Source organism: Schistocerca americana, chromosome 1 (assembly GCF_021461395.2).
Source record: "Schistocerca americana isolate TAMUIC-IGC-003095 chromosome 1, iqSchAmer2.1, whole genome shotgun sequence".
NCBI lineage: Eukaryota > Metazoa > Arthropoda > Insecta > Orthoptera > Acrididae > Schistocerca > Schistocerca americana.
In genome coordinates this window covers 663,080,329-663,152,417 of record NC_060119.1, presented here as the reverse complement: position 1 = coordinate 663,152,417, position 72,089 = coordinate 663,080,329, and positions in this window count along the sequence as shown.

The following is a 72,089-nucleotide window of genomic DNA, read 5'->3' as shown; positions in this document are numbered from 1 at the left end:
TTCTGTTTGGGAGTGGAACAGGGAGAGAAGATGCTAGTTGCGGTACGAGGTACCCTCCGCCACGCACCGTATGGTGGATTGCGGAGTATGTATGTAGATGTAGATTAGATGTAATCATATAAAAAAGATACGAATTCGAACAGAAACACACAATAGATCAATGAATAAACCAAGAATCGGAAAGAAACGCCACTAGGCGGTTGAGCCCTAATGAGTTAACTCAATTACAAAACAAAACAAGAGTGCATACGGAAAGAATCCCCTTTGAAGCAAGAATCAGATTGTAGGGAAACGTGCGTACCAGTGTGTCAAGCGTGTGGATCAAGTTAGGGAGACTAGAAGGTACAGAAATGAACTCCTCTCCCTCAATATATCGCTATTTCCGAAGTCGGGAGTGTGCATTGCAAATGTGATCATACCGTGACTGCCACTGAGGCGATTACTGGAAAGTAGGGGTACGTTGAACTGCGTTCGCTGATAACTGTTGCTGGGCTGCGCCGATATGATGTGATTGCGAATCGCAGATATCATCATCCTCCTGATAACTCGCCACTAGTGTGCGTTAAGTTCAAAGCGGAACTTCGAAGACTTGGCAGAGGCCGAAGTCAAGAAAACATGTACGGGAGCAGATTGCAGAGTAGCATCACCAGGTAGAAGCTCGAATCAGAAAATACATACCAATCCGAATACGAGTATGAATATCTCTCTTTCAAATTTTGGTAGCCTTCCTCCAGCCTGGAAAGGTACACCGCACAATGTTTTCTAGCCAATCCCAGAAAGGGCCTAAGCGCTTCTGTAATCGGGAACCAGGAAGTCCGTTACCTAGCTCTCACCATTAAGTTAAAGATGTATCTGCCAGTGAGATACATGCACAAGAAAATGGGTAACGAACGTCGCCCCGTTCCCACGTACAGACTTGTTTATCAGAAATTCTGGAAACTTCGTCGGACTTCACACAGCATTCCCAAGGGAAGGGCAAAGTCAGGAAATTTGCAGACACATGAGTAGCTGTTTATTTTGCTTGAAGAAACATGTCTGGAGACCAGACATTGCAGGACAACGGCAAATGGACAGCTAAGGACTCCACCCAAAGGTTACTAACAAACAGAGTTCTCATCCCTTCCAACAGCGGTTTTCTGTTCTGCTATAGTGCCAGCAGTCCTCCATTCCGCCGCTCTTTGTCTGCGGGGACTTAGCTAGGAGGGTAATCCCTGAAAGTGCAGTCTGATAGCGTAGGAGCAGCCGTCTGAGTGAATGGCTGTTTTTCCTGAGCGTGTGAAATCTCCGCCTGTTTTCACCCGAACGAAAATGAGTTTCCCTCGTCAAGACCAGATGCATTTAAAGGGAAGAAACTAATATATGAATGAAATGTTAGGAACAGAGAGGTTGGTACCCCACGTTGCTACAAGCTACATCTAACCACTCACGCCGGCCGGAGTGGCCGAGCGGTTCTAGGCGCTACGGTCGCAGGTCCGAATCCTGCCTCGGGCATGGATATGTTTGATGTCCTTAGATTAGTTAGGTTTAAGTAGCTCTAAGTTCTAGGGGACTGATGACCTCAGATGTTAAGTCCCACTGTGCTCAGAGCCATTTTTTAACCACTCACATAATCAGCGGGCAATACCAGTGACAAGTTGAGAAGTAAAAACTAAACTGGAAGTCGGTGAAGCAAGAGAGTCTCGTATGAAAATGCAATATGAAAATAGGATAAAATGTGAGATGATAAGCCTGAAACAGGCCACCGCCTCACAGCTTTACTGTCAAAATAGCGAATTTCACCAGCTACTTTCACTGTCTCATTTCCTAATCTCTTTCGCCAATGTCCCGTGATTTAATTCGACCATACTCCTTTGCCCTTGTTTTGCCTTTGTTGATGTTCATCTTATATCCTCCCTTCAAGACTCTATCCAACTCTATCCATTCCGTTCAACTACTCTTCCAAGTTCTTTGGTGTCTCCGATGGAATTGCAATGTGATTGACAAAACTCAAATTTTTGGTTTCTTCTCCCTGAGGTTTAGGTACTTCCGCAAATTTTTCTTTGGATACCTTTACTGCTTAATCATTGCGCAGATTGTATAACAGAGGAGTTGGCTACAACACTGTCTCACTCCCTTCTCAACCACTGCTTTCCTTTCATTCCTGTCGACTCTTATAACTGCCATCTGATTTCTGTACAAGATGTATTGCTGTAACCTTCTAGTCCATGTATTTTACCGCTGCTACAGTCAGAATTTCAAAGAGTGTGTTCCATTCAACGTTGTCAAAAAGTTTGTTTTTTTTTAACTTCACATGTGCTGGAACGTATGTATGCCTTTCTTTAACCCAAGTCGTGGAGTCAGTATTGCTTCGTATGTTCCTACATTTCTCTGAAATCCAAACTGATCTTCCCCGAGGTCGGCTTCTACCAGTTATTCCTTTCTCCTACAAATAATTGGTGTAGGTGTTTTGCAAACACAACATATTACATTGATTGTTTGGCTATATTAATTCACACCCGTCAGCACCTGTTTACTTTGGAATGGAAATTATTGCATTCTGCATAATTTCTGAGGATATTTCCCCTGTCTCGTACATCCTGCGCACCAGATGGAAGAGTTTATCACAGCTGGTCCTAATAAATGTATCAGTATTTTTCAGGAAATGTCGCCTACATCAGGGCCCCTGTTTCGTTTTAAGTGTTTCTGTCCTCTGTCAGGTTCTTCACACAGTATCATATCTATTATCTCATCTTCATCTACTTCCTATTCCCTTTCTGTAATATTGCCTTGATGTTCATTTCCTTTGAACAGCCCTTCTCTATATTCCTTCAATTCTTTCCTTGTTTGCTTGGCACTAGTTTTCCATCCGAGCACTGAATATTTTGCAGTTACTTCTCTTTTCTGCAAGGTCTCTTTAACTTTCATGTAGATGATATAACAGTCTCGTAGTTACACATGCTTCTTTAGAGTAAAAGTTACCTAGAAAATATATAATGTACAGGTAATATACATCCAGAATATTTTACCCAAGAGGGTGCCATCGCCATTTAATCACAAATAGAGGTGTAGGACCTGGGAAAAAGTAACAGCTGTAGTTTCCTCTTGTTCTCAGTCGTTTGCCGTACCAGCACAGAAGACAATGTTGGCTGATGTTAGAGGCCAGATCAGTCACTCACTCAGACTGTTCTCTGCTGCAACTATTGAAAAGGTTGCTGCCAGTTCTCAGGCACCACAAGTTTGTTTGGCCTCATCAGAGATACCCTCCATTGTGGTTACATCTGTCTCTATCACTGAGACACTCAGGCCAGCTCACCTCGGGAAGATCTGTGGTTCCTGGGGGATTGACACAATATAACCTACACATAGGGAAGTATTTTTTTATTTTCTGTTGACTATCACGAATAAGATGTTCTGCCTACCAGCAATTATCTTAGAAATTTTTTCTTAGCTAGCTGAATCAGTTTCTTCCCTCTACACGTAAATCTTCCTCTTACTCTTTTTGAAGATAAAGCAGATTAATCACTGCCTCGACAAACAACACAAATCACTGCTGTACTGGTCACCCACGAAATCACTTATGGATTAAAATCATTCTGCTTGTATAAATATCTGAAAAAGATGTATTTAAGTGTACAAGCAGAAGTATTAAGTGAACTTCCTTCTTTTTTCTGAACACAAAATGTGTCAAATGTATTGCGAAGGTTTGATGGCAACTTAACTACAAAAATGACGGTCTTAGTTAATTTTCCAGTGCACAGAACATTCTTACTTGTAGTTGTTGCTATCAGTAACTCATTTTTCGCATTTTTGGGTTTAATACGTTTTCCTCGTAAACCTGCAATGAAACATGTTTAGGAATGAAATAAGGAAGATTAGTTGTAGTAGTTCACGTTTTACAGGATAGGTACTTTCTGCAGCTAGTATTCCAATAACTAGATAGTGAAAGCTTAAGCAGCTGGCAGTGTAATATAGTGTAAAGCTAATTCTAGTACTTTGATACAGTAGACGCACCAATGAAAGAAACTTACCTTAAAAATAAATATCCTACTGAAATATTAAAATCACATAGATTACGATCTTATTGATTTAGTGAAGTTGATACTTCCGCGCAACTACTTCATGTTCCAGGCAATAGTTTACCAACAGAAAGACGGATGATCCATGGTAAGTTACTTCGGAGGAACAATGGTCTGTTTATCTTGTAGTTAATTTGAAAATAAAGTCTTCAACGAATGTGGACAACTAGCCGACACTTGTTGATGACATTTCATCAGAAAACCGCATGAAATTAATTCCAGGAATTAATGTCTCAGTATATATGTAGTATAAGTTACAACTAAGATTGAAGCAAAATAGAGTACAAACATTTTATCTAACTTTAACAAACAGGAATTCAGCGCCAAGGTTCGATGTATATTACAGAAATATAAATAAAGTTGTCATAATACATAATTCCTCTTCCTAGGGGCTCCAGTCACTCGATCTTCGTGGACCTCCACCGGTCCTGGAACATTCACTGAATTTTTCTTCTTAAGAAAAAAGTTTAACGTCCATGATCGTTGCTTCTATTACAGTAACAAATCTTTTTTTGGCCCTAGAACAAAGAAGCATGGACCATAGGCAGGAGAAGTTCCCAGAAGATCATCAAACTGTCAATGCGGTTCGTATCAAAGAATAACGATGTACTACAATCTGTCAATATGGATCCTATCAAAGAACAACTATGTACTACTGCAAGCTATAATGGTTATAGCAAAAGTTCAAGATAACAAGATAGCACTCTATGCCCATCAAACAAATCATAAACCAGCGACGCATTTTAGAGTACTTTGAGGTTCAGAGTACTGTTCCCTCTGAATCTCAAACTACTCCAAGACGTGGCAGTAACATATTATTTCCCTATCCACACTCATTTCCGGAAATAATCTTGCGTAACACTGTAACCTGAATAAAAATGTAACATATTTTACAACATATTATGTAATATGTTGTAAAATTTGTGGCTGGTATTTTACAGTTTATTGGTGCAACCTCCATTCAGATTAGATGTCTGGTTGGAGGGCTATGTGATATTTAATCGAGCAGAGCGTCAGAGTACACGGAGGTGAGCGGCAGCCAGGTTTAGCCATTGCTACTCAAGGTGATGCAGGACGGCTGCGGGAGAAACGAATTTGCTAAAGTGGATGGATGCCAGGTGCCAGAAAGGGGATTAGGAGACGTATTGAAGGTTCTAGAAGGCTGAAGTAGCATTTCTTCTTAAGATGGAAGTTAGAGGAAATTCACTCGTTCGCAACAGCAGAATGGACGTGTCCATGTCCCTGCTGGTTTAATGTAAATAAATAATCAACCAGTAAAAATACAATTTGAGAGAAAAAGGTACAGAGTGAACCAGAGTAAACATAAACATACTAATAAAAGTAGTTTAACTGTGGGTGTTACGAAAAGTGATATATCTGATCTCACACGGCGAGGAACGTTTGTAAGTAGGAGTAGCGCCCACTTGTTTTTGGCAGACCATGATGGAGATTGGCAGAGCGCATATCATGTAGCTACAGGCAGTCTAATCTCAGAGGCGTAATAAGCTTTACTGATAGCCATCGGATGTTCCAAACAAAACACATGAACAGGGAGCTAGAAAGTGACTGCTGCGCAAAAATTTTATTTTGAGTGGTGACAATAGCTACAGATTTAGGCTCGGTTAGATCAGACGAACAAATCTAACACCGTATTGCTGTATTATGTCTCACAATTGCACTCGTAAGTAGAGCTATGTTCACTGTCTTGCTGTGTATGTCCTCAGTGTTGCGGTAGATAATCACGGATGTCTCGATGGTCACGGTTGAGTGGGTAAACTTAAGAGTAGTGGAATAGTGCTTCACAGTATCAGAATTATTCTGGTATTTCGTGTATAAGGTGCCGGGTGATTATTCTGTACAGCCTCATGGAAGATGTGTATAAAGATCACCCGTTCAATTACCACCCAATGCGGTCGTTAGTTCATAAAGAGTTCATTGGGAAGGTGATTACTTGGAATTAGTGGCTATTGCGAAAATCCTTGAATTCCGGCGTGGTGCACGTCTATATTTGATCTGAATATGATACTAATGTAAGCCAATTTAACTGAAGAACACAGGGCCTCAGCGAAATGGTCTGTTTCTGCTAGTCACGTTGGTTACTCACTTTCTGGCTAACCTCTTCGGTGGCCCGTAATTTCATTCAAAGTTTTTACATGTGCCACCAGCAGTTGCACAACGTCAGAACTCGGCAGTTACGGTAAGATAGATGAGTTTACAGGCTGTAGCGTCGCTGATGTGGGCTGACTGTTAGCAACAAACAGGTGCGTCCACTTTAGCGTAACAAGTACGCGTTTCTGGAAGTCATCCAGTAGACAGAGCGGCGAGGTGTTGCATTTGTTGTGCTTGCCACCTAACTTGTAGAGATTTGTGCACTTTTATTAGATAGATGTATAGATTACACTCGTTTCCACAAAACGGAACATGGAACAGTGATTCTTTCTCACCCATGTGCACACTTTCCTTTGTCGAGCCGAACTGAACGAGGAAACGTGCTACGCCAGTTCGATAAAATTTGTTTAATACCGTCGTTTTTTGCCCGTAATTTACACAGAAACTATAAAAGTACAGACTTTCTCCCCTGACTTTCGTCTAATTGTAACTCCACTAGGATATACGAGACTTACACTGTTGTCTCCACAAATGAAGACAGAATCCAACTCTATCTAACTCTACACTAAGACTCCGTGTGTTATAAAGAAACCTCCAACGTGTTTATAGTGCTGACACTTCTTCCACATCGGCACAGTCACACCGTAGCTCTTGTCCTTCACCAGAGACACAGCCAGCGGCACACAACTTTTTCCCATTCATTCGGAGTGAAAAATGAACACTACATATTTTCTTAGTTCACAAGCAGGTGACAAGGGCTAGTTTCATCTAGATTCCGTTTCACAAAATGAGTCAAGTTTCATTCTTTTCTCCAACAGTATCCTGGCAGCCTTATAGTTTTGAATCCTAATGGACGTAACACCATGTCGCGGAAAGTCACGTAAAACAACCCACAATCTGTTTCAAAAGATGGCAGTCACACTAACTGGCAACGAATTGAACATCAAGGAGCATTACATCACATCACGTGAAGACGGGTATTCCCTACGAACATTGTGATGTAAAGAAGAAAACAAAGGAAGACTCTTCGTGTAGATTTCTATTAACAGTAAGGAAGACTCTTTGTGTACATTTCTATTGACAGTATATGTTGAATAAATGTGAGACAAGAAACACTGAATTGTATTACACAGAAACAGACATATACAAGGTGGTCCATTGATAGTGACCGGGCCAAATATCTCACGAAATAAGCGTCAAACGAAAAAACTACAAAGAACGTAACTCGTCTATCTTGAAGGGGGAAAGCAGATGACGCTATGGTTGGTCCGCTAGATAGCGCTGCCATAGGTTCAAAATGGTTCAAATGGCTCTGAGCACTGTGGTACTCAACTGCTGAGGTCATTAGTCCCCTAGAACTTAGAACTACTTAAACCTAACTAACCTAAGGACATCACAAACATCCATGCCCGAGGCAGGATTCGAACCTGCGACCGTAGCGGTCTTGCGGTTCCAGACTGCAGCGCCTTTAACCGCACGGCCACTTCGGCCGGCGCTGCCATAGGTCAAACGGATATCAACTGCGTTTTGTTAAATAGGAACCCCCATTTTTTATTACATATTCGTGTAGACGTAAAGAAATATGAATGTTTTAGTTAGACCACTCTTTTCGCTTTGTGATAGACGGTGCTGTAATAGTCACAAACGTATAACTACGTGGTATCTCGTAACATTCCGCCAGTGCGGACGGTATTTGCTTCGTGATACATTACCCGTGTTAAAATGGACTATTTACCAATTGCGGATGGACCATTTACCAATAGCGAAAAGGTCAATATCGTGTTGATGTATCGCTATTGTGATCAAATTGCCCAACGGGCGTTTGGTATGTATGTTGCTCGGTATCCTGGACAACATCATCCAAGTGTCCGGACCATTCGCCGGATAGTTACGTTATTTAAGGAAACAGGAAGTGATCAGTCACATGTGAAACGTCAACCACGACGTGCAACAAATGATGATGCCCAAGTAGGTGTTTTAGCTGCTGTCGCGGCTAATCCGCACATCAATAGCAGACACATCGCGTGAGAATCGGGAATCTCAAAAACGTCGGTGGTGAGTGTGCTATATCAGCATCGATTGCACCTGTACCATATTTCTATGCACCAGGAATTGCAAGGCGACGACTTTGAACGTCGTGTAGAGTTCTGCCACTGGGCACGAGAGAAATTACGGGAGAATGACGGATTTTTTGCACGCATTCTATTTAGCGACGAAGCGTCATTCACCAACAGCGGTAACGTAAACCGGCATAATATGCACTACTGGGCAACGGAAATTCCACGATGGCTGCTACAAGTGAAACATCAGCGACCTTGGCGGGTTAATGTATGGTGCGGCATTATGGGAGGAAGGATAATTGGCTCCCATTTTATCGATGGCAATCTACATTGTGCAATGTATGCTGATTTCCGACGTAATGTTCTACCGATGTTACTACAAGATGTTTCACTGCATGACAGAATCCCGAGGTACTTCCGAAATGATGGATGCCCGGCACATAGATCGCGTGCGGTTGAAGCGGTATTGAATAGCATATTTCATGAGAGGTGGATTGGTCGTCGAAGCACCATACCATGGCCCGTACGTGCACCGGATCCGACGTCCTCGGATTTATTTCTGTGGGGAAAGTTGAATGATATTTGCTATCGTGATCCACCGACAACGCCTGACAACGTGCGTCAGCACATTGTCAATGCATGTGCGAACATTACGGAAGGCGAACTACTCGCTGTTGAGAGGAATGTCGTTACACGTATTGTCAAATGCATTGAGGTTGACGGGCATCATTTTGAGCATTTATTGCATTAATGTGGTATTTACAGGTAATCACGCTGTAACAGCATGCGTTCTCAGAAATGATAACTTCACAAACGTGCATGTATCATACTGGAACAACCGAAATAAAATGTTCAAACGTTCCTACTTTCTGTATTTTAATTTAAAAAACCTACCTGTTACCTACTGTTCGTCTAAAATTGTGAGCCACACGTTTGTGACTATTACAGCGCCATCTATCACAAAGCGAAAAAAGTGGTCCAACTAAAACATTCATATTTCCTTACGTACTACACGAATATGTAATTAAAAAATGGGGGTTCCTATCTAAAAAAAAAAGCAGTTTATATCCATCTGACCTATGGCAGCGCCGTCTAGCGGGACAACCATAGCGCCATCTGGTTTCCCCCTTCAACCTAGACAAGTTTCATTCTTTGTAGTTTTTTCGTTTGATGCTTGTTTCGTGAGATATTTGGCCCAGTCACGATCAGTGGACCACCCTGTATAGCTCAATAAATATTTATGATGTTATTAAAAGTGATGTGAATAGGTGGTTTGAATCTTCTGGTTATCATGATAAACAAGCGCCAATAAAAAAGTGGGTTTAATGAAGGATAAATCATCAGCGGTCCTTATTACAGAACTTATAGGACTGAGAACAAAAATGCGATTCCTCAAAACTGACACGCAATGGATAACGCGGGGACCTAAGGCCGTGAAACGTTCATCGGCTACAGAATGAAGCATTGATGATTACCGCATGTGTGTATTAAATACTACTGATAAATCTACTGGTCAGTGTAAAGTTCGAACCAAGTTACTAACAGCTTCCACTATAAAGCAGTGTAAAGTGGTATTACCGGCAGAATATGATAAACGCTTCGTACTTGGTCAAGTGAGTACTGTTCCGGGGGGAGGGGGGGGGGTCGTTTTCGAAAAGACTTTGCTGCTCAGCAACATCATGAACAACAAGAGATGGAATTTAAAACTGATTAGCACTAAAATGTTGGTTGTGGATGTTCAAATGTGTATGAATTCCTAAGAGACCAAACTGCTGAGGTCATCGGTCCCTAAACTTATACACTACTTAAACTAACTCACGCTAAGGACAGCACACACACCCATGCAAGAGGAAGGACTCGAACCTCCAGCGGGAGGGGCCGCACAGTCAGTGGCATGGCGCCTCTAACTGCGCGCCCACTCCGCGCGGCGGTTGTGGATGAAAATGAAACTTTAACCTACTGGTTGTGTACCTAATGTACTGAAATTGTTGCTTACATGTTATATATATATATTATGTTGAAGAACATCCTGACTATTCTACCTCGGTTTCATCTCATCTGTTGTTTACACTGATTTACTTTATTTAATGTTACTTGGACGACCAATTTGGGCATAGACCATTCTCAAGTACTACATAAAAAAGACCGCTGCAAGTTTGTTGGGATAGCCCTATTTCGGCCACAATTACCATTGTCCAAGTTTCTGCGAGTACTGCAAAGAATTTTGTCATTATTTGGTTAAATATTTTGTAGTGTCATGTTACGGATATAGCATGTTTCTACTCACGTTGCACTGTTTTCGAATTCTATCACATCATTGGCTACTGTCGCTTGTTAAAGTGCTACTGCAATTTCATGATCTATGTCGGTGACATATTGTTGGCTCTTTTATGATATGATGTTCAAGAATAACTAGACGTAAGTACCAACAAATGCACATACCATATAGTCGCAACCTGTAAATACGTAAAATTTATGCAAAATTCTATGTATTATTCGCTGAGAGTTTGTCAATGACAAGTATAGCCGAAACAGCCGTATCACAAGAAAGAAATACAAGTACACACATATTTTAGCATTCGCGGCCGAAGACTTCCCGCATAAGAAGTCACCCTCGTTCTGCCAACGGCCTTGTCAAAGAGGGCGGAGGAGCGGACACAGGTTCAGGGCACTCTCTTGTCCTAGGGGTGGGAAACTGCCCCTAAAGGAGGAAGAATCAGCAATGATCAACGGCATGAGGATGCAGAAGGCAGTGGAAACCACTGCATTAAAGACACTTAGCGTGTATCCACAGGACTGTGACCTGTAATTGAAGAAGTGTCATGATGATCTCTCTATTGGCAAAAGATTCCGGAATAGTCCCCCTTTCGGATCTCCGGGAGGGGACTGCCAAGGGGCAGAATAGGATTGAGTAGTCAACGAAAGAATAATCTTCTACGAGTCGGGGCGTGGAATGTCAGAAGTCTGAACGCGGTAGGGAAACTATAAAATCTGAAAAGAGAAATGCAAAGGCTCAATCTAGACATAGCAGGGATCAGTGAAGTGAAATGAAGTTGAAGAAGACAAGGATTTCTGGTCAGATGAGTATAGGGTAATATCAACAGTAGCAGAAAATCGTATAACGGGAGTAGGATTCGTTATGAATAGGAAGGTACGGCAGAGAGTGTGTTACTGTGAATAGTTCAGTAACAAGGTTATTCTTATCAGAATCGGCAGTAAACCAACACAGACAACGATAGTTCAGGTATACATACCGACGCCGCAAGCCGAAGATGAAGAGACAGAGAAAATGTATGAGGATATTGAAAGGGTAGTACAGTATGTAAATGGAAACGAAAATCTAATAGTCATGGGGAACTAGAACTTAGAACTACTTATACCTAACTAACCTAAGGACACCACACACATCCATGCCCGGGGCAGGATTCAAACCTGCGACCGTAGCGGTCGCGCGGTTCCAGACTGAAGCGCCTAGAACCGCTCGGCCACACCGGCAGGCCAGGGACAGGATGTTAGGACTTCTGTTAAGACATGGAGGAATGACTTCCATGGTACTAGCGGGAACTGTAGAGGTCAAAAACAGTAGAGGAATACATCCTGAAGACGTCGGTTGCATGTGCTATTCCAAGATGAAGAGGTTGGCACTTCCCATCTCATTCAATGTCCTTCCTTCAACGCGAAACCAGGGCTTGTATGCCCTGTGGGTACCAATCCCTGTCATGTTGGCGGAGCCAGTACTTCATTGCGTGAATCACCTTCTCATCGCCCTCAAAATGTCTTCCTCGAATGGCATCCTTTAACGGCTCAAACAAGTGGAAGCTCGCTGCAACATGTCATGTGTGACACCCATGCATGATCTCCCCGACTGCTGCAAATCGTGGAGCTCCGCCGAACGCCCTTCTGATGACCTCGCCCTTCGTGCCCAGCGGCTACCTACAATTCTGTCGACAGCAGATGCTCCATAGACTTTGCACAAGCGTTTGTGAATATTTCCCACAGTTTATTTCTCTGCAGTGAGAAGTTCAATGAGGGCCCGTTGCTTGTAACGTATATCACCTACAGACGCCATTTTGAAATTGTCCTGCAGCTACGATGTCTGTTGGAAGTAACGGAAACTTGGCGCGCTCACTTAGGAGATTTCAGATAACACATACGTTGTTTTCCGCTGAGAAAAAAAATGCGGTGCATTACTTTCTGGGCAACCCTTGTAGATATGAAACTCCAGCTTAAAACTGAAACAGGATACATTCATAGGCTTGACAGACTCTGCCAGATAAAGCAGTAAGAAAAAACAACATAACAAGCGACAACATGAAGAAACATACATTGAAATGCGATAATAGTAGTTTAGTGCATCAAGTGTAAAAAATTTTTATGACTGTACAGAATAAAATAAAACAATTATCAGTTCACAATCTTGCACCATGGACCTAAAGTCGTCCAACGTAAAAACACTGTATGTTACCAGCCGCTAAAAGGAGGAAGAGTGGGGAGGGAGGGGGTGATGGGAGCGACTAGTCATCTTATAATGGTTAAAGGAAAGATAATACACAATTGTGGTTATTAGAAATTAAAATGCAGAACTGAGTTATTCAGCTGATAAAAAATTGTATGCATGACCTTGATAATCATGGTAATTTGATTTGATTAATATTACCTAACGGTGGTTAACACTGAATTACTTATGACATAGCCGGCCGAAGTGGCCGTGCGGTTAAAGGCGCTGCAGTCTGGAACCGCAAGACCGCTACGGTCGCAGGTTCGAATCCTGCCTCGGGCATGGATGTTTGTGATGTCCTTAGGTTAGTTAGGTTTAACTAGTTCTAAGTTCTAGGGGACTAATGACCTCAGCAGTTGAGTCCCATAGTGCTCAGAGCCATTTGAACCATTTGAACTTATGACATACAAAGTTAAGAAAAGCAAAACTAATAACGACCCTAAAAAAATTAAAAAAATAAACACTCTAAATGTCTAGACTAACCTTAAAATGTGGGAATTGTTTTACACAGCAAAATAACCTAGGTTTATAAACGTAAGGGGCAAGTGCACTACATAACCATAGGTGGTACTAAGGAGAAATGGGTGAGGGTGAGTGCTTGGGAAACAAGCCTACCCGTGGAAAGAAAACGCAGTGCCTGGCTACAGTGCCATGAGTGAGTTATGCATACCTCTGCATGTTTCTTGAATGATCATTACAATGATAAATAATGGTTTACTTAACCACTTGAGCACAGACGATGTTCAATTATATTTATATTTGATTAAAATGTTTGGAAAATGTTGCTAAATTTGTCCAAAAACTCGTTGTTGTGCAGATCAGTCTGTTTGTTAATTAATTGGTCAAGTTGTTTAATGAAACTGTTCTGGTTCCCATTCTTTTCATGGTGTGAAACGTTTATAGATTAGTATCTAAAGCGTAGTACTTACTATTTCTGAGCATGATGCGAAATCGGAGGGGTTATTTTTACTAGGCTTTCTGTGTTCTTTGAACCGAGTCCGAACTGTTATCATTCTGAATCGTTACGCACAGTTACATATTTTCATTATTTACATCCAAATGCAATGAAAAACTTCCCTCAATTCTACCTAAGTCTGATGATGCATTTTCTGTTATGTCATGCTGTCTGCAATGGACTAGTTTTTGTCAAAATTTCGAGCCGCTGGTTCGCCAATAGTTATATAGATATGTATACACCACTGACACTTGACAGCTTTTCAACAACGAAAGCGCGCACGTGCAGTGTCTACGAACGTGGCAATAGTTTCTATAATAACTACTACATAATCGGTAAAAATTAAATTTAACGTTTACATGTAAATGTGTTTGCTTTTAGAACTACCAGCTGTAGTGCTGCTTATCTAGATATATAACGAGGGGAAATCAGAAACTCTTTGTTCCTATTTTTCCTAGTCAATTTACGGCTGCAAATGCAGCCTATTCCTAGTGGTTGATTTTTCTTGGAGCGGCACAGTCTTATTCGCCAGTACCAGTACCCACGCCTCACGGTGCTGCTGACAGTTGCTGAAGATGGCTGTTGTGCCTCACACGTCTACGGCATATGAGCAAGAACGAGTGACTCGTTTCGTACGGAACTGCGGACGAGTGTCCATCCAAATCCACAGGGAACTACAGCCCATATGTGGCAAAAAGTGTCTCGCTTTGAGAAGAGTGAGGAGGGGGAGGAGGAGGAGGAGGAAGAGGAGGAAGAGGTGTTATGAGTTCACAAAGGGCCTTGAAGATTTGCATGCCAATGAGCGTTCGGGGAGGCCACGTTCTTCGCTGTCTGAAATTTCCAACGTGGGTGGGATGGTAAAAGCGGATCGGCGTGTGGACCTCAGCGAATTTACCAGGGCCTTGGCATTTCGTATGGGAGTGTCTACATCATTCATGGGCACTTAGGACAACGGAAGGTTTCATGCTGGTGGGTGCCTAAACAACTGGCAAGCGAATGGCAACCGAATGATTGCTTCGTTGAATCATCTGCAACGACTTGCAGAGGAGGACGGCCGTTTCCTAGACAGCACTTTTACTGCTGTTGAAACCTGGATAATGCAGCTTTAGCTAGAGGTTATTCTGTGATGTTTTGGGGGTGTATCTCGTACTATGATTTGCGCGCACTCATTCATGTTAATGTGATCAGGTAGAAGGATGTTGATTTAAACCTTTCTGGTGATAGGGTGTTGCCTGTTGTTCTTCAGGTAAATCTGAAGTCAACATACTCATCGAAAAGCTTTTCTTGCAGGAACCTCTCACTGGAATATCGTTCTATTTTTGTCCAGCATGCCACTAATTTTATTTGTTTGGTGGGGGTTTTTGTGGTGTATTTGCTGAGGGAAACACACACACACACACACACACACACACACACACACACTCACACACACACACACACGCACACAATACAAGTCAAATAAAAATTCCTGCTGAAGATACACTACAAAATCTCACCCGAAGCACTCTAAATTAGCGTTGCACTGAACAAAAACAGAATGGTAAACAAATGAATGGTGGGAAAAGCAGCCTCTTGAAGATCACTATCACATAAAACTAAACTAAACTAAAGTCCGTCCGAACAGGAGGGCCCAACGGTACCGACCAGCCGCCGTCATCCTCAGGCCACAGGCGTCACTGGATGCGAATATGGAGGGGCATGTGGTAAGCACAAAGCTCTCCCAGCCGTATGTCAGTTTACGAGACCAGAGCCACTAATTCTCAATTAAGTAGCTCCTCAGTTTGCCTCACAAGGGCTGAGTGCACCCTACTTGCCAACAGCGCTCAGCAGACCGGATGGTCACCTATCAAAGTGCTAGCCCAACCGACAGCGTGTGTGCAGTCTGTGTCTAGTTTGCATTGTTGTCTGCCATTGTAGTGTTGGGCAGCGGCAGCTGGATGTTAACAGCGCGTAGCGTTGAGCAGTTGGAGGTGAGCCGCCAGCAGTGGTGGATGTGGGGAGAGAGATGGCGGAGGTTTGTAATTTGTCATGAACTGCTATATTTATATAAGATGATATCAAGGTAAATACATTGTTTGTTCTCTATTAATATCTTTAATTTGCTAACTATCCCTGTCAGTAATTAGTGCCTTCCATAGTTTGAATCTTTTATTTAGCTGGCAGTAGTGGCGCTCGCTGTATTGCAGTAGCTTGAGCAGCGAAGATTTTTGTGAGGTAAGTGATTTGTGAAAGGTATAGTTTAATGTTAGTCAGGGCCATTCTTTTGTAGGAAATTTTGAAAGTCAGATTGCGTTGCGCTAACAAAATATTGTGTGTCAGTTTAAGCACAGTCATGTAAAATTGTTCAAAGGGGACGTTTCAAGCGCTTAACTTCGGTGATCTGACGGGAACTGATGTTACCACCGAGGCCGTCGGTATTAAGACATAAGCTTTATCTAAATCTCGGTTTTGGCTATGGAAACGTATGACACTAGGTGGTTGGAAAGGTGTTAGAAACGGTGCATATAAGTGCAATCAGCTGCGGAGGCCAAGGGTGATAGTCCTCTATGGATGGTTGTCAAAGGTCAGGAAGCCAGCAGTTCACCACCCAGGGCAGAATAACGCCAGAGCAACGAGTGGATGCCTGGTTGTCGTTCGACGTTTTCTCATGAAAACCGCACTGATAAATCGTTTATTTATTGTACAGTCAACTACAAACGTGACGAAGCTTGGAGAAACCAGTACTCCCAAGGCTCAAGGACAACGACTCAGCAAGGACGCTGACTCCATCAGCGGGTGGCAGCTCGGGACGGCAGCCACACAGATTACTGGCAGCCCTTCGGCTCAGGGCAGGGCGCATGGGGGCGCGCAGAATCACGCTGTGTACCCAATGTGGAGGAGGCGGCTCTCAGCAGCAGTACCTGCCCACGAAGGCACGCAAAGGGTTTGCTCGCACAGGCGATGCCAGCTGAGCGGCTGCACAGCTCCGAGATCGAACTGTAGTCCTGTAGACCACAGGAGTAGGATACTGGTAGCGGCTGAAGTAGACCCATATGTGGTGCAGTGGTAGGAGAGAGCTCAGTCACCAGCACTAACAGCGGGACCGAAGCTGGCAGCGGCAGAGTCCAGGCGTGGCTGCTGGAAAATGGGTGTCAACTTGACGACTCCCCTCGATGCTAGCAGCAATCAGACTTCATACTTCTCTCTAGAAGTGAGTAGTATTTATATGGGCTTGACCATTTCTTGGCCTGCCAAGGCATCGATTCCCGTCACATAAGCCACAACAGATCGATGGCTCGAATGTGAAGCTGTTAGGTTGCCCATGCCACAGCGGATGTGCCTTTCTGCTGAATCAATGGTCCCTCTGCTGAGACAGATTATGTGGTAACTGCTCGATGCCGCGGTGAATATACAGTACCTGAAGTAAGCGTCTGACCAACTGTGTTCTGATCTGCTTCTATTAAGCTCTTGCAGTAACTGTGGTGGCATGTTTATTTTATTCATCTGTGTCAAGTAAATTAGTTGTTGTGCAACACAACATAGAAAATACATCGAAAAATTACTAGCACCATTCTTACTGTCGAAAAGGTATTCCAAAATACCTGTTGCCTGTTTAGGCAACTTTCTTCACCTATTATGGTTATTAACCGCCGTCAACGCATAAAAACGCATAGAAGCAAGCCACTCTGTAGACTTCTATCCTCACAAGAGCAATGTAGTGACAGGCAAGTAATCAAAACAGAATAAAAGTACACATATCGTAGTTTTTAGACCTAAGATAAACGCCAAGCACAAGCTTTGCTTTCACAGAAGTAAAATTAGACTCACTATGGATATCACACATGTACGTCACGGCATATTTGGAAAAATAATGTCAAAAAGAATATATTGTGTTTAACAAAATACAGAGAGTTAACTCTAATTTACCGTCTTAATTTGTTTATGTAAAGTAGAACAATATAGGGGAATTGCCAACAAGTGGATTTAATTACAAACACTGGCAGAAATAAACTTGAGAGAAGAACTGGGACAGTAAGAGGCGGAGGAACGTAGCAGAGCATGACTAACACTGCTAAGAGTCATATGGAATTAAAGTGGTCTGGCTGTCTGAGAAACGATAAAAGAAGTAAGTGCGAGTGGGAGAAGATGCGAGAACGTGCTTCACTGTCAGATACAGAGAAAGCATCATACATATTTGTCACCTTGCCAACTTTCTTTGAATTGCGACAGGACGTTGAATTGTGCATAGATGGCTGGGTAGCTTCTTTCTTTCCGCAGCTCGTGCTCTAGTGGCTAGCGTTGCTACCTCTGGATCACGGGGTTCCGGGTTCGATTCCCGACCTGGTTGGCGATTTTCTCTGCCTGGGGACTCGGTATTTGTGTTGCCCTCACCATTTCATCATAATCCTCATCGTTTGTGACGGTGGCTGGATTTTACTGTGAAAAAAATTGGGACTTTGTACGGGCGCTGTTGACCGCGCAGTTGAGCCCCCCCACATACCAAAGATCATCATCATTGTAGCTTCTTCCAGAGGCCACGGATGCACAGGTAAAGTAGTTCGCTGATGTGTTTATTTTACTGACGAGCACAGCTACGATACTAGCTACATGAGGAGTTGCTATATGACGAGATACTCAGTATATGATGCAAGGTACTGGCTTGTAGGTGCACTAAGATGCCGTGTGTATGGTAGTCATGTAACTTCTATGGTCGAGACCATCCAAACTGATCATACGAGGCACTGATGTGATGAAATATATGGATATCACAGATGTAACACATTTGTGGCTCACTGTGACTACGTACACGTCCTCTCCCACCCCCTACACAAATTTTCACATTTGTTTCATAAACAACAGTGTATTTTTACAGAAACATCATTTACACAGTTGCCCCCTTGCCCTCTGCCCCAGTGGCAACTAGAAAGGCATGGCCGGAAAAAACTAAGTTCTCTAAGGGGTGAAGGGAATGAAAGGTGAAAAGAAAAATTACGATAGAGAACAGTGAGTGCCAGGCCGCTATCAGAACAAAAGTGGGACACAATATGTGTATCCCTCCTCTAGAGTTTCCGTTAATTCTGCCCTGTTAGATTACATCACAATAGTGGAGATTAAGCAGAATGATTGACTGCACGAGCTGATGTTTCACATCCATTTGAAATACCGCTTAAGAGAAAAAAAGCCGGCTCACCTTGAAGGAAGTACCCAATGGGAAGAAAATCGGTAAATGCTCAGAAAAACAAATAGTTTCTGAAGCAAAAATAGATGGAGTTTCACAAATTGAGCAAGTTAATAATACGTTGGTCCACCTCTGGCTGTTATGTAATCAGCTACTTGGCTTGTCACTGATTGATGGAGTGGCTGGACGTTATCCTGAGGCGTATCGTCCCAGATTCTGTCGAATTGGCGCGTTAGATCTTCACAATTCCGAGCTCGTTGGAGGCCCTGCTCATAATGCGCCAGACGTTCTTAATTGGGGAGACATCTGGCGACTTTGCTGCCCAAAGTAGGATTTGGCACACACCAAGACAAGAAACTCTCGGTGTGTGTGGGCAAATGTAAGTCCAGGATGGTTTACCATAAAGGATAACAAAATGGGGCGTAGAATAACGCCGACGTATCACTTTGCTGTAAGGGTGCCACAGATGACAACCAAAAAGGGATCCTGCTGTGAAAAGAAGTGGCACTCCATTCAGGCTGTCAGACTGCATGGCGAGCAACTGTCAGGTTGGTAGCCCACCGCTCTCTAGACCGTATCCAGATACCGCTTCGACCTGCATTGATTGAAGTAGAATTGTCTTCTGTGATGAGCGCTGCTTCGAACTGAGCGAAGAAGTGTCTGGAGATGGTCCAGGCAGCAGTGGGTTACCTACCTGACCATCGCCTGCCATATGACCCCACAACCGAGAGTGTTGGTCTGGAGTGCCGTTTTTTTGACAGCAGCGCAGCCCTACGTCAGTATTATCCTAAGCCCCTTTCTGTTATCCTTCGTGGCGAGCGACCCCGGGATTACAATTCAGCAACATAATGCCCACCCGCACACGGGGAAAATTTTACTGCTTGTCTTAGTGCTTGCCAAAGCCTACCTCGGTCAGCAAGGTCGCCGGATCTCTCGCAAACTGACAACGTTTGGAATATTATGAACAGAGTCTAGCAACCAGCTCGGGATTTTGACGATCTAACGCGTCAACTGGACAGAATCTGGCACGAGACGTATCATGATTCGTCAGTAACGCTGTGACTTGACAGTACGTCCCCCTCCTTCTACATTCTGTTAAGTAACCTCTTCACAGCCGCCGAGACGTGTGCGCCTACGGAGCCGGGCGCCCACAGCGTCGGCGGCGGCCGGAATGCGGATCGGTGGCGAGGCGGGCCGCCTTCCGGCGCAGTTGAGCGCGTTAGCGGCGGCTTTGTGCCGCCCCGGACAAAGGCGGCAATTGGCCGGGACTGGGGCGCCGCACGCGCTCCCACCGGCCGCCGCTGCCGCCATTAGCACCGCATTCACGCAATTAGCGCGGCGCTCCGCCGGAAGAGCCGGCCGGCCGTTCCGCCTGAGTCAGTGGCGAGCTGCTCCGCCCTGCTCTGTTTACACCCTGGCGACGGCTGCGGGCGAGGAGCCGCCAGGTGCAGCTTCCAGCCGCTCCGAGAGACAGTGCTCCACCGTCCCTGCTGGATGACTGCCACGAAAGCGTCAGAACGAGCTGTGCACGCGCGTAGTGCTCTCAGTCCCATTGTAGTGAAGCGATGTGGAATTTTGACGGTGAGGAACTGAGTAGAGGACACAATTAAAGAGAGTCGCATCTACATCCACAGCTACATCCGTAGCTACATGAGTCGTGGAGGGTACTTTGTGTATCACTGTCCATTCCCCTCCTTTCATGGTGATTCACAAATGGTGCGTGGGGTCAGCGACTGCCGGTAAGTCTCCATGTGACCTGGATCCGCCGGCCGAAGTGGCCGTGCGGTTAAAGGCGCTGCAGTCTGGAACCGCAAGACCGCTACGGTCGCAGGTTCGAATCCTGCCTCGGGCATGGATATTTGTGATGTCCTTAGGTTAGTTAGGTTTAACTAGTTCTAAGTTCTAGGGGACTAATGACCTCAGCAGTTGAGTCCCATAGTGCTCAGAGCCATTTGAACCATTTTTTTGACCTGGATCCCCTATGAAGTTCGAGGCTGAGTAAGTGTTTAAGGATTTATTGGACCGGAACCTGTCCTGACAATCACCAAGGCTATGATCAAATTAGAACTACGGAACTGGCTTAGGAAACAGCAAGTAGGATATTGGACCAAGGTCCATAAACAAAAATATGGTAAGGAAATGATGCCCAAGCCATGCTTTAAAATAAGCTCTGTAATCCTGGAATTGAGCAGGAAAGAGATCAAATTCATGAGTGGACTGACGACCGGCCATGAGAATTTTAAAAACCACCTACAAACAGTGGGTATAACGGAAGAGGACTCTAAATGTAGGATCTGTGATGAGGGTGAAGGAACTGCATCACACCTAATCTTTGAATGCATGGCATTGGAGAGTAAAAGGTACAGAATCTTCGAGACAACTAGACCTGAAGAAATTGTGTCTAACAAAAAACTGGTAGGGTGACTCCTTGCACTAATTAAGGGCATTGGTTGGCTTTACTAGATATACAGAGAGCGATAACGATCAATAAACTTAGTTTCGGTGCGGGCAGTGGTGGGTTAGACCTAAGCTGTTTTAGCTTCCCTGTTAAAATCAAATCAAATCAAAGTGTTTAAGGAAATCAAACAGATAAAATCATCAGTCCCCTATCTATCCCTCCTTCCCCTCTCCCTTCCAAGGACAGAATCAGTGTACGCAGTCGGTCTGCGTATAGATCAAATACTATACGCAAGTGTGAGAAAGCGTCCTGAATGTTTGCATAGTGTGTAACTGCGGTAGAACATTGGAGCCAGTCTGGTATTCACCTGGTAGGATGTGGGAAGTCGCCTATAAACCATATCCAGGCTGGCCTACACGCTGACCTGGGCAGGTATCGAGTCTGATGACCAGCTTCTTGAGGCTTACTAAATGAATCCATGACGAATCAAGCTATTCTTGTTTCAGTTTTGCCTGTTTCCCAAATGAGTCTCATTTCCTACAAGTCCCAGGCTGAGAAGCATTACAGTAGTGAGGATTTTGTGTGGCACCTCCTTTGTATATGGATTATACATTCCGATATGTTCTACCAGTGGACCTTAGTCTCAATAATGTGTTTTTTAAGATTAGTTTTAGATCGTCATTCCACTTTAAATAGCTCCTTAGGCCTATTCCCATGTATTTCGCTAAAGTTACTATTTCCAGGGACTGTTCGACAATCGTTTAATCAATAAATAATCGCTTGCTCCTCTCATTTATCCTCAATGCATTACATTTGCTTATATTGTCAGTGAACTGACAATCCCTGACCTAAGCGTTTCAATTTGGAGACACGGATTGATCAGCATGACAACACACCCTGGCATTAAGCAAAATCTGGGAGGCAATGGTCTGTGGACAATAACATCCTTGAAATGAACTGGCTTGCACACAGTCTCGACCTGAACCCAAGGAATGCCTTTGCGATGAGTTAGAAGATCGACTTTGTTACAGACCCCAATGACCGAAATCACTGTCTTCCCTGGTTTCAGCTCTGTAGGAAGAATGGGCTGCCACTCCTCGACAACCATCTCGTCCACCTCGTTGAAAGCGTTCCCAGATCACTTCAAGCCATTGCAAAGGCGAAGGATGGACGTGCCTAGTATTAATGTCCACAAAGAGAATTACGCCGTTCGGATATTTGTGATCATATAGAAACTTTGACATTTCCGGATCATCTGAGCAAGTTTACATTAGCCAACCAGTTAGAAAGACATGATTCCGATACAGCGGCGAAAAAATTTATAGATGAAACTGTATAGAGGTTTGGCGTTCCATGAGTAATGTCAACAGATCAATGCTCTAATTTGCTAAGTAAAATACTTAGAACAGTGCGTAAATTATTAAGAACTGAGAAGATAGAGACGAGAACCTTTCGTCCCCAGACAAATGGAGCATCGGAAAAACTCAATATGTGTAAATCGAATATATGAGGCACTTCATAAATTATGATCAAAGCAAATGAGATTTATAGGTACTATACAGTGATTTTGTTGTCAGTACTACATAACATAGTAGCATGAGATACACGTTTTTTGAATTAATGTTCAGTAGAACTGTAAACCTACCAGGAGTATTATAAAAGGAGGCAGCTACAATAGCATGAAATTCTGGTGATAATGTGTATCAATTAAAACGAAGGTGAAAGAAGCACATAGAGTGGCGAGAAACAAAATAAAAGAGGCCAGGAAAGCCGTCAAAGGTCATTACGATAAGACAGAGCAACCAAGAGTATCTCAAATAGAAGATACTGTATTGCTGCACGATGAGGCAGTGAGACTAGGAATATCGAAGAAGCTTGACTTCCAATTTAGGCGATGTAACGTTACGAGTACGTGGGCGGCTTATTTGTCCACCTAGAGCCGAATTTGCTTGCTTGGCTGGGTATGAGTTGGCGAGGCGAATCTGTCATGCAGCCACTCCAGGTGAGTTCAGATGCAGAGACACGGAGCATGTCGCTGGAAATAGCTAAATCCCAAAGATGGGAATTTGGACAGCTGTTGCTCGCGTGGCCTTTGTATAGGACACACCATGCTCCAAGAAGTGACGGAGTGTCATAAATGTTGGAAGATGGATTCTTACAGCTCTGCATGAATCTATAATAATGAACAGTCCAGTATTAAAGCAAATCTGAATACATCTGCGATCTCGGAAAAATGAGCCGTATCCAGTGACACAACAATATTTCAATACACTTAAGAATACAGAAGTTAATATTTCACAGCGAATAAACGTTTTCCCGATGAACCTCTGAATTAACGACTTTTAAACGCTTCATGAATTTCCAACATACCATATCAGATGATAGCTTTATATGATAGCTATCATCCCAGAAAGCCTCTCGTTTGTATCAATTTCGTTTATAGACTTATTAAATTCTTTATATCTGTCTTATTACAGAAATGTTTGTCAGAATATCGTATTTTCCACATTTACACAGCAAATGAATACCTCATATTTTGTCATACTTGTGTATTTATTGAATGCACAGTTTACTGTTATACCAGTAACTTTATTTAAATATTACAATTGTAAATATTTTGTCATACTTGTGTATTTATTGAATGCACAGTTTACTGTTATACCAGTAACTTTATTTAAATATTACAATCCTAAATACAAAATCATGATGATTTAAGAAGTAGTCAGTCGCGTATGATACACGTCATCTTTGTAAAAGAGTACCAAAAGATGCTTCAGACAAGCAGGCCTAAATAATTGTATTTAATGGCAAACTGTGGTCATTTATCATGATGGCACTTGTATAAGAATACTGACTTATTTATTTAGGGACAAACCCTTCATTTATAGTGAATGGTCTGAGTGTGACCAAATGTTTATAATATTTCTTAATTTAAATACTGCTGCAATACATTAGTTTAGTCTGGAAAGTGCTCTATATGAGTCCAATAATGTCTGTAGAACGATGTATTTCTGGTAGAGATGGCTTTGAGCCAATGAAGAAGCAGACAGTAATGGAACACTACGGGTGTCAAGTGGAGACTGGGACTTTTCGAATGAGAAGCTCAAGGGAGTGATTTGGGACACCTGAATGTTGTCCTGGAAGGCGGCAGACATGCCAGCAGTAATGAAAGGCATTGATTCTGCGCAGTGAATGACCACTACCACAATTTAACTTCTGAAGGGTCTTTATATTTCGAGAAATATGAATGTACCAGAACAGGACTCTAATTCCTTCTGCTTCTGTTATGGAACTGAGGATGGACAAAGTATGAGTTACTATTCTTTGTATAGTGGGTGTCAGTTTATGAATAATCATATTGTATGGTGAACTGTTTTGAGCTGACGAATATTACGTATATTGTGATCACAAATAGACTTACTTTTCATGTATCTTTGATAACAATTTAGGTTGGGGATTTTTCTACCATTCTCTTAATACTGTCAACATAACTTTACTGCATTTCAGAAGAGTATTTCTGCCTGCATTACACTTTCCATTTGTTTAGATGTACTTTCTTGAATAAACACTATTCAACACCATTCTTTCTCGTCTACATCAATTATTGATGTTAGAATAGAACCTTTTTTAAATTATTAATTTATATTTTATTTTGAATTCTGTATATTTTATTAATTCGCAATTCTAGCCAATGCATACACTTTTTGACTGCAGGAACACAGCTACAGGTTATTATTTACAGTGAGTTAGTACTGGGCCAGACGTATGTAGCTCAACCCTACATCTACATCGAACTATTCCTTTTAAATAGAGCCATGCATATCACAACTACCGGAGGTACGAGCAATGTCAAGTGAATTCTCAACTGGTTTGCTGTTTACAAGAGCAAGTACCCAGCACTAACGATTAGGTACAGTCGCTACGGCCATGAGAAGAGAGGCTAATGTAACAGTAAAAATGAATAGGAAACAACAAGTGAAGCCACATGCCAACAGACTAGAACAACCTTATTAAAATACAGTTAAACAAACATGTTCCTGTAACATTGTCATAATGGGGAATTAGTGGGGATAAAGATGGTACACCGACGTGGCATATCCCAGATGACGGATATGACGGTCCTCGTTGGCTTGCCCGCAGACTTCAGTGAAATAAAATAGCTCTTGCGGACCTAACACAACTTCGGTGGAGAACATCTAGAGGTATCTCTTGATCTCAAGAAATGAGCTGTAATTTTCTTATCCTAAAATCAACCCTTCAGTTTGTCAAATTCGTTTTGTTCCCTTCATGGTAAGCTATCCTGGGCTTACATTTCAGCAAGATAATGCGTGCCCACACGTGGCGAGAGTTTTTATTCCTTGTCTTCGTACTGGCTGTGGCGTCTCCTTGAACGCCCAATAAAATTAAACTAAACCTCTACCAGACGTGTAAATGTGAAGTCTAAAAAAGGTGCAAAACTAAATAAATTTCTGTCTATAAAAACCGTAGCTGATACGACCGGTAGCTATAAAAGCTACAACTCGTTAATAAGATTTTTTTGGTTGAATATGTAAATAAAATATGTATTTCAGCATCAAAGAGCAACTATACAATGGAAAGACTTTCTTTGTAACCATGGACATCTTATCTCAAGAAGGTTAAAAAAGGCATGCTTCAAACCACTTTTGTCTCTGCGTTGAAGAATTAGCTCGTTTAGCTGTTCTGATGCACTAAGTGTTTGATGGAGTTTTACATTTTATAATATGCGGTAAAAAGTGAATTTCTCCTGTTCTTATTCAAAACCTCTCCCTCCTTGTGGAAAAACTTACGTGAAAAATAATTATTTAAAGTGAGTTGTGTTGAATATTGCCCATCTGGCTTTCTTTAGTCGTGATGGCGACAGGTGGCCATTACATAATATTTAATTAAGTATTAAATATTGGGGTTCACCCTCAAGCTAACATTACAAATACTTTCAATATTGACAGTAAACAGCAAGTATTAGTATTTAATGATCATTTTATCAGAATTTTTACGGAAGTGCGTAGATAGATTGAAGTGCAGTAGGCAACAAGACTTAGGTTTGCCTTACGATATCTTTGAGTTTGCAGTTAAAGTTATTTCTGTTAAGGAAATGCTTAACCTAAAATGTAGCTAACTCGCTCTCAATGAAAATTATACATCGTTAGTAAAAATCCTTACGCTACGAAGATGGTTATATCGTCTCTCTCTTCGCGTCAATTATCAGGCAATAACAGCAATAATTTCATGCTACTTCTGATTATCTTCGAGCTAGCCGTGAGTTTAGATAACGCGATTAAACCATTACAAGCAAAGCTGTACATATTCTTACTAAAATTTGTGTCTGCATAGCAACCTTGATTTTCGTCGGCGTACATGTAAGCAGCATTTACCCTTACGTGACACCAACAGTATAGTAAGTATTCCTTACCTTTTTTCCTAACAGTCCCAGCCACCTCTTATATTAAAAAATCAAAATATTTTTATACCAAAAAGGAAGAGAGAGAGAGAGAGAGAGAGAGACGGTATATAGCCAAACTCTGCCTTGGGCCAGGCCGCTAGATCACTCACCAAATGAGATAGGTTGGAGCATTATGGGCAGTGACCACCAACAAGCTCAGGCTTTTGACCATCTAACGCGCCAATTGGGCAGAATTTCGAACGATATCCGCAGGAGGACACTCAACAACTCTATCAAGCATTGCTAAGCAGAATAATTGCTGCACACGAGCAAGAACCAGAAGGGAACCAACGTGTATTGGCTCGTTTGATTTGTGAATCTCTTTCTCTTGAACGAATCATCCAATTTTTCTGAAGTTGTATTTGTTTGTCTGAACGTCTAAGTCTCATCTATCTATTTCCGTCCAATTCTGATAATTCCTTCGTGGTGCATTGCTTTCTTTCTTAGAATGTATTTCCAAATGATGGTCCAGACAAATCACTCTGTAAGAGAAATAATACCAAATGTATATACGAATACACCTTGTTTTGACGAAAAGGAATCGAATACTAATGCCCCAGAGATATGATTAGATTTACCCCTAAAGCATGGCATATCAGATTTAAATGGCTTAAAAATAGCTTTCAAGAGGTTAGAGTAAGTTGCCACTAAGTATTGGGGCACGCCACTGAGACTCACGGGCATCAGGTGGAGTCAGTTAGTCTTGTTCATTGGAGGTTCTCCAGGCTGCAGGTTTTAGGTCCCAGCCACTGGGATATGTTGGGATCTGGCACATAGCATTGTTCATAGTCCTCTGATCTTGAAACGCTGAACACATCTAGATTGAAGGTCATTACTCTCATAAGATGTTGTTACTTTTGTCCCATTTATTTGCGACATTTTTGATGGCAGTGATTCTACTTGTCACTTCACATTAGCGTGTCTAGCTTTCTAATGTGACTGGTACATGCCTCTTGGATGTAGGTTCGCGTATATATTGACATTTCTGTAGTGGGTGTCTATTTAGTAGACTGGATTTTTAATTTTACCACCCGACCTACCTATTTATTTTATGGGGGAATTTTAAAAACGTAGTACCTGAAGCTTTTGACACTTGAGCTATTGCGCACAACCTACCCTGAAGATGGTGTGCATCATTCTAATTTTGAATTTCCCTCTGGAACACTTGAAACAACGTGTTGCTGCAGAACGTATGTGGGGATCATTGACTGATTAGACATGCAACAATATTGAATTTTCCTCCACTATTCAATACAGGTTAAAGCGTGAATGTGCTTCTTGCATTTTTAAATTTACTTAGGAGATGTGTGAGTAAGAATATATCTGTTACATGTAGCAGTTGCCTACAGGTTGGGCTAATACATTGGTTAATGCTTTAAAATATTCAGATAGATGTACAACTTGTGCTAGCAGTTGATGTACATATAGTTTTAAGCTGATAGGAAGTACAAGTTGTTGGTGTCAAGATATATTTGTAAATGAGGTGAATCGATTGCACATTTGGATGATGTCATTTTAATGAAACTGAATAGTTATTGCAAATATTAAGGAGTGTGTGCATTGCAAATTTAATAATATAGACAGCTGCTGAAAGCAGAGATGATACTATTGTAAATATTGTCTTTTTTGTCATTGAAGATGGATTCAGGTTGGTTTGTTTGGTACTTGTATAATTGGAGTGTTTCAAGGATATCTAGTTTTTTGCCTTTAGGTTGGATGTGTAGGACGCTGATCCATGTGTTGTTAACATGGAGCTTTGTTTCATACAGGTGGATGGTTATTGTAGATGTGTGGTATTTTTCATTTTTTCGTGCTGACATGTGTCCTTTGAATCAAATCTCAAATGACCTGCCTGTCAGGCCTTATAGAAGCAATCACAGCCCAAACGTTCAATTTTGTACACGCCTGTGTAATGAAGTGGGTTTGTGTGCTGATGTTGTGGGGTAGCTTCTGTCCAATCTTGTTGTCTGTGGTAAAGACTATGCTTATGGCTTTTCGTCTGAAGACATTGACAATCTGATATGAAATGTTTTCTAGAAAGGGGACTCTGAGAAAGATGTTTTCGTTTTATTTTTTTAATGTTTTTTATTTATTTATTTATTTATTTGATGTGGTTGCTTTGCCGCTACTGAGTGTTGTAGGTTATCTACTATGGAGCTGTTATAACCATTTGCAATATCTGTTTGTTTTATTATTTCAGTTTTTTGTTCATTTTTGTCTTCAGAGAGTGGCAGCTAGATAGCTGAATAGCTTTATTGATCATTTACCGGAATGCTGCCACTTTGTGGGTTGTAGGGTGACAAGAGGAGGTATGGATTGCATTATGTGTTGTGAATTTAATGTTTTCATGTGAGCTGCTGAATAATTGGTTCAACTTATTGAAGTAAACTTTTGTGCCATTGATTAAAATGATGGTATTATCTTCATATCTGTAGTAGTATATGATGCTTTTGAGGAAATGGTGGCTGGAATTCAGGATTTTGTCTCTAAATAAGTATTTCAGCCCGCTATCCGGAAAGGTTGCATTACACTGGCAGGGCATCTGTTTGTTTGTAGATTTTATTGTTAAATCTAAAATCGTTGTGTGAAAGTGTGAATTCGAGAAGGTCAGTTAGGTCAGTAACGTGAGTTGAAGCGATTTCTCGTGCTTTTGTAGGCTCGCATTAATTATCTGTAGTGTGGGATCTAGTGAAACAGAAGAATGAAGATTTTGTATGTCAAATGAGTAAAAGTGTGACTCCGTCATGTACTTGTATGTTTTATTGTAAATTCTACTGTGTTTTTAATTGTTCTCTCATTGTTGAATGTTGGGCTGTTCCTACAGTTCGCAACAGTCATGATGGGGCTCCCATTTTTGTACATCTTTGGTTGCGATCTAAGGCAAGGCGCCTGTAGGCTCATTGTTACAATGTTTTTCGATTCTCGGTCGGTAAGGTGGAACTTGATGTAATTTGAAATGTGTTAAATCTCTTTTTATGTATTCTGGCTGTTGGATATGTATAGTTTTCTCTAACGTTGTTGGTTTGGAAGAAGTTTAAAGTTTTTCTATGTATGTTGCTCTGTTCATTATAACAGTTGTATTGCCCTTGTCAGCTCTTGTAATTATTTCATTATTCATGTTTAATTTATTTTTAATGGTAAGTGGAAAAGCTTCTTCTTTCTTCTTGTACGCTGGGAATGGTTTTGCAATTTCCTTCTTACTAATATCGTTAATTTTGTGGAAAGGTGCTATTCTGTCATTTAGCTTCTTGAAGGCGATGTTAAAATCTATGTGACACTAGTGATGACCTCTTGGTCCTTTTGGTTGTGTTTTGCAGGATAGTGCCTCTTCTTCTACAGCGAATATTATGTTGGTATTGTTTAGGAAAGGTGTGCAGAATGTGTGTTTCCTTCAGCTCAGTTTGGGAGGTAACTGTTGATTTATAAGATAGCCCAGTCATTTTTTTCTTCTGTTTGGCTTTTGCTTTTTGTACGTCGAACTCCGCGTACTTTCTAACTTTTTCCGTTATGGAGTCGTATTTTAGTCTATGGACCAATTTTTCCAACTGAATTCTTCATTATACGAACGTTCTAAGTTAGGTTTTACCGTGACTGTTATTGAAATTAATTGAAACAACAAGTATACTGTTACCAATCACTATTTATTTATCTCCATGAAGCGTTTCAAAGGTTTAAACCTCCATCACCAGGTGGATTTACATTTGCTAGTATGACGTGTGTCAGTGTCGTGTTACGATTTTTTTTTTGGGGGGGGGGGGGGGGGGCTTGTGACTCTGTATAGTGGAGAAACAAAACATTACTTCATAACATAATTTCGGGTTTCTTTTGACAAAAAACTAAACGTGTATCTAATGGTAAAAATAAAATATGTAAAATACAGTACCTCCAGTGGTCACAGTTTCTTTTCAGTATCCTAACACCTCACATGTATACTGTTATATTTTGTAATCGAATATGGCGTCTGGAAACTGTTAAGTACAAGAATCATATAGGAGAAGAGAAACATTATCACAAAGCACAAGAAATATACATCGTAACACCATTATTACAGAATAAATTCTAAAGGATTTTGGAGTCTACATAACAGAAATCCATCAACATCTTACTGTCTAAGAATCAAGTAGCATAGTAACAATGAGCCCACAAGCACCTTGCCTTAGATCACAATCAAAGATACACAAAAATGGGACTGCCATCAGGCCTACAGTGAACTGTAGGAACAGCCCAACATTCAAACTCAACAAAATATTCTTCAAAATTCTCAAAGAAACATACACACCCAACAATCAGAGAACAATTAAAAATACAGCAGAATTTACGATAAAATATAGAAGTACGTGATGGAGCCACACTTGTCTCATTTGACCTACAAAATCTTTATTCCTTTGTGCCACTAGATCCCACACTACAGATAATTAATGCCAGCCTACAAAAGCACAAAAAATCCCTTCAACTCACATTACTGACCTATTAGACCTCGAATTCACACTTTCACACAACGATTTTAGATTTAACAATAAAATCTGAAAAAAACAGATGCCCTGCCAACGTAATGAAACCTTTCTAGATTGTGGGCATAAATATTTATTTAGGAGACAAAATCCTGAGTTCCAGTCACCACCTCCTCAAAATTATCATCTAGTTTTACAGGTATGTAGATAATATCATCATTTTAGTCAAAGGCACAAAAGATGATTTCAATAAGTTGAACCAATTATTCAACAACTCCCATGATAAACATAAAATTGACTATATAATAACATACATCAGTTTGAAATTTATTGGAAGAGCATGATAACACATACTACAATCCATACCTCTTTTTGTCTCTCTACAAGCCACAAAATGGCAGCATTCCGGTAAATGATCAATAAAGCTATCCAGCTACCACTCTCTGAAGACAAAAATGAACAAGAAACTGAAATAATAAAACTAACACCTATTTGAAAATGGTTATAACAGCTCCATAGCAGACACCCTAAATCTCTCAATAGTGGGAAAGCAATCATGACACAAAAAAACAAAAACAAAACAACTTCCATACAATCCTCTTTCTAGGTAACATTTCATATCAGATTGCTAATGTCTTCAAACGAGAAGGCATAAGCATAGCCTTTACCACAGACAACAAGATTGGACAGAAGTTACCTGACAACATCAGCACCCAAAACCCACTTCATTACCCATTCATGTACAAAAATCAATGTTTGGACTGTGACTGCTTCTGAATAGGCCAGACAGGCAGGTCATTTGAGGTTAGATTCAAAGGACACATGGCAGCACTAAAATCAAAACATACCACACATCTGCAATAGCCACCCACCTGCATGAAACACAATACCATACGCACACTAACCTTAATATTCTCCATAAATATTTAGTTATGTTACCATGACATCTCCAAATGTACAAGGGTTTCACCTTATTTACAAATAAATCATCACACCAGCAGCTTGTACCTCCTGTCTGCTTTAAACTATATCTACATCAACTACTGGCAGTAGTTCTACATCCATCAGCATATTTTAAAGCATTAACGAATGTATTAGCCCAACCTGTAGACAGTTACTACATGTAACACATATAATCTTAAGAAACATGCTTTGAAAAGTTTTCTCTCATCCAATCACTCCTTCTCTCCCTCTTATTTTCTCTTTCTCTTCCTCTCACTCTGCCTCCAGCTTTTCATATGTATCTCAGAATCTCATCCAAAATTGTTATTTGTGTATAATTTTACCACTGTAGCCAACATAATTAATTTGTTTAAAATTTGTAACATGTCATCTGATTACATAAACGAGTATGAAGTTTAAGCTATATTAACTTGAAAAAATCGGAATGTGAAATATTTATTTTAACACATGTATTCAACACCTCAAAACAAAGCTCTCCAAAATTCAGTAGAATGTATTCTGTTACAGTGTATATTCGTTGTCCTTTGTGATAATGTTTCTCTTCTGCTGTATGATCCTTGCACCTAACATTTTCCAAACGCAATGTTTGTTTACAGAATATGACAGTATACGTGTGATGTGTGACGACAGTGAAAGGAACGCTTGACCACTGGAGGAACCAGTTTTACTTATTTTATTTTTACCGTTAGATGTATGTTTTGTTTTTTTTATATCTAAACCCAAAACCATGTTCTGAAATAGGGTTTTGTTCCCTCACTAGATAGTGCCACAAGTTCCTCAAAAAGAATCTTAACACAACACAAATACACATGTCATAGTAACAAATATAAATTCACCTGATGATGGAGTTTTAAACCTTTGAAACGCGGCCTGGAGATAAATAAACAGTGACTGGTAACAGAAAACTTGTTTCATTTAATATCAATAACAGTCATGGTAAAGCCTAACCTAAAAGTACGCTTTTAAAGAATATTGTTTTCCTAAGACCCACGGAAAACCTCATAAATTAATCATAGAGAATTAATTATAAGGGAAACATACTGTAAAATACTGCATTTGACTGGTGTTCATAGGACCACAGAAAGTCATAGCAACAGGAAATATAAAACCATTATAGAACCAATACGTGATGGTGAAAACACAACAGCAGCAGCGGTGATGGTATTTACATTGATCACAATGCAATAATGAATCGAATTCCGCAGTATACATATTATGGTGACCCCAACGAGTTAATAGATCAACTATGGCTGCTCATGGCAGCAGCTGCTGCATGTAATACAGCTGTTTCGAATGAGGATGTTTCAATAACCTCTGAGCTTAGAGAGAGGAGTATCATCGGATAAGTATGGAGACAGTAGCTCGAGAACTGCACAAACCAGCAAGCAAAACGTACCCCTGTAGGCATTTTATGATTGAAGGTTTGGATGACTTATGGCAGGTTGACCTTGTAGATGTGAGGGAATATTGACATAAGTATAATAGATTAAAATATATTTTAATGGTTACCGATACATTCTCCTAACTTTCCCGAGCATTACCTGTTAAAACAAAAACGGGAAAAAATGTTGTGGATGTATGAGAGTTTGCTGAGGACAGGGATAAATCGACGCCCAGACAACCTCCAAACGTATCATGTTGGAGAGATCCTGGAACTTACATCTTGAAGAATAGTAAAGGCGAAGAAACTGCAGGTTACTTCTACACCGAGGGGCTGCAGAAAAGCTCTGAACCGGATGTGTTTCTCGTGGAGAGAGTCATAAGACATCGGTGAAATAAAGTGCTAGACCAGGGCCGCACAAGGTGCATGTACCGGTGCATCGCACAGTGCAGAGTGCAGAAGACGGCTGCGCTATGTTGACGACGGTGCAGACCCCCCACTCCTCGGCTTTGCGCAACAGCGCTGCCTCCCACTTCCTTAGCTTGTGTCGCTCGCGCCGCCTGTTGCTACCTGTTTCAAAGCTTTTACCCTGTTGTCTTCGTCATTGCAAAATACTAATGTACACTAGGTGGAGAGCTTAGTTTGGTGTACCTGTACGAAATAGATTTATATAATAACTGTAATGGTAACAATTTTAAATTTGGTTTCAACACAAATGTATCTTCCTATGTGCTCTTTATTTTATTTGCAATTATGCTACTAAGATCTGGAACAAGAGATTGGCTGACAGCAATTCTGAGAGAATTTTTTAAATTACGATTAGAAATACTCGCACGCAATCTTGTTTTTGTACAAGACAAAACAGAAAAATACCTTTCACATGCACAAGTGGAACCAAACATAGAAATAATCTTTGCTGCTTCTCTGTGTAACTTGAGAAATTCTTCCTACGGCAAATTCTGGTAGAATTGGAGCAAACTTTTTGTAATGTAAAACACATCCTTTCGGTGAACATCGCTTTGTAAATCAGTTAGTTCGAAATGTAAATCTGAAGGCGCACTTTCAATACCCATCGAAAAAGGTTTTACAAAAACATCGAGAATTGGCTGCAGGTAGGTAATGTAAGCCTTTGTTTCGAAGTACTAAAATAAGATAGATTTTAATAAACATGTAATGTGTACTATTGGTTTTAATGTAATGTTACACTTGCATGTGTAACGCAATCTTCTTTATTTAGCTGTATGTCATATACCGGCACATTACCTGGAATCGGCCGTTAAACGCATTTTCAAGGGATTGTAGCACCTCGACGTATTTTTCAAAGCGCGCTCCTTCCTGCACAGATGCTGTCAAACAAAAACATAGTACCGTTTTGATTAGAGCGGTTATAAAAATCAGGCTATTTTAATAAAGGTACAATTTATATCTCGCTTACCTAGTTCAGGAAACTGTTGCGTATTTTTCTCTGAAAGTTTGTTTTTGAGGAGCTTCAGTTTATACTGGAAAGCGTCCTCTTGGTGTGCAAAACAATGAACGGAAGGTAAATTCGGCATGTTAAGTTTTTTCCGCAGTAAGCCAATAAACCCTTTTGCTTTACCGCACATTGCTGGTACCCCGTCCGTGGTTACGGAAAACAGCTTTCCCCAAGGGAGTCCTATTCCTTCAGCTGCCATTTCTACAGCTGCTAAAATATCCGCCCCTGTAACAGTGTCCTTCAACGAAATCATATCCAGGAGCTCTTCCGTTACATGTAGGTCGTCGTCCACGCCACGCAAAAATATTGCTAACTGAGCCGTGTCGTTAATATCCGTGCACTCATCAAGTGCGATGGAGTACGCTAGGAAGTTTTCAATTTTGGCTGCCAGTTGTTCATGCAAATTCTCAGCAATGTCGTTGATTCTCCGATGTATTGTCATTCTGGAAAGTGGTATTCTGCTGTACGCGGGAGCTAATGTGAGATTCATTGTCTCTACTACGTCCAACATAATGTTTTTTATTAATGGCCCGTCCATAAATGGCCTCCCAGCTCTTGCTAAACGTAGAGCAACTTTGTAACTAGCTCTGAGAGTCCTTTCGCAACACCCCTCATCTTCTTCACCCTAAAGTAGAGAAAAAAAGATACGTTGGAAATAATTTATGCGAAAACGACAACTAAGGAATCTAAACAAATGTTATTTCGTTTCGCATGACCTTTAACCAAAATATACATGCTAAAGTACTTGCAACAAACCTCGTTTGTAGATACAGAATTCTCTTCTGCAACAGTTTACAACTTCCGTAATTCTTCCTCTCTGGCATCCCCTGTTATATCACTATACTTTTCTGAATGCAATTTGCTGTAGTGCCTTTCAATAGACGATTTTCTGACACACGTAATTAGTGTACCGCAGATTAGACATTTGGCTTTATCGTCACAGCGCACAAAAAAGTAGGAGAGTTCCCATTCCGGTTTAAATTGACCTTCGGCAATTTTCCCTTTTTTTGGATCAGATGGTTCCATTACTCCGGTAATTGTGTTGCGCTTACGTATTCCAATGTTGACTAAGCCGTCTGGCAGCGCATTCGGCAGCGCACAGCGTCGGCCTCACCTAGCAAGCCGAGTTGAGGCGAAGTATGCCGAGTTGAACCGATGCACTGTGCAGGCACTCGCTGCACCTCGCTTTGCACGCGTGCGGTTTCCCGTGTTTGTGCGGCCCTGTGCTAGACAAATGGCTTGATTTTCCTGCAGCAAAAAAACAGCTGGACTGATGCCGACGATTTGTTATATAATGGGCGTGCATACCCCACAAGCACAGCAGTCACATAACATGCGTGCTAGGAGACGCATTAGAGGAGGTGGTGGTCTTCTAGGCAAACTGCCAGTGGGATTACATGTTCTGGATTATAACTACTGTGCACCTGGAAGGAAACTTCACAAACCCTTGGCAGGAGGTGATAAAGGGGTTAATCGGCTCGACGAACCGTGTGTGAAACACGATATTGCATATGCTGCAAATAAAGATTTTGCAAGTCGTCACATTGCAGCTGGGATTTTAGCTGAGAAGGCTAAAGCGATATGCAGAAGAAAGGTTATTAGTATAGGTCAAGGCATTGCAGCATTTGCAGTCGATGAAACCATGCGTGGAAAAATTAAGTTGGGTTTGAGAGTGACGAATTTCAAGCGAGTTATGAGTGCTGCATTAATGAATGCACTGAAGAAGAGGAAGACAATGATGAACAACAAGAAGGGGTATTTAAAAAAATGTATCCTAAAGCGATGTGTGTAGCTAAGAGAGCTCGAAGCAGAAAGGCGCAGGAAGGAGAAAAAGGGGATCGGTTAAAGCATCTCGAGTTCTACCAATACCCACACATCACGTGATTTTCTTCCATTCCTCGTCCCAGCCCTCTCCGCTTTCTCAGCGTTTGATTCACTGGTTGGTGGTGGTGCGGCTATTGCTCGAACATTCAAGAACGCGTAAAAATCGAAGCGCAGTTAGAAGAAGCAAGAAGATATAACCGCATGATGGAAGCAGCAGTCATTGGAAAAGGACTATGCTTGAAACCATACAGGAAAGGGCTTGGTATATTCATAAATAAAAAAGCCCATTAGCAATCCTACCAGATCGGCCACTCACAAATACTGATATTTTTAGGTTTGTCAGAAAAAATTCAACATTCCAAGATTCCGTGGTGTGTTTGTGCGGGATACATTACCGAAGACTATGTGGAAAACCGGTGAACGTGGTATTGTGAATTTAGATGTTGCTGGAGGTCCCGGCACTCACTGGATGTCATATGTTATGAAAACTGCAAATGCCGTCTACAATATCGACTCACTGGATGATCTGCAACCCCCAGAACAACTACAACAATACGAGAGGCGTTTGAAAAGTCCGCGGAAAGTCCAAGAGATGGCAACACCGGCGCACATCGAGGTCATGTTTGGTTAGTAGCATCTTTAGAAAGAACGCACACCAAGTTTCAGCCATATTGGTCTATTTCTTTGTGTTTGGCATTGGTGTGAATCAAGGAAGTCGAGTGATTGTCAAAAAATGGACGAAAAGAGTTTCGTGTGGTGATTAAACATTACATTATGAAAGACAAAACGCCTCGGTAGACTAAAGAGAAGCTTGATAAACTTTATGGTGACTCTGCACCTTCTATTAGAACATTTTATAAGCGGTTTCAACATTTTCGGTGTGGCCACATGGGCACATGTGATGCTGAACGTTCTGGACGCTCTGTGGAGGTTCCGACTCCAGAAATCATTGGTAAAATCCATGATATGGTGACGGATGACAGAAGAGTTAAGGTGCATGAGATTGCTAGTTCTGTGGGCATCTCGAATGAACGGGTACATAATATTTTGCATAAACATTTGGACATGAGAAAGCTATCTGCAACATGGGTTCCGCGATTGCTCACGCTTGGCCAAAACCGGAATCGTATGAAGTGTTGCAAGGTTGGTTTGCAGCTGTTCAGGAAGAATCCAGAGGACTTTAAACGTCGTTTCGTCACTGTGGATGAAACATGGATACATTATTATACTCCTGAGACCAAAGAACAATCTAAACAATGGGATACCAAGGGAGAATCTGCACCAAAAGAGGCGAAGACCATTCCTTCGGCCAGGCGACTGTCTTTTAGGATTCTCAAGGGATAATCCTCATAGACTGTATGGAAAAGGGTAAAACTATTGCAGGTGCATATTATTCATGGTTATTGGACCGTTTGAAAAGCAAACTGCAAGAAAAACGCTGGCGATTGGACCGCAAAAAAGTCCTTTTCCACCACGACAATGCACCAGCACACACCCCAGCAGTTGTGGTCGCAAATTTAATGGAAATAGGATTCCAACTCGTTTCACATCCCCCCCCCCCTAATCTCCAAAAAAATGGTTCAAATGGCTCTGAGCACTATGGGACTCAACTGCTGTGGTCATAAGTCCCCTAGAACTTAGAACTACTTAAACCTAACTAACCTAAGGACAGCACACAACACCCAGCCATCACGAGGCAGAGAAAATCCCTGACCCCGCCGGGAATCGAACCCGGGAACCCGGGCGTGGGAAGCGAGAACGCTACCGCACCCTATTCTACAGACTTGGCTCCCTCGGACTACTATATGTTCCTCAATTTGAAGAAATGGCTAGTGGGACAAAGATTTTCTTCAAACGAGGGGGTGATTGCAGCAACTAATAGCTATTTTGCAGACTTGGACAATTCCTGTTATTCGGAAGGGATCAACAAATTAGAACAGCGTTGGACGAAGTGTATAAGTCTCTAAGGAGACTATGTCGATGAATAAAAAAGGTTTACCCCAAACACGTAAGTAGTTTTTATTTTTGCACGGACTTTTCAAACGCCCCTCGTACTTCACTGCAGAAGGCGTGTGCTCTACAGTTAGCGACGCAATCATGACTTTATACACACCTCTGCGAACATTTATGCATTAGGTTTCTCTTGACGTTTACAAAGAATGAAGAAGAAGAAGAACAAGGACATATAAGGAAGAGGTGTAAACATTCCTTCATCAGTTGACGTTCAGATGCAGTGTCGTACACTTTGGTTTTAAAAGTACTATCATCTGTATAACGTGCAAGTTACTTCCCACCAGAATGAGATTTTCACTCTGCACCGGAGTGTGCGCTGATATGAGACTTCCTGGTAGATTAAAATTGTGTGCCCGACCGAGATTCGAACTCGTGACCTTTGCCTTTCGCGGGCAAGTTCTCTACCATCTGAGCTACCGAAGCACGACTGACGCCCGGTACTCACAGCTGCAGAAGTAAAGCTGTGAGTACCGGGCGTGAGTCGCAGTCCGCTGTTAGCAGCGGTGGGGCAAGGTCGTCGTGCCTGTGTCCCCCCGTTAGCGCACCGCGCGCGCTAGTGTTTACTGTTTACCTCCCGCTGCGGCGAGTGTCACGCGTCCGTGTCTCGGTAGTGCCATGGCGCACTCGTATCGCAAGTCCACAATTAAGATCACATTTCAGGCGGACTACGCAAGACCTCGAGCACTTGACATTGAACGTTTCATCCGGGACGAACTTCATATTGCACCTCAAGACATCATTGGGATCCACTTTTCCATAACACAAAGTGTCGTCTACATAAAAATGGTCAATGAAAAGGTGTGCACTGGTGCTGTGTGCCGACACGCTCATGGACTTAAATTTAAGCATTCTGATGGTCACATAGGAATTGTCACGATCGACCACGCTGGATTAGGCCTTCGCACTCCGAGGGTCTTCGAGCTGCCATTCGAAGTCCCGCCAGATGTTGTGATGACAGCTTTCAAACCGTACGGCAACGTGCTAAGCCACTTGGCTGAAAAATGGCAAACGTTTGAGACGTATCCTGTCTTAAATGGAGTGCGACAAATTAAGATTGAACTGACGAAGCATGTGCCATCCTATTTAGTAATTGGCGGCTGCAGAGCCATTGTCATGTACGACGGACAACCGCGTACTTGCGCCGGCTGTGGCCAGGAAGGACTTGTCCGATCGGCCTGCATTCAACGCCGACTGACTCAGACACCGGTTGGTGAAGTTTCATCCCCGGCGACGCCTACTTCACTTCCCATCACGTATGCAGCGGCTGCAACCACAACAGCTGCTCCTGCCCAGGATCGCAACACCTTATTGCAGTCAGTGGTCGATGACAGTGTGGCGGACAGCAGATCCCCCTCTACGACGTCATCGGCAGACTTGCCTCAAGACGGTGATCAATTGTGCCACCAAGACGAGCCTAAAGAGAAGATGGAAGTAGAAACTGAAATTGTCCCGACCTCTGCCTTCCTACCAACGGAGAACGCATCAGATGATTGTCGCCCGCACTCTGACACGGAACAACATGTCCGGAAACAACGGTCCCCTCGAAAACGCAAGAAACGGCGCCATACGCCATCCGTTGATTGCCTGGTTCGGATGTGTGACCCGGACGAACATACGGCGTCGGACGACACTCAGGACTCTACCACCACAACTCACCCTTCCCATCACGATGCTACGGCGGATACAATTTCTGAGCCTCGGTCTGACAACATCACTTCTGCTACTGAACATACGCGCAAGCGCTCTACTGACGGCACTAATCAACAGTTACCAATTGCTGCATCTGATTCTTGGGCGGATGATGTCGAGGATGAGCCACAGCACCAGGAGGATGCCGAAGGCAGAAATGCTCTCTCGGCTGTACCCAGCACCAACCAACAACAGTGACTACGGCTGTATCGTCAGCCTCTGTGGGGCCGCCTCTGCCGCCCACACCTGGCCTCCTACACAACCCAGTTGCCGACCTGGCTGACCAAACATACCGTCTATCGACGATTAACATCAACAACATACGTGCCCGACATAAACTAGCGATGCTACAGGATCTACTCAACGCAGCAGACATTGCGCTCCCTCAAGAGGTGTATGTCGCAGACTTCAAGGGACCCTATGGCTACAAGACTTGGATCTCACATGCGTCTGCCAATGGCAGTGGTGTGGCGATCCTCCTCCGCGAAGGTATATCCGCAGAAGACGTCGAGTATCTCCCTGACGCCAGAGGGATCGCTCTTACTATCCAAGGAGTCAAACTTACTAACATCTATGCACCGTCAGAATCTGCTCGGCATCGCGAACGATCCACCTTTTTCGCTCATACAATCACGCCCCTCTTTATGGGCCGTCAGGACGCCTTGATAATGGGAGGGGACTTCAACTGTAGCCAAGCACCTAAGGATCAGCACATCATTCTCTCTGCACAGAACTTACGGCAATTATAAATAATCTTCAATTGGTGGACTCGTGGGAACATGTTTGTGGCGATCGGCCCTGATTTACTCACCGCACCAGCCATTCCTCCAGCCGCATCGAGCGGATTTACATCTCGCGCTCCATAGCTGTGGGGACAAGAGCTGCCGAAGTTTGGCCCACAGATTTTTCTGACCACGAGGCCTACATCTGCGCTGTTACCCTCGGCCGCCAGAAGGTATGGCACAGCCGTGGTCCTTGGAAGTTGAACGTCGCCCACCTAGCTTCTCAGGAATGCCGCCGCCTTATACAGAACACGTGGAACTCTTGTAGCCGCCGGCGTGGCACCTACCGGTCTACACTGTCGTGGCGGTTACTCTGCGCCAAACCAGCCCTCCGGAAGACCTTGACAGGCTACGGCCGAGATGTTGCAGCATGGAAGAGACATCCCATGGACTTTTACCACAGCATCTTAAGGGAATGTACAACACTGCTGTACTCACCTACACGGCAGGTGACGGTGAACCGTGCCAAGGCACAGATCATCAGATTGACACGTTGCCACCTGGAGGGTGCGATCGTCAGAGCGCGCACTCAAGACAGAGTGGCCCAGGAGGAACCGTCTATGTACCACGTCATTGCAGAACGACGGCGCCGATGCAGGACACTGATGCAAGCTATCACGACGGAAGACGGACGACGCCTTGATACCCAGCGCGACATAGGAAACGCCCTTCATGCTCACTACACTAGGCTGTACTCGGAACATCGACATCCCCCAGAGGTGATCGCCGAAGTCTCTCAACTCACTTATGGCTCGATCTCTCCGACAGCGGCGGCGGATTTGACTGCAGATGTAACGGAAGAGGAAATCATTGAAGCAATACAGGCTGGGGCTGCTCATAAGTCCCCGGGACCTGATGGCCTTCCTCTGGAATTTTACCGGACGTATCAACAATTGCTAGCACCAGCATGGACTGATATTTGCCGCGACCTTATGTCTCCCATGACGCAGATACCTGGGGCCTTCCTAGAAGGACTGATTGTGCCCATACACAAACCACTAGGGGAATACAGGATCAGTGACTATCGGCCCTTGACCTTACTCAACAGCGACTTGAAGATTTTCACCCGGCTTCTGGCGGCACGCCTAAAGCTATCAGTACGATGTGTTGTGTCGCAGGACCAGGCATCGTTAGGTGGTGACCATAATATTCGCACTGCATTGTGCCGATATAGAGATATGATCGCGCTAGCTAAAGCTCACCAACTGCCAGGAGTTTTGGCCTCACTCGAGCTTAGCCAGGCCTTTGACAGAGTCGACCACACATTTTTGATGGAGGCACTGCGACACATGGGGTATCCGGACGTCATAGTTAATGTACTGATGCGTCTCCTACGCGGCGCGACGTCCAAGGTGTTATATAATGGCCGTCTTACGACGCCGATACAGATCCAGCGATCGGTGCGACAAGGCTGTCCTCTTTCGGCGATATTGTACGGCCTCGTCTTGGAACCACTCCTCTGCGGCCTCCGACAACGCCTGACTGGGATGTCCCTTGGTGGACACACTTTTTCCTGCACTGCTTATGCGGATGATCTGGTACTCCTTCTTCGCAATAGTGACGATGTTCGTGCAGCACTGGCGTGGGTGGCGACCTACGGCGCGGCATCGGGGAGCCATCTCAATCTCCACAAATCACACGCCCTGTCAATAGGCAGAGGCCTACCCGACGGGAGCGTCGCACCGCTACGAATCAGTGACACAATCCGCTGTCTTGGCATTGATTTCACATCTGACATGAAACGTTCAACAGCCCTTAACTACAGGCGTTTATTGAATCAGATGAGAGCAGGAATAAGTGACCACCGTCTGAGACATCTAGACCTCCTGCAACGGACACGATATGCTAACGTCTATTTGGCGTCACGTATCCCCCATTTCGCACAGATACTCCCCATACCATCTACCCTGGCTCACTGCATGTTGGCGGTTTTGGGATCCTTTGTTAATACGGGCATGTTATTTAAGATTCGTTACGAGTCCCTAACCCTCCCGAGGAGCAGAGGGGGTTTAGGCCTCTGTCATGTTCAGAACAGAGCGAAGGCCCTGTTCGTCAGCTGTCACCTGCAACTGTGGCGAAGAAGTCCGACGTGCCTCACAAGTCTCTTACTGGAAGCCTTACGACCAATCTCACTCGCACCCCCTGTGATGATATCGGACATCCCAGCACCTTTCTTCTACATTAGCCAATTCTTCCTTGAATTAAGCTACATCCGCACCGCACTACTACCCACACGCTTGATGATGACGAGGGCGATGTATGCTGCCATGCAAATGAACAGTACGCCGAATGTGATTGAAAGCAAACACCCAAATACAAATTGGCGCGCTGTGTGGCAGGCAGTGAATGCCACCACCCTTGATACTGACGTGCAATCTGCATGGTACGTAACTGTTAACGGGAAACAGTTGTGCCAGTCCCGCCTACATCACATCCACCTCGCTGGTTCACCCTTGTGTGCCACATGCCAAGTGATTGACACGGATGAGCAGCGTTCCGAATGCGAGTCGGCAAAGGACGTTTGGTATTTGGTGCGTCAGATATTGGCTTTTCTCACACGCACGACTCCCGACAGGATAACTACCCGATCACTTCTTTTCCCCGATAAGATTTATTTCCCAAGAGCAAAAACGAACTCTGTGACGTGGATCAGCGGCCACGCTGTTCACTACCTCTTCGGTAATGGCGAAAAGACAGTACCCCATTTTTGATATTACCTCAACGAACGACATTGTGCGATCGTCAAGAACCCTAAATATAGGCAATATTTTTCTAATTTCCTTTGGAGTGCATTCCACAATCCGCCTCGCAGCTGGATTATTGATGACATGACAAGATAACCATAGCACCTCTTCCCAGTTCCTTTTTTTTAAGAGATTGAACAAACAACGGAAACAACACAGCAACGAGAAGACAGTCATCGAAAAATTCGCAGCGGGCTATAGTATGGAGCATCCTTTGTCGTAACGGGACGACTTCCTATTATGCTGTTTATGTAGCCGAAGAGGAACGGCCTTCCTTTTATCCATTTGTATAAAAATAAAATAAAATAAAAATAAAAAAAGCAGAAAAACAAACCTTCCAAAATCCTTTTTCCTTTTTTTTCATTTTTGTTAAAAAAAGTGGCTAGGATAGCTGGCTATTAAAAAAATGCCCATTTGTGTTACGTACGCATTTTCTTTTTTAAGTAGTGTAGAAAAAAAATGGATAAGTAAAAAAAAAAAAGATGGTAGAGCACTTGCCCGCGAAAGGCAAAGGCCCCGAGTTCGAGTCTCGGTCAGGCACACAGTATTAATCTGCCAGGAAGTTTCAGTTTTACATCCCACCAATTGATTTGAGCATTGATGAATGGAGTATTGTATTGATTGGACTGGAGACGAACAACAGCGTCCCAAATTTCACCGAGGCTAACAACAAACTGCATGTGGATATTATTGGTGAAACAGAAATTTGGGAAATAGAACCTGGTGCATAAGATATCGACGATTTAAACGAAGTCTTAAAAAAGTATGTAAAGGGTATTAAGCTACGTCCAAACATTAATGCACTTAAATCTGAAATAAGGACTGTGAATGCAACGATTGACTTTAAGCAGAGAGTTTCAATAGGGCACCTACTGGGTTTCACAAAAGGACACGTTTTGAAAAAAGATCCTAATAAATTTTACAGTTCAGATCAGACTGTGGACGTACTGCCTGTCAGCACAATCGCTCCCGAACCGGAAAGTGTTAACATGTGCGAGTTTCTGAAATCAGTTGGTTTGAAACCTCGCAATGACGTGCTCACTCAGGAAACCAGTCCAGTAGAGAACGATGAGCGAATTATATATCAGGAATACTTCTCTCATAAACCTTTTGCTTCAACCACATTTAACAAGAATGATGAAATTAGGATTGTCATCCGGCTCCAAGATGTGTTGATGCTTCCATGCAAGAGTTTCATATATTTGGAGGAATCATTCAAGAAAATCGACGGCAGCGCTACGGTGGGATCCCAGCTCATATGTGACGCCTTAGCATTCTTGTTCCAACACATATGTTATGAACTCAATGGGTTTGAGATCGACTGCACAAGCAATGTCAGCACAACATCAACTTTTAAAACTTACATCCCTGCATCACCCACGGATTTGAATGGTTCAGAAAATGCGGGATGGTTCATAGACGATCTGGTGGATAGAACAGTTGCAGAGTACAAACGATTTACTGTATACATAACTCTAAAAATGTCTATGGGCTACTTTAAGGACATGAAGCAGATTATTATGAATGCTAAACAGGAACTTATTCTGGTATGGAGTGCGACGGGTAACAACTCATACATTCAAGGAGCTTAAGATGAGAATAGGATCACAATTAGCAAATTAATGTGGAAAATCCCTCACATCATTGTATTAGACGAGGAGCCTTTGAAGCTTTTGAAAGTTGTGAGTTCCATTACATATCTGCGATTACCATTCCGCTCTTGAGAGAATTTCGAGTACCCAGTGCTACTGACTGCAAGCAGACAAAACAACTTCTCAGCTAGTGACGTCCAGATTCATTATACTTGCGTTTCAGACTGATAAAAGAGGAACTGTAGCAAATTATTCCACTGTATTCCATAACTGCGCATTAACTAACGGCAGAGTCTAGCTGAATTCCGAATTCTACCCATGCGACAATTTATACCTACAGTGGGATGAAAATGCATAAGTCTAGCATATGACATATATATGAGGTTTTGTGCTTCTTACTGTCAAAGTGCTGAAGAAGAAGAGGAAGCAGGGTGTCTACCTAGTCCACGGAATTTCTAGGAGCTATCACTGATGATCGTAATAGACTGCTTGAAACAGAATGAGATAATTCAATCTGGACCCATAGATGTACGAATTTAATTTGGATCTTCAAATTTCCCAGAATACATTACAGCATATTCTTTAGTTTTGCATGAACTAGACCGCTCACTGCTGTTGTGCAACGAGCTGTACTGTATAAATGAACAGGTGCTGCGCCATACTCATAGCATTCTACATTGCATCTCAAGGTGTGAATGTCATTGCAGACACTCAGGATTTCTATGCTGATGAGCATACACAGTTCATATTTAAAGACGTTGCATTCTTAGCACACTCAGCAAATGCCGGAATTATAGAGACATTCTTAGCACACTATTGCATCACTGAGGTTGTTCAAGGATTAGAAGTTCACTAAAACATGGAAGAGTGCGAAGGGGTTAACACATTTCTACCATGGAATTCACTAGGATGATCCTGGCATATCCTATGAAGGTATGGTGACGTCACCCTTGTTATCCGACCCCACGGATACCATCATCTAAGTGAATGGGAAGGTGATGATCTCATGGATGCGTCGAATCTTCAGATTTGCTGCCATTAAGAACCTGGATTTCTACGGGTGTCCTGCTCTTCATCGACTCAAGAAGAAGATGTGTGAAAATACTATTGCTGTGTCTGCTTATGAAAGTGTAAAATTACTTTAAAGGTGGGTGAAAAATAAATGAATTTTTACCTCACAATATGTGTATGATTTCTCTTCACCCTGTTCAGTTCTTGAGATTACAATTCAATTCTTGAGCTACAATTCAGTTCTTGAGGTACGATGTAGTTCTTGATGTACAATTTGTATTTGCTATTCCAATTCACAGATACTTTTAACGTACGTGATACAACAGTAACACTGGTTGAGAATTTTTTTTACAATCTTTTCCCAGTGGCACTGAATGAAAATATTTCCAATTTTTTCCAGATATATAAATCTACGCTAAAAGCTAATGCGGAGATACATTTTTTACTACTACAACTAAATTACATAGCCTCAGTAGCATAGCCTTTACAACAATTCTGATGGACTGTTTACACTTAGAAACTAATTTCCACAGCCCCAATAGCAAAGGTTTTTATAATAATTCTGATGGACTATGAGCCATATGGATATATGAAGCTAAAAACTAATTTGACTGGGATAATTAGCTGTAGGTGAAAACTTAAAAACTATTCTAAATATATATACATGTAGTGTACACCTACATTGCGTATAAATAAATAAATATACAAATATTTTTTCTGTTTATAATTTTTACTAAAAGTAAGTAAATTTTTTGTTTATGCTTTTTTAACTACTTTCACTTTTTTCGTGCATGGTGTGCATGTATAAACATAACATTTTTTCTTTACCTTCTTTCGACACATGGTGTGTGTGTGTGTGTGTGTGTGTGTGTGTGTGTGTGTGTGTGTACATTTGTAAACAGCACGCATAAATAAATAAGTATTTACACAGCACATGCACACAAAAATCCTTCACTATGATAAAAGGGTCATACTACTACACTGCAGATTCTCTCCACTCTGCTTGGAGCTCGCTGGGCGAGTGAAGAGAAACAGAGCAACCACGCCATGAAGGACGTTCCTGCACCGGAGACACGCAGCGACCAGAAAACGTGCAGCCGGTGCCGACTTCTGCTCTCCTGATCGCGCTGTCGGTGCCGGTTTATCCGGAGGACGAATCCTCGCTGCTCCTGGACTTATTAAGAAGCACCGTTATCCTTAAATGCGGGTACGCAACTCTCGTACGCTGACGCTAATCAAGTCGCTAACGAACCTATATACAAAGGGGACATTATCCGAAAAGCTTCCTGCCAGGGAATGTTAAAAACACTGATTTGCGTTTCCAGGTCGACAGAAAACGATAAAAACTTTACCAAACAAGGAACAGCATCGATTGCTAAGTAACATACTTATTGTATCACGCAGCAAAAGGGATTCGCTAGGTTGGCGTAATCACAACCCGTTCGGGCCCCTGACGGACCTTGGTCCTGATCGGAGTTTTCTATCGACGAACTGTCTTCAGCGATCCCGCTTAACCCCTTCCCCCATTCTAACACTGTTATTCCAGCGAGTGATTCGCTAACCTTGCCTTTTAAAGAAGGACCAATCGTTAACAATTAAAACTGACTTCTACAACACACCAAAACTCTTTAGGACAAGTGAGGAGACGCGTATTACAACTGTCCTTTTTAAGGTAACTAAAGTAAAGGAGGGCCTCAAGAGCGGTGAAACTTATAACAAATTGGAACGTGAAATACCAAAAAGTGACTCGAATAGCCAAACACGCTTCAAAAAACTTTACAGCGGATACACTAACCCAAATTTAGTATCACATAAAGGCCATTCATCAGGTGAACACAACACAACAGAAACTCTGGCCTACAGAAGCCTAAAGGGAAGACAAATTACCTCCAAGAGGGACGCTGAGCATGGCGTTGCTAGATCGATATGAACACGCCAAAGGCGCGTATCGAAATAAAGAAGAAGCAATAGGGCAAACTGGCAAACTGCCGAACAATATTCCAAAAACTGTGCTAAACACTGCACTATCTGGATCTGAGGTTAACCACCACTGCTCGAGGATAAGTAAGGCACTCGACCAGTCTTAGTAAGTCCAGGAGCAGCGAGCAGTCGTCCTCCGGATGAACCATCACCACCAGTCTGGAAAGCAGATGTTGCCACAGGCCACACGTCTTCTGGTTGCTACGCGTCTCCGATGCAGGAACGTTCATCTTGGCGTGTTTACTCTGTTTCTCTTCACTCGCCCAACAAGCTCCAAGTAGAGTGGTTTCGTACCGAGCGCCTCGCACCCATAAAAGACCGCCAGTGACCTCTTTCAACGGCAACCACCAGAAATCTCTCCCTGCGCGTTGTCCCAGCCTGCTCCGTCCAAGGAAACTAAAGGAACCTCACATCGCAGCCCCACAGAGATACTCGCGAGTCGGGTGCGAGGTATCCACTTCGCAGCGTGGGTCAGTACTATTTAAAAAAGACGTATAGCTATTCATATCTTCGTAACGAACGAAGTTTCAGGAGGGGAACCATGCTGGTTAAGGTCGCGCTGGTAGCAGTACAGCAACTGCTCCTGACATTTTTATTTTGCCTCAGGAGAAGAAATTGTTGTGTTTGGTAAAGATTAATGGGACTGCGTGTCGACTTATTGTCAACACTTCCACGTTGATATAGTATGTAGATGCCAGTACTCGTGAACTGGCTAAAGTATCTGTTTTTTTTTTTTTCGTTCTCTTTTTTTAAGTTATAACTTCTGTGTACAAATATGTAGTTAGATTTGCAAAACATTTTCAGGTTTATTAGACTTTCAATTCTAAACACACGTACTTTTATATTAGTGTTATGTCTTGAACACGTCGATGAAGCTTCAATTTAACAATAATCATCGCATTAAAAAAGTGAAAAGAAATTCTAGTTTCCAAATTTATAAGTGAACTATACACATATGTATTACACCCAACTGACATCTTAAAAAAAAGAGACAAAGCAAAAGATCAACCAAAATTTTGCATTCAGATACACAGTCCAGGATTTCAGGCACAGGAATCTTGTGCTTAGCATTCACAACCTGATGTATCTGAAGGAGAATCCTTTATAACAACACACTATGTAAAAATAATACGATTTAACGTTTGCAGCAACTCATCTTTAAAGAAGCCTAAATTTACTCCAATTTTCAGATGACATATAATCTGAATCGTCATCAAATACTTCGTTTTCATTACCAACAGGCTCTTCAAGGGCTCTGTAAATCATTTTCTGCAAACGTTTCTGCTCTTCGCTTCAAATTTTGTATACAGAATGATCATAAAAGCCCAAAAAAAGCACGAAATAGAGAGAACTCGAATGTCACCTAATGCCTACGAAGAAAGAGACAGTAATTGTTTCAAGTGATACTACTCAGCTACAGAGCCGGTAGACTTCAGGAATGATTCCCGGAGTCTTCAAAATACGTTTGACACTGCGCAAAATCGTCGTAACTTGCGTGACGTGATGTTACGTCCGCCACACATTCCCATTTCCCGCAAGCGTCGTAATATAAGTCAGTCACAAGCTGAGTGTTAAATTATATCTTCTAAATCATCTTCATTACTACATTACTAGTGGTAGAGGATATTTATCATATCGCATGTCGAGATTTTTCATAAAAAGAACAAGTTTTGAGAAAGTAATAAATGGATCAGTATTCTCCAGGGTTTGAGAAAAATGAGAATGAGCTAACATCATGGCTTTTTTATTCGGAAAGTGTCTTCTTACGCAGTCATGTTAGGCTACATTCGAAGAATATGGGTCGGCCGCGGTGGCCGAGCGGTTCTAGGCGCTTCAATCCGGGACCACACGACTGCTATGGTCGCAGGTTCGAATCGTGCCTCGGGTATGGATGTGTGTGATGCCCTTAGGTTAATTAGGTTTAAGTAGTTCTAAGTTCTAGGGGATTGATGAGCTCAGATGTTAAGTCTCATAGTGCTCAGAGCCATTTGAACCATTTGAAGAATACGGTAATGGAAAGTTCAAAGTTTTACTAGGAGAAAGCCGTAGAAAACACAAAGAACAGCCTCGGTCCTCTCGTGTTTCTCAGCTGTTTAGTTCTGTTGCGGAGAGAATGTATCCGATGGCGTCGTTCCAGACGCTGTCGTCGATACTCCCTCTAGGTGCCAAGGCGGTCTTCTAGCGTGTAGCATTACCAACGTAATTGTTTCCCCCAATAAAACACCGGCTTCATTCGCATTAATTTCACTTTCCCTTTTATAAAAATAGCGTGTAATCGTACGAGGGAGTTGACCGAGTTGAGCGCCACAGAGCAAGTGCGCCGCTTCCCGTACCTGTGGGAACCCAGCGCCTCCGCTATAAAAACCTCCCGTGGGTGAGCGCCACCCGCGACAACGGCGCGATACGATAATAACGGAGTGCGCGCCCCGGCACGTCCACATTTCATGCAAATTAGCCGCGCAAGGTGCGCGGGTCTCTGGGGCTAACCAGTACTTTGTCCTGTACCATTTACTTAACGCGCGGCTCCCCAGTATTAGAAGTAATGAGAAAAAATGTACTGAGGGAGGCTGAGACGGCGTCTCTGGCGGGCGGCGCGGGTGGTCGCCGTCGCCCCCACACAATGGGTTGGGCGAGGGGTTGGCGGGAGAGGGTTGGCGCGGAGCCGGCGTGTCTTGTGCTCAGCGCGGCTCGGCGCAGCGCAGCACGCGCCCTGCCCGGGCATTACCTGCGGCAGGAGGCAGGAGGCAGGAGGCGGCAGCCGCACAAAGCCCTCATTGTGGCCGACACATCTTGATTACTGCGAGCCAGCCGTGCCGCGCCTCCCCTGATTAAAGTCAAGTCTTCGGCGGCCGCACGCCGCAAGCCCACGCTCTTTCGGTGCTCCGCAGGCGTTCTTTCCAGTTTATCACCCGATACACGTTCTGCCTTCTCAGCGAAATGGTTGTAAGTAAACACGTGCTGGCAAAAGTTTCTTCCCTCCACTCATGCCTAAGACCTGACACAGACACAATATAGAATGGAAGACAGGTCCAAATATCTCTCAAATTTTTTTATTCTAGTCTTTGATCACAATATCAATTCTTTAGACGATGACCACTTTCAGTCAGTAACGACCATCCTAAGATCTACAATGTAAAATACACTCCTGGAAATGGAAAAAAGAACACATTGACACCGGTGTGTCAGACCCACCATACTTGCTCCGGACACTGCGAGAGGGCTGTACAAGCAATGATCACACGCACGGCACAGCGGACACACCAGGAACCGCGGTGTTGGCCGTCGAATGGCGCTAGCTGCGAAGCATTTGTGCACCGCCGCCGTCAGTGTCAGCCAGTTTGCCGTGGCATACGGAGCTCCATCGCAGTCTTTAACACTGGTAGCATGCCGCGACAGCGTGGACGTGAACCGTATGTCCAGTTGACGGACTTTGAGCGAGGGCGTGTAGTGGGCATGCGGGAGGCCGGCTGGACGTACCGCCGAATTGCTCAACACGTGGGGCGTGAGGTCTCCACAGTACATCGATGTTGTCGCCAGTGGTCGGCGGAAGGTGCACGTGCCCATCGGCCTGGGACCGGACCGCAGCGACGCACGGATGCACGCCAAGACCGTAGGATCCTACGCAGTGCCGTAGGGGACCGCACCGCCACTTCCCAGCAAATTAGGGACACTGTTGCTCCTGGGGTGTCGGCGAGGACCATTCGCAACCGTCTCCATGAAGCTGGGCTACGGTCCCGCACACCGTTAGGCCGTCTTCCGCTCACGCCCCAACATCGTGCAGCCCGCCTCCAGTGGTGTCGCGACAGGCGTGAATGGAGGAACGAATGGAGACGTGTCGTCTTCAGCGATGAGAGTCGCTTCTGCCTTGGTGCCAATGATGGTCGTATGCGTGTTTGGCGCCGAGCAGGTGAGCGCCACAATCAGGACTGCATACGACAGAGGCACACAGGGCCAACACCCGGCATCATGGTGTGGGGAGCGATCTCCTACACTGGCCGTACACCACTGGTGATCGTCGAGGGGACACTGAATAGTGCACGGTACATCCAAACCGTCATCGAACTCATCATTCTACCATTCCTAGACCGGCAAGGGAACTTGCTGTTCCAACAGGACAATGCACGTTCGCATGTATCCCGTGCTACCCAACGTGCTCTAGAAGGTGTAAGTCAACTACCCTGGCCAGCAAGATCTCCGGATCTGTCTCCCATTGAGCATGTTTGGGACTGGATGAAGCGTCATCTCACGCGGTCTGCACGTCCAGCACGAACGCTGGTCCAACTGAGGCGCCAGGTGGAAATGGCAAGCCGTTCCACAGGACTACATCCAGCATCTCTACGATCGTCTCCATGGGAGAATAGCAGCCTGCACTGCTGCGAAAGGTGGATATACACTGTACTAGTGCCGACATTGTGCATGCTCTGTTGCCTGTGTCTATGTGCCTGTGGTTCTGTCAGTGTGATCATGTGATGTATCTGACCCCAGGAATGTGTCAATAAAGTTTCCCCTTCCTGGGACAATGAATTCACGGTGTTCTTATTTCAATTTCCAGGAGTGTATATACACCTAGTGAGCAGTGCGTCTTTCAACACAATACAGCATTAAGTATCACAATATACTCTCATCGTCGTCGTCGTCGGCTGATACTCGTATCCGAGTTTTCATTTCTCTCCTGAGATTTCCTTTGTCACGGTTCAGGCGTGGAAGTGTCGTTGATGGCTTAGCAATCCAATCCTAGCGTGGGAAAGGCGGCCACAGACACTACAGCTGATGAAAGGTGGAGGACGTGGCTGAGCCTGGAGGAGTTTACGTCTCCGGCGTTTGTCATTCTCCATTCTTCGACGTTCCAGCTCAAAGTTTTGAAGAGCATTTGAGGTAACTGAGCGCCAGCGACTTCGGTCTTCTGCTATTGTGGACCAGTTACTCGGATCGATGCTCAAGTTTTTCAGATTTTTCTTGTACTGATCCTTATAACGTTTGAGAGCGGCACCTCGCGGCCTTTTACCTGTGCCCACTTCGCTGTACAGCATTTGGCGTGGAAGTCTGTCATTTTTCATCCGCTGGACATGTCCGACCCATCTGAGTTGATGCCCAATGATAAGAGCTTCCATGCTATACATTTTTTGCTTTCTCAAGAACAGCCGTGTTGGATATGAAGTCATCTAAAAAAAAATGGCTCTGAGCACTATGGGACTTAACATCTTAGGTCATTAGTCCCCTAGAACTTAGAACTACTTTAACCTAACTAACCTAAGGACATCACACACATCCATGCCCGAGGCAGGATTCGAACCTGCGACCGTAGCCGTCCCACGGTTCCGGACTGCAGCGCCTAGACCGCAAGACCACCGCGGCCGGCTGAAGTCATCTCATTTCAGGTTCATGATATATTTTAGATTCTGTTGGTTGAAGCGTTCTAGTTTCTTCAGATCACAGCGATATAACGTCCAGGTTTCGCAACCATATAGCAGGGTGGAAATGACTACAGCTTTGTACACCATCAGTTTGGTGTACAGTGTTAGGTCCTTATTCAGGAAGACACGCTTTGTAAGACGTCCAAATGCTACATGGGCAGCACGTAATCTATTCTCCACATCTTTTCCAGATGAGCAGTTACATGACAGTATGCTTCCCAGGTAGAGGAAATGGTCCACTTGTTCCAAGGGATACTCTCATACAACCAGGGAAAAGTACAGATAAAATACGGTAAAACGTCCCTTTTCTACACCTTGTCCTAAAGCGATAAGGTTGTAATGGCATGGTCAAAATATATAAATATACTCAGCATAGAATCGTCACATAAATCTAAAATGAGGTGTCGCAGCTGGTGAAACCAGCTAGTTTCCAGAGCTCTGATAGAATTACATTTTCCTGGAGACACATCAGTCTCAACGTTATCTTCAATAAGGAAAGAAGCTAAAGATATGAATTAAAATTAATGCAACAGCTGGGCCTTAAACTAACACCAACTCAAAAGGAGGCCTCGGCGCTTGTTGGTGACGTCACGTCAGCTAGGCACGGCGAACGCCAGGTCTGTTGCAGGCGGAAACGCCTGGGCGTGCTTATCACTATAAATCTCTTATTTTTGGACAAAATGTTTGGTGTTGTTTTGGAGTCTACAGTTTTATTTAGATGAAAGATTTTCTTACTATCGTAAAGCTACAAATGAAGATCATAGTTCTGTTATTACTGAATCCTGTCGATACAAACGTAGATCAATATGAGAAGACGCTTTGTGCCATTGCAAGCTTCGGAAATTTTACATTCAAGTAACTATATTTACTTGATCCATTTTGTTATCGAAATGTACCCCAACCGCCTTACAATGAACTCGTTTCTTTTATTTATTTATTTATTTTCGTTTGACATCGTCTCTGGAAATGTGAACTAATTTACATGTGTAAACGTCCAACTGTTGCCAGTCATTAGATTACAGTCGTTTTCAACGAAAGGAATTCTAAACAGGAAACAAAAAACTTCATACATCGAAAATACTGCTGAGCTTAAGCTTTCTTAAACATGCACATTAGAAAAGATAAATATTCCCCTCTTGCAACTGAAAGGAGAAACTTTATAAGATAAAAAAAAATTATTTAATAATGCAAGTATCCCTCTTTTGCTTCTTCTTCTGTCCCCCACCCCCTCCCCCAACATGTACAATCGCGAGATATTTCATTAACATTCAGTGCTCCTCACCCCATAGTCTACCACAATACCTAAGGAAGAGCACCTATGTGTTCACAGTTTCTTGTAAAACCAACCCAGTACAAACGTAACTTCCTCAGATTTACAAATAAGGTAAAGAAGCATGAATTCTGTCGCTGCTGGACCATAAAGTTTTTTTTTGTATGTCAATCCCTAAAACAGGTGGAAATTTAAGTTCAGGAGTACACTATTTGTTAAGAAGTGTAATGAATTGCACAATTAATTGATTGCAGAAATCTCTCAGAACAATGTGTGTTGGTCAACTACCGCCAATAGTTTCACATTTTCCTCTGTCAGGGAGGGAGACACCACCATTATGAGTATGCCTGCAACAGGCCTGGCGTTCGCCGTGTCTAGCTGACGTGACGTCTCGAACAAGCGCCGAGGGCTTCCTTTGAGTCGGTGTTGCTTATACCCAGGACTCCTGCTCACTAGACAGGTGTAGTAACCACTAAACCAACCAAGCACACACTACCCCATTTCAGTTGCCTCCTTAACAAGCTGCAATTCGCACTTTCGGTTTATATCGTTATTGAAGATAAAGTTGAGACTCACATGTCTCCAGGAAAATTTAATTCCCTGACATCAATAAATTACCTATGCCTGAGGTACTGGTAGGATTTCCCTGTTATCTACAAAGCTGGGGTGCTGCTCCAGTATCAGAGAGCTTCTGCAATACTGACTATTTAAGAAGCAGAAAACGCGCTGAAAGCGTGAATTAAAGTTTGTGTTAGGGAGGGCATTGAACGAGGGTAGTCCGTACAGCTGTAGTACCACAATGCTGTGGTCATGTAGTGGTGAGCACATCTGCCTAGCAAATACGAGACGCAGGCTCAAGTTCTGGCTGTGGCACAGACTTCAGCAACTCTCCATAGTGAAGATATTTCCAAAGTTTCATCATCGTCTGGTTCAACCCAACATCCTGATCCAAAATGTGCACAAAATGTATTTAACTGGCAACACCCAACCAGTTATAAAGAAATCTGATTGTAATTCAGTCATAGGGTGAGACACGAATCATTGAACACTGCTAGCATTTGTAAATCTAGATACGTTCGTAAATCATGTAGCTTAATAATTTAACATGTGAAATAAACTCAAGAGATAAACTTCAAAAAGCCAAAACTGCAAGTAAAGCATTTACTATATATCAATATAGTTTCAGTAAGACTATGTTACCATTTTCACATCTGTGATAGATAGAACCAAATTGACTGGGTAACAGATTTACAAGCCTAGTATAACAATATATAAAATTAATTTTCCATATGCTTGGGAAAGTAACATATCCTGTGCTCTACAAATTCACTGTATCAGCTCCGTCTCTGCTGTGTATCATGTCACATCATGAACATTTGGTTAAGGTCATGAAAATCGATGGATATTGGCACGTCAGATTTAAAATAAAGAATATGTACGGACATTAGGATAATGCTGATGCTCAGACAACAGACTGCGATGCAGAATAAACACATCATGTGGCACTGAGTAATAGTTTTGTATAAAGCAAAGGCGTGAATATACAGCACCAAGTAATTGTTAATATGCTAATTGAAAAAAGAGCTTTCAAGAAATGGTTATTTTTATACAAAGCATAAAGCAAATCAAAACCCATAATGATATTAAAGCAAAAGAATTATTTAAATTCTTAGGGAGTTCATAATAGATTTCATTCTATTAATATGTAAAATTGGTTTATATAATTAATTTATAAAGTAATTCAGTACGAAATCAAGCCAAACATTCTTCATACTCTGTAGCATACAAGAATAAAATAGGTTCCAAATTGTCAAATCTGTATTTAAGGGCCGTGCGGTTCTAGTCGCTACAGTCTGGAACCGAGCGGCCGTTACGGTCGCAGGTTCGAATCCTGCCTCGGGCATGGATGTGTGGGATGTCCTTAGTTTAGTCAGGTTTAATTAGTTCTAAGTTCTAGGCGACTGATGACCTCAGAAGTTAAGTCGCATAGTGCTCAGAGCCATTTTTTGTATTTAGGAAAGCAAACTCAGAAACTAAATCTACTAGTTCTTCAGATTCCATAACAAGAAACGGCAGTATATACACTTATTATGGTATCTTACATATTACCTGACTTTCAACAGTATATCATAATGTGAAACAATGTCATGTACTCCCCATTCACCTGCGTTATTCAGATAGCCCGGTAATAATATGAAGTTTGTCAGTTTTACAGTAAACATGTTCATAATTAAGACACGCTTGTATGTTGCAGTGTACGTGAAAGTACAGACACCGTTCGACACCACATAAAAATTGCAATTTCGCACTTCATTAACAAGTGGTGTCAAAAATGATCTAAAGTACACAATTAAAAATATAATTTATGACAAAATTAAAAATTGAAAGACTATATCACACTCTCATAGTTTTCGAATTTGAATTTTTGTTTAGGTATTTTTAACACTGTTGGTGCAATACCCACGATCTCATTTGCTAGTACTGTAGGTTATCTTTTCTAATTCTCTTTGTTCTGTAGCGACAAACTGTGTGTATTGTACTGTGCACACTGCAGCATATAAATCTCTCTTAAACATTTAATGAGCAACATGTTCACTTTGAATTATAAGGGGCAGTCTAATGAAGGCAAGACAGATGGAAAAAAGTAAGTAAACTGATTGTTATTTCTAAAGTAATCACCCTACGTGTTAATACATTTATCCACCCGTCAAGGAAGGCATCGAACGCCTTGATAGGAAAATGTTCGCGGTTGCCTACGAAACTACGATTGTACCCATGCATACGCCTCTTCGTCCGAAGCAAATCGATAATCACGAATGTGTTTCTCCAGTGCTCTATAAATATGGGAATTGTATGGGGAGAGATCTGAGCTGTACGGAGGATGTGTAAGGGCTTCCCAATCATACTTATGCAGCCTAGGCTTAGTGATGGTCCGTCCGTACGTTGCCAAGGTTGTTTAGAGTATGCCGCACAAGTTTCGCTGGGGAGACCTTTACACATCCTCCATATAGTCCCGACTTCCATATTTTTGGAGTCCTGAAGCGACATTCGGGGACATCGATTTGCTTCGGACGAAGAAATGCACGCTTGGGTAAAGTCATGGTTTTGTAGGAAACCTTCATTTGTCCATGAAGGAACTGACCGTCTTGTCTCAGAATGGATAAATGCATTAACAGTTATGACGATTTCTTTCGAAACAATAAAGTTTATTTACTTTTTCCATCTGCCTCATTGTCATTTGACTGCCCCTTGTATTTAACTTCTTTCAGTCTGAAACCCAGACTTTATTGTAACAGGTGTGAGATAGACCACTCATACTACATTACTGGCCATTAAAACTGCTACACCAAGAAAAAATGCAGATGATAAACGGGTATTCATTGGACAAATATACTATACTAGAACTTACATGTGATTATATTTTCACGCAATTTGCGTACATAGATCCTGAGAAATCAGTAACTAGAACAACGATCTCTGGCCGTAATAACGGCCTTGATACGCCTGGGCATTGAGTCAAACAGAACTTGGATGGCGTGTACAGGTACAGCTGCCCATGCAGCTTCAACACGATACCACAGTTCATCAAAAGTAGTGGCTGGCGTATTGTGACGAGCCAGTTGCTCGGTCACCATTGACCAGACGTTTTCAATTGATGAGAGATCTGGAGAATGTGCTGGCCAGGGCAGCAATCGAACATTTTCTGTATCCAGAAAGGCCTGTACAGTACCTGCAACATGCGGTCGGGCATTATCCTGCTGAAATGTAGGGTTTCGCAGGGATCGAATGAAGGGTAGAGCCACAGGTTGTAACACATCTGTAATGTAACGTCCACTGTTCAAAGTGCCGTCAATTCGAACAAGAGGTGACCGAGACGTGTAACCAATGGCACGCCATACAATCAAGGCGGCTGATACGCCAGTATGGAGATGACGAATACACGCTTCCAATGTGCGTTCAGCGCAACGTCGCCAAACACGGATGCGACCATCATGATGCTGTAAACAGAACCTGGATTCATCCGAAAAAATGACGTTTTGCCATTCGTGCACCCAGGTTCGTCGTTGAGTACACCATCGCAGGCGCCCCTGTCTGTGATGCAGCGTCAAGGGTAACCGCAGCCATGGTCTCCTAGCTGATAGTCCATGCTGCTGCAAACGTCGTCGAACTGTTCGTGGAGATGGTTGTTGTCTTGCAAACGTCCCCATCTGTTGACCCAGGGGTCGAGACGTGGCTGCACGATCCGTTACAGCCATGAGGATAAGATGCCTGTCGTATCGACTGCTAGTGATACGAGGCCTTTGGGATCCAGCACGGCGTTCCGTATTACCCTCCTGAACCCACCGACTCCATATTCTGGTAACCGTCATTGGATCTCGACCAACGCAAGCAGCAATGTCGCGATACGACAAACCGCAATCGCGATAGGCTACAATCTGACCTTTATCAAAGTCGGAAACGTGATGGTACGCATTTCTCCTCCTTACACGAGGCATCACAACAACGTTTCACCAGGCAACGCCGGTCAACTGCTGTTTGTGTATGAGAAATCGGTTGGAAACTTTCCTCATGTCAACACGTTGTAGGTGTCGCCACCGGCGCCAACCTTGTGTGAATGCTCTGTAAAGCTAATAATTTGCAAATCACAGCATCTTCTTCTTGTCGGTTAAATTTCGTGTTTGTAGCACGTCATCTTCGTGGTATAGCAATTTTAATGGCCAGTAGTGTAATATTCACTGCTAACAATTGCTGCAGAATAACGGAACCGCCACCTCCATCGGCGCCGGCCGATGTGGCCGAGCGCTTCTAGGCGCTTCAGTCGGGAACCGGGCCGCTGCTCCGGTCGCAGGTTCTAATCCTGCCTCGGGCATGGATGTGTGTGTTGTTCTTAGGTTAGGTTAGGTTTAAGTAGTTCTAAGTCTAGGGGACTGATGACCTCAGATGTTAAATCCCATAGTGCTTGGAGCCATTTGAACCATTTTATTTGAACCTCCATCGGCGTGTCGCAACGGTTTTTCTGTGTACAGTATACGTGAAGGTACCTGGGGTGTGGCTTGGCGTAGCGGCTCACGCAGTTTCGCTGTCACTACTCACTACCCACGGAAAACCTGTTACAGATAATCTGTTGGCCTTGATGCCAGAAAGCCGTCGAAGGTGGCAGAAATCTGCTGTAAAATATTGCGCTATTCGTCCGTAAAGCGATTTATCTTTCTGTATCACTTCATGACGTCATCTTAGTAGTTTAACTGTTTCTGCACAAACTACATCAGATCTTGCTACTTCTTGAGGAAGCACGCCGCAGTGTCCGAAGTGCACAGCAACGTGAGATATACGAGGGACGCTGGGTCGCGTACTGGGAGGGTACGGACTGAGGCGGAACAGCACATTCGACAACAGGAAAAATCACTAGAAGTGTCTCAAGTTTAAGTGCAACACTGACCCCTGACTTAAGCGCTGTTGAGGAAACCAATCGGCTCTCCAAATCTCCATGACTGCGGAAATATTGCAGGCGGTAGCGCGAATGGAGCAAGATACTGATTTGTTGAAACTGGTTACTCCGAAGACTTGTAGGAATTGCTCTTGGAATGTTGTACCAGGAATGATACCTCCTCGCCTTCTTGATTTGCATATTGGATTGCAGGAAGAATAGGGAAGCAACAAAAGAACATATTAAGAGATTAGCGGGGATACTCTGAAAGTTTTGTGCTTATGCTTAGTTTCTTACTGACAATTAGCAGTGGACCTTACTCAAAATAGACGCTACCCCAACTGTCAAGAAATATTTGCACAGCGGAATATCTCTGCTCAGCTGTCGCACATCATGTAGACTCATACAGTGGCAAAATCACATACGCTGAAAAAGAAAACATTTACGTACCTTGTGTGCTATGTACATAGCTGAAGCCACGAAAAGGCGAGACTGTGTACGTGAAAAACGTAGAGTGAGGAATACATAAGATTACATAGATTATGTGTAAGATATGTAACAACAATTTTGAAAAAAATTGTTATTGAATTGAAAATAACGAAAACAATGTGGGTTCCAATCATAATGTATGCTTACTTATGAGCAAATACTTTAGTCAAATAAAGCGTGTCCATGTGTTTATGAAACTGTAGGCCTCGTGAACTCTTGCACTAATAACAGCTCGAAAAAGGCATTAAGAAACTCAATGAGATAGAGTGCAATAATACAAAAAAATACGGGAAGCAAGGAAGTTCATGAGGCTCGGAACACATATCGAATTACCGACTGGCTGTTACGTACCTTAAGATTCACGAAAACCAACTAATCGAAATCCCACAATCATAATATTTCCAGAATATGGCTTTAATTTAATGATCGAAGGCTTTTGAAACATGAGGAAAAATAATGACGTCTTTATTACCCAGAGCTTGCAGTGCAGTCCATCAGCAGTTAGTCTTCCCTATCTTGCGACTACTAGCTAAGTGCTGGCGTACACAAAAGCTTATACCTGTGATTCTGGGCAACGAGAAGTTGTAGCCGCGTTCCCTGACCAACTTAAGAAAACATAGTAAAGCAAATTGGTCTCATGCTCGAGGAGTTTCCTGCTTCAAATATATCCTTTCTGCTAAGGTATCTTTGCTTCAGTAGGTATTAGGAGCGTGCTGAAAGTTAACTGTGATGAATGTTTATTGTCGTACATACAGATAACACAGCAAACTTTCATCACCTCCTGACTCGCTGGACAACGTTACACAAAATCTTCTTCATTAAACAAGGTAACTACGGACATTAAAGAATTTTTTACGGAATCGGAGAAGTCGAACGGTCTCGGAAGCGTAAATACAAACAAAGACACATTCAAGAAAATTGTTATAGAAAAGTAAGAAACGGAACAGCTGACATAATAAGCGTAGAAACAAGTATAACGTAAATTAATTTTGGAAATCAGCTCTATTCTGGGGCAAGTGGGCAAATAAAACAACCCATTAAGAAAGTAAAAACACCAAGAAATGAAATATCTAATGAGTGAACTGAAAACTAACTGGACGTATGAACTCAGCCCAGCAAAAATACTAATGGAGTATGTGCTTATAATACGAATGAAGTGGTTAAGTACTATACTAATCAGTAAGACAATCATAACAGACACAAAAACCTTAAGTACAAGGAAGAATAACAAATTATCTTTACACAGTCCTGATGAATAGAGAGGGAAAAAACAAAGAAATACATTGCAGACATGGGACACTGTCTCTCCAGGCGAGTTGTAACAGCTTAACTCACTGGTGTTGTCACATGTAAAACACACACTTCTACCAATGGGACTCCGCAGTATTCCGATTTGTGGTACATTCGGTTATTAGAGTGGCTCTATGTTGGACTATGTAGAATAGTGAGGGCAGATATATTCGTCCTCACTGTTCTGGTTGACCAGGGAGGATCACTGTAATGTTCTCTGAGCACATCATAAAACCTTCACGTCTATGCCTTTCATCTGAGGCTCCGTGGAATACTGTGTCGTCGTGCACCATCGGTCAGCAACGAATTATCGATTTATGGACAGCCTGCACTTTTGCCTGGTTGCTGATGACAGCACAGATGGTGTCAAGCAACACAGCCAGTTTCCTCTCCATTCTCCCACCATTCATTTGATGTCACAATCCAAGATAGTGGATCTAAGGACCTAGGTCAATTGTCCTAAGTTAAAAATGAAATGAAATTCAAACAATGATAAATAAATTTAAAAACCAGTTTCAGAATGGTGGGAAATCCAAGATGGCCACTTGTCCTAAGTGTAAAATGAATGGATATGCAATCGTGCGCTTTCCCCACTCCTACAATCTCACAAAGAAAGTAGGCTACACGCGCTAAATTTGGAATTCTGTCGTAAATTTAAAGTCATGGGAACCCAAACAATCCAAGCTGGTTGAAGCAGCGCAGTTTCGCTAAGTTTAAATGATATATATAGCAGTCAAGAAAGTCAATTATAAATAGTGCAGCGCAGGAAATAACCCAAAATGCCACAAACTGCGGATGGGAAATGAAGCCTGTCAACATCAACCACTGCTAGCAATAGGGGAAGGTGCAGGCTATGTAAAGAAACACCGTAAGTAGCTTACAGACTATAAAGAAAACGCTGTTTTAACCTAAAAGAATCAAAAAACAAATGTACAAACGTACGTATCCAATTTGCAGAATGCCACAGAAGATGCTTGATAAATAAAAGCGAAACGCGTCTGGTGTAATTCTTTTTGACTGCATTGCAGTCATGTCAAGACAAATAACCTATAATAACAGATGTTAACCGCTTCTGCGGGAGATGGCCCCCAAAAACATACGATTTTCATATTAGCTGCATTTTTCTGCCACCTACTGCCAGGTACTCCATATCAGCGACCTGAGTAGTCATATTAGACATCGTGAGAGAACAGAATGGGGCGTTCCGCGGAAGTCACGGATTTCGAACGTGGTCCGGTGATTGGATGTCACTTGTGTCATACGTCTGTACGCGAGATTTCCACACTCCTAAATATCCCTAGCTCCACTGTTTTCGATGTGGTAGTGAAGTGGAAACGTGAAGGGACCCGTACAGCACAAAAGCGTACAGGCCGACCTCGTAGTCTATTGACTGTCAGAGACTGCCCACAGTTGAAGAGGGTCATAATATGTAATAGGCAATCACACAGAGTTCCAAACTGCATTAGGATCCACTGCAAGTACTATGACAGCTAGGCGGTAGGTGAGAAAACTTTGATTTGATGGTCGAGCGGCTGTTCATAAGCCACACAACACCCCGGTAAATGCCAAACCAGTCTGGAACCGCGAGACTGCTACGGTCGCAGGTTCGAATCCTGCCTCGGGCATGGATGTGTGTGATGCCCGTAGGTTAGTTAGGTTTAACTACTTCTAAGTTCTAGGGGACTAATGACCTCAGAAGTTGAGTCCCATAGTGCTCAGAGCCATTTGAACCATTTTAAATGCCAAACGACGCCTCGCTTGGTGTAAGGAGCGTAAACATTGGACGATTGAACAGTGGTAAAATGTTGTGTGGAGTGACGCATCACAGTATACAATGTGGCGATGCGATGGCAGGGTATTGGTATTGCGAATGTCCGGTGAACGTCATCTGCCAGCGTGTTTAGTGCCAACAGTAAAATTCGGAGGCGGTGGTGTTATGGTGTGGTCGTGTTTTTAATGGAGAGGGCTTGCACCGCTTATTGTTTTGCGTGGCACTATCACAGCACAGGCCTACATTGACGTTTTCCCGCACCTTCTTGTTTCCCACATTTGAAGATCAGTTCGGAGATGGCGATTGCATCTTTCAACACGATCATAATGCGCGGCTGTGACGGAGTGGTTACTCGACACGCATACGTTAGTGCAGGAAAGGTTGCCTCGTCACTGCTGTCCAAAGGGGAAATGCACGTACAAACGAACCTCCACCGAGCAGCGCCGCCATCTGCGTGCGTTTTCCTCCTGGTTCCGCTCTGATAAGGTTGAGTGGCCGCCTGTTTGTAGTTGGAGTCAGGTCTTACAGTCAAACAGGTAACAACAGCAATGTACCCCAGTAAATGCTGCACTGATATGATACTGTTCTATGGAAAGACGCAGTGCAAAGCAGCTGGAGCACAATGGTGGATTCACAATGTTTTCTAACGCGACGTCTACCTTCTGCGCATATTTTTACTCGTACAGAGATGCGTTTAAGAACCGAGGGAGCTCTCCAAGTACGATGATAATAATAATAATAATTTTAATAATATGGTCATTATTATTAATATTATAAAAGACTTTAGTTCTCGGGCAGTGACACCTATTTCTCACCGTAATTAGGACAGAGAGGAGCTGCAGCAGACCTGGGGATATCGAGGTCTTCGGTGTAAAGGATTCTGTACCTACACCAAGCAATTTTCAAGTAATTTTCAAACTCGGGGATCGTTCTGCAGATGTCTCGTAAATGAAGCAGCCGTAAATTCGGATCTCAGAAGGCAGATTTTATGGGGAGTTGAAGGCTATTTTGCCAATGATATCACTGTCAATAGACACGATCTGCATTACTGGGCTCCTGCAAATCCTCACTGGTTACGAGAAACGAGAGAGGTGGCGTAGTGGTCAGCACACTGGACTCGCAATCTGGAGGACGAAGTTTCAAAGAAGCGTCCGGCCATCCAGATTTGAAGTTTTCCTGATTTCCCTACATCGTTTCAGGCAAATACCGGGATGGTTCCTTAGGAAGGGTACAGCCGATTTCCTGCCCCATCCTTCCCTAACCCGAGCTTCCATTCCGTCGCTAATGACCTCGTTGTCGACGAGCCGTTAAACAGAAATCTCCTCATCCTCATTTACTGGTTACAGCCACATCAGATCCAAGTACACTCGGGTGTTAACGTATGGTGCGGAATTGTAGGAGATATCGTTGGACCATTTTACTTGGCTCCCAGACTACAGAATGAACTGAATCCAGATCTACATCTACATCCATACTCCACAAGCCACCTGAGAGTGTGTGGCGGAGGGTACCTTGAGTAACTCAATCGGTTCTGCCTTCTATTCCAGTATCGTATTGTTCGTGGAAAGAAAGATTGGCGGTATACCTCTGTGTGGGCTCTAATGTCTCTGATTTTATCCTCATGGTCTCTTCGCGAGATATACGTAAGAGGGACCAATATACTGCTTGAGTCCTCGGTGAAGGTATGTTCTCGAAACTTCAACAAAAGCGCGTACCGAGTTACTGAGGTCTCTCTTGCAGAATCTTCCACTGGAGTTTATCTGTCATCTCTGTAATGCTTTCGCCATTACTAAATGATCCTGTAACGAAACGCGCTGCTCTCCGTTGGATATTCTCTATCTCTTCTATCAACCCTATCTCGTACAGATCCCACACCGGTGAGCAGTACTCAAGCAGTGGGCGAACAAGTGTACTGTAACCTACTTCCTCTGTTTTCGGACTGCATCTCCTTTGGATTCTTCCAAGGAATCTCAGTCTAGCATCTGCTTTTCCGAAGATTAATTTTATATGGTGATTCCAATTTAAATCACTCCTAATGCCTACTCCCAGATAATTTATGGAATTAACTGCTTCCAGTTGGTGACCTGCTATATTGTAGCTAAATGATGAAGGATCTATCTTTCTGTGTATTCGCAGCCATTACACTTGTGTACATTGAGATTCAATTGCCATTCCCTGCACCATGCGTGAATTCGTTGCAGATCCTCCTGCATTTCAGTACAATTTTCCATTGTTACAACCTCTCGATATACTACAGCATCATTCCCAAAAAGCCTCAGTGAAATGCCGATGTTATCCACAAGATCATTTATGTATATTGTGAATACCAACGGTCCCTACGACACTCCCTTGTGGCACACCTGAAATCATTCTTACTTCGGAAGACTTCTCTCCACTGAGAATGACATGCTGCGTTGTACATCTCCTAGAAGACATCTCATTTCAGTTAGCTATGCGGCACTGGCTTCAGCACTATGGTGCATCACAATTATTGTAGAACTCAAATTTAAACAGCCCGCTAGGGGCGATGCTACCCGACGAGTGATTTGTTTGCTTAGATGAATCTTGAATTTGTGTGCGCGACGATCTGATTGGCTAATTTCAACACTAAATAACTCGGAAACGGCGCAAAGTATCGCATTTTTTCTTAATACTTATGTCTGAGTACAACCTGCCCTGCACCATCCATACAAGCGTTTCAAACATTGTCTGACCACTTTGTGTATAGTTTCAAGTCACTCCACACATGCACCCCACAATGAACAAAGTTTGGTTGCAATTGGCACAAGGTAATTTACCTATCTTTCCCAGTAATAAATGAATCTATATGCTTTGAATTTAAAACACTGGTGTAGCAACAAAACCAACAGGTGCTGCAATGAAATAATATATTGACTGAAAAGTGATGGACGAAAGTAGTAGAGTCAGTGAGTAAATGTAGCAAATCGAAGCTGATAACCGCACACTAAATGCATTGCTCTTAGATCACTGCCCACCTAAATACCGCAATAAACATTCATAATTACGTATGGTCATTGTCGCACAAGATGTTTTGGCAAACAATCGTTGCCATTTTCAGACGGTATATACACCGCACAACAAAATTAAAGTCTCATTTCTGTCTCCCTTTCCGACGCATAACTTTGAAATTTGGCTCAAAGCCGACAAAAAATTTAGTGTGTAATTGTGCGAAAACGTATCACGCTGTCATGTTGCCCGCGTGCTCGACTACGCGTGAAACAACAGGGTGTCGACACACGCAAAGGAAAAAAGAGCCCCCAGCTTACACGTTGATGTGAGATGTAAGGTGGGCTGATGATGTCACATAGGCACCAAATTTCACGAGAATTCTACCCGACGCCACTGTGGACGTATCACGCTAGAAGGTCGTCACACCCCCTCTTACCCACGCTTCACTTCTTTTGACGCCTCTGCGGTGAAGATCAGAACCGTGACACTTCGCGTTGAAATCACTCTGTTTTGTTATGTGTGGCCGAGGAAAACATTTGAGAAACACCGCAGCTCAGAATAGGCACGAAGAGGCCTCAGGGGTTGGATAAAGAGCGCCAATGAAACCACCCTTTCAGTTGGGGCGTAGGTTAACATATATTTTGTGTTGGAAAACGACAGCTGGCAGTGCGATGAACAACAGCGCGACATTCTTGTGAACTACTGCCACCCTATGAGTGTTCAACCCTACTCTAAGGACATAGTGGGGCTGCAACCCTACTGAATATGATCTGACCCATTGCGGGTGCAGTGCGACCGCAATTTTTGCTCCAGTATACAGGGACCGTTTAAAACCATACGACGAAATCTGAAAGTTATCAGAAGCAGAGAGGGCGTTTCTGCTTTTACACCACCCATTCTTTTTCGCACGCTTCTGTGACGTGATCTCAGGGGACGGAGGAGGGGGGGGGGGGGCGGGTAGAACATTAACATATGCGTGAATAGTACGGCGAAGTTTCCATGTAAGTTCGGTAACACCCTTGATGCCATTAACGCACTGTTGTTGAGTACGTAACAAATGTACCTGTCAGGAACTTCGACACACACTGAGCCTCGCGGTTGCTCTATCGCCTGATACCATGCAAACCGCACCTGAGGGGTATCGAAAAGTTTGTGTCACACACAGCGCTAGAACAGTTGTCTAAGTTCCTGACAGGTACATCACACCACTCTTATCGCTAACTGTGCGGCCGCTGCGGTGGTGGGGGTAGCGGCGCCTGGCTCTGAACTGTAGTATCCAATGTTCGCGCTGTCGCTATCGTGTGCCAATCTCACTGTATGGAAACGCTTTTCTTTTTCTAGGCTCAGTGCAGGGTTCCAAGTTCGACTGAGTTGTTGACAACGATCTTTATTCACTATCTTGGACCCTAATTTAAGTGACGTGTGTAATCATTGAATCCCAGAAGTAGGAACATTGCCTAAATTTTTTGGTCTTGTACTCCATGGTATAGCCAGTTTTTATACAATGGTCGGCTACAGTTGATTTGGTAGTCTGGCATAATTAATTGTGGCGCTGAAAAAATGGTTGGCTCTGAGCACTATGGGACTTAACTTCTGAGGTCATCAGTCCCCTAGAACTTAGAACGACTTAAACCTAACTAACCTAAGGACATCACACACATCCATGCCCGAGGCAGGATTCGAACCTGCGACCGTAGCGGTCGCGCGGCTCCAGACTGTAGCGCGTAGAACCGCTCGGCCACTCCGGCTGGCTGTGGCGTTGATAATCACGACAGCGCTCTTCTACCATGCGTACAGTTTCCCCATGTATGCCTTCCTCACTGGCAGCGTATTTCGTGGACCCTTCGTTTGCGATTGCCTATTTAATCCTTCACTGAGCTGGGCAGTGTCATGGGCTCAAGGGCTGAAGGCTGTAAATTCAACTAAATACTTAGGGATTACAATTACAAATAACCTAAATTGGAGCGATCACATAGATAATATTGTGGATAGAGCAAACCAAAGACTGCGATTCATTGGCAGAACACTTAGAAGTTGCAACAGGTCTACTAAAGAGACTACTTACATCACGCTTGTCCGCCCTATTCTGGAGTATTGCAGTGCGGTGTGGGACCCGCATCAGGTGGGACTGACGGAAGACATCGAAAAAGTACAAAGAAGGGCAGCTCGTTTGTATTATCGCGAAATAGGGGAGATACTGTCACAGACCTAATACGTGAATTGGAGTGCAATCATTAAAACAAAGACGTTTTTCGTTGCGACGGGATCTTCTCATGAAATTTCAATCACCAGTTTTCTCCTCCGATTGCGAAAACATTCTGTTTGCACCCACATACATAGGGAGGAATGATCATCACGATAAAATAAGAGAAATCAGGGCCCGCACAGAAAAATTTCAGTGCTCGTTTTTCCTACGTACCGTTCGAGAGTGGAACGGTAGAGAGACAGTTTGAAGGTGGTTCATTGAAACCTCTGCCAGGCACTGTATTGTGAATAGGAGAGTAATCACGTAGATGTAGATGGACGAAATTCACATTTAATATTACGTTGTTCCAAGATCCTGCCGATTTCTGTGCACTAAACGGGATACGCTGTGGTGCTATGTCTTCTTCTTTTCTTCTTGTTGTTATGTAGGAGCAGCGTGTGTGAACGTATGCATTATCTGCTTGCTGCTGTATCTATTTCGAAGTCTGTCTTGTTCGTAAATGGATCGCGCTCTGTGAACAAGTGTGCACAAAACGCTTTCTTGTTAGCAGATGTGGTGACTAGACTACTTTCCACTAGTAGTCTCTGCGGAAACGAAAGAGAGAGAGAGAAGGAATCGCTGGCATTGGGATACACATTGTACACTTTAAGCAGCGCCTTAAGAAGTAAGTTAGCCTAAGTGGATCAATTCTGGGCACACGAAATCGGAGGGCTATGAAACCGTTACTCCAGGAGGAACAGAGAGGAAAAGATTATTTGGTGAGAACTTTATGTTAAAATTGTCTCCGCAGGTATCACCGAAAATTGGCACTGAACATTCACTTATTGCTGCTAGCAGTGGTTAATGTTTAATGTGTGTGTTTATCAGTTTTTATTTATTTTGAGTGATGACATTTTCCTTATCTCACTGTATTAACGCTTTTAAATTCTTACCTCTGTTGCGGATCTTTTATAATCATTTTATGTGATACGCTGCTGCACTCACGTATCAATAGCTTTATTATGCTGCGTGATGGTGAGTAAGCAATCTAGTAATTTATAAATGTCTGTGTAGATAGTGGTGTAGAGACCAATGTATTGAAAAAATGTATACAGAGCCAGTAGGAAGATACGTAATAAATGTGCTTCTGTTATTTTGCTGTATGTCGAAACTGAAAAAATACATTAATTTTAGTATTATAGTAAAACGATGTCTCGATTCATTACATACGTACAGACTTAGAGTTTATAGAGGTTCCTCAGGCTCACTTAGTTCTGGATGAGAGATTTTGCCACCAGAGCAATACATACCAACCGTTTCTTTCTTCCATTTCAATGCGTTACAGCGCCACCATTTTTCAGCTGTCCCTTAAGGTGACTAATTCATGATTAACACAGTAAATTAACAGATTACAATCGAATTCAGCCTTACCAAAAACCTCATATGTTCCATATGTAAAGGTATGACGTATTTCTGTTTAGCGTACAGCCTTTAAGTGAGATGGTCGTTGTGAGTCTTCAAGCGTCTCTGATCTTATGAGAGACACTTGAAGCTCAGCCTTTAAAATGCGACGGATATGTGATTGTTCTATTGCCTCTGTACCTCTTAAGGTCGCCTGACGTTATGCATCCAAGTTGCGGTAGACGTGAGATTGCTCCGACGTTTGTTCGATTCCAGTAACTTCAGTAGCTCGAGCTCTCTTAGAACCCAGTATGCGCTAAACCAATTTTATGTTTGCGAGGTTTACCGTAAGACTTTTAAATATGGTTCTTGGGTTTACCCTCGGATTTCATTGTTGTATCTTCGCAAAAACTTTCCAATTACGCCAGGTGATACATATCGAAAACTGCGTGCACAATAACACTGGATTTGACATTCACAGTATAATATATAGACACTAGGAGTCGCCGACCATCGCGCCAGCGTAGTCTGCATGCCACTCACGTCTACCATATTTAAAAAGTTAATAATACTCAAAAAGGTACAAGTTTCTGAAGTAGCCTCTGGCCTTCCTCGGGGTTCACCCTACCTCCATACCAAATGTGCTGCGCGGAGTGGCCGGGCGGTTTGAGGCAGCGTTATTGGCAGGAAAACGGGGTCGGCATATTTGGGCGGTTGGAGCAAGTCTTTTTGACGCCACTTAGGTGACTTGCGAGTCGATGATAATAAGGGGCTAAAATGCGGCGGGTTTGTGACTGATATTGGTATGGAAGCATGGATTAAACAGGTAGAAGATTGTATAAGCATTGCATTCATTACGTTTAATCATGTTGTGTAAAACATATTAAACAATAGAAGCAATTTCACAAATATGCTAAAGTTCAAAGGTCGAAGAATATACAGTTTTTCCAGAGAGTAATTATTGTTTCATATTTTGCGTTATATTCTTCAAATCAATAAATATGTTTTAATGCACATTTTATAAAGTAGCCTGTGATATTTCTCAGTGTTCAAGCTATCTCCATACCAAATTCACGGTTTACTCGTGAAAGCGTAACAGACAGAGTTACGTTTGCATTTGTAATATTGATAAGGAAGTACGTATGTTTGGCAGTGCCATTGCATAAAATTGTTTGTGAAGCGCTTAACCATTTTTTTTTTTTTTAGAATCCATAAATGCTTCAAAGTATACAAGGCGAGTTTTCCTCTATGTACAAACTCTGAGGACTGATCA